We start from the raw sequence: 72,089 nt of genomic DNA on the forward strand, positions 1-72,089 counted from the left end.
GGGCTTCATACATAAGAGCTCTCTTTCTTCATTTGAAGGGACTAAGAACTATCTATCTATTGGATCTAAGAATCTAAGAGCAAGTTTTTGGAGCACAAGGAGCCTTCTATGTAGTGAAAGAGAAGCCTATGTGGAGTCTTCAACAACCTTCAACAACATTTCATCAAGCATTCATCATCAATTAGGAGCCTTGAAGACATTGAAGAGTAATAGGAGATCTAGTGACAATATCTCTCCCTTGGGGATTGGTATGATTATATGTTATTTTCATGTCTTTGTATGAGCTTCTTTACATCAATTTGTATATTTACATTCATGCTTTAGATCATTTAGTATATTTGGTTTGAAGCATTGTCATTTACATTCACATTTACATTTAGGGTTTACTCTCATGTGTAGGGTGGCTCTAGTTTCTTTCATTTTAGGATCTTGCATACACACAAGGTTCTAGCACACACATTTTCAATACATTATCGACTATTTGTGGAGGTGGAAATAACCAACATATGAGTTTGACTGAGGCAAAACCCTATATAGCCACCCAAACCTTCCCTTTTCAGTTGTAGGTGCAGAAACAAGTACCCAGAAGGACTTTCGGCTCAGGAAAAGGCATCTGAACCACCCAGAATCATCAAATCTGCCCTAATCTGCCTGGGGCAGGGGCATGGCGCCCCAGTCCTGCCCAGGACAATGGCGTGGCACCATGGTCCCTCCACTTTGTAGTGAAATTTGACAGGTTGCAGCTTCAGGTCATCAGATTTGGAGTCTTTCAATTGCAGCCTCATGTCTGCAGAAACGGGACAGTGGCATGGCACCCTCGTCCCAGTCAGTTTGGCTCAGTTTGCAGCATCAGGTACACATCCAAAATCCTCCCCCTTTCATGCTTTCAGTATCTCAGTTTCAGATCTGCAAGTTTGTTCAATTTCAAGTTCATTTGTGCTTCATTTTTTATCTCCTAGTCTAGTTGATCATTCAAACCCTAGTTTTTCTCATCATTTGCAACAAGAGAATTAGAAATCCTAAGAGATAATCCTTGGCTCTCTCTCAGACACAAGAAGTAGCCAAAGTGATCTATCTCCCTAGGCTCTTTTGTATTCCCAATGTGTTGGCAAAAGTGGGATTATGTCCTAGTCACCTGATCTTGCTTTTCCCGCCACCACACCTACATGATTTCAACACTTGGTACTTTGCCTTGGTTACAAGGGTTGAATCTTTGAGAAAATTTGCGGCTGAGTGTTCAAAATTTGAAAAGATCATCAAAGATATTCAAGACAAGGTCTTCTTTGTGGCAGCTAAGATATTGCAATGGGATGAGGTGTGAGAGAAGCATCTACGTGCAGATAATTTGAGGGCCAAAGTTCAAGGAAACTTCTTCAAAGTTTCAGGGGCAATTCTCAGGGAGGATCTCTCTAGAGTTTCAATCTTCATACGCATAGATAAAAATTTAGTGACAAAAGCAACTGGATGGGAAGACACTGTCGCCACCTATACTAATGATGTGGATATGGTCGACTTCCAAATTAGCAACTTGTCAAGTGTCACCATAGAGGAGGTGTGACTTCTCGTGTCCAAGTACATCAAATCTACAAAGAAGGAAACTGGACACTCACCTCAGTGAGAATAGCAGTTGTGCCACTTGTTTCCTTATTGTTCATTTTAACTGTTAGAGTTTGAGGAAACCCTAATTAGGGTTTTGAACTTTTAATTTGGGCTCTTGATCATTTTTCAATCTCGATCATTCATAATTTCTTGACTGCTATATAAGGTTGCCTCCTCTCATTTAGAGAGAGTGAGGTTTTTGAAATATTTTTGCATTAAGGTCATTTCCAGATAATATATTACATGTGTGCTTTCTCTTAAGGCTTTGTAATCTGTATTATTTAAGTGATTAAGCAAGGTTTTCAATTTCTTCAACACATTAGTTAGAATTTATTTTGTGTGGTTAGATTGAATGAAAGATCTGATAAGTATTGGTTTATGGTGTATCTCCGCTCATACTTTTGGTGAATGGATGATTTCCATTCACTGTGCAAAGTTAGTCTAAGCTTTCCATTTTGTGCACGCTTAAACTTCCAATCAAAAGCACATCCCTTGAAGATTGCATCCACTTTGTGTAAGTTGTCTTAAGTGAGGCGGAACAAAGTGTGGTTTATTGAGTTCACCGAATCAATACCGTCTCTGGAATTCATAGGATTAGAGTAGGATTCTCAACCCTTATTCCTTTGGTCTTTTTGAAAGTCTTAAACCCCAAAAAATCCCAAAAAAGAGAGAAAGAGAGAGCTTTAATTGATAAATTCACTAAGTCCCAAATTTGTTGACAATGCGTTCAAGCGTAAGTCCCTTTGTGTATTACCAACAAATCACAACGCCCATTGAGCTTATCCACACGTCAAAACCTGACTAAAGAAACCTTGGAATCGCCATATGATCTTCTAGCAATCTTAGCATAAGCGGTGATTTTTCAAGAGGGTAAATTATCTTTGGCAATGTAGGAATGTGAAATAGTTTGGTGTTGTAACTAAGTTCTAGTGTCTAAAGGATTGCCAAAAAAAGTGCTTGCAAAATCAATTTCCTAACAAGCCCAACGAGGAATGGAAGAGAATAGAATGGAGGAGAGTCCTCAACTTTGAATGTGAAACCAACAAAGGGGAAGGTGAACCCTTGCAACGAACCATATGAATAAAAGATGTTGGAGGAAAATCCTTTGAGTCACTATCACCAAAATTTATTGTAGATGAAGATGAATGTGAGAGGATAAGCTAAGAGAGATTTCCTCGAACTACACACTATGCCTAATGAAGAGCTCATGTGTCTTAGGATCCAAAAGTCAATATCCTTTGACACCATATGGGTATCCAACGAACATGTGGGGCCAACAATGAGGATGCAAGTCCCTACATTTCTTTGAAGGAATGTGTGCCCATGCAAGTGAGCCAAAGACTATAAAATACCACACTAAGCTTCAAAGAGAGTGATGCATTTAATGCCTTGGACTTGGCAGTGAAAAGAATATAGGTGCCCATACATTATTGTCATTTCTTGGTTGCCTTAGATGTGGTGTGTGCTAAGTAAGATTGTCATGCTCAAGCACCTGTACAAGAAAGGGTTGTTTCATTGTGATGGTTGGCTCTAAGTGTAGTTATCACTATGCATGTTTAAACTATAAGAATTTGGCCATTCAAGGGTAATTATTCTAAGGTTTGTCACACTGGCAAGGATGTTTGAAAGGAGGCTATCTTGGGTGCTAAGGTAAGTGCTAACAAAGGGTCTTGCAATTCTCGAGCCAAAGACTAAAAAATACCACACTAAGCTTCAGAGAGAGTGATGCATTTAATGCCTTGGACTTGGCAGTGAAAAGGATATAGGTGCCCATACATTATTGTCATTTCTTGGTTGCCTTAGATGTGGTGTGTGCTAAATAAGATTGTCATGCTCAAGCACCTGTACAAGAAAGGGTTGTTTCATTGTGATGGTTGGCTCTAAGTGTATTTTTCACTATGCATGTTTAAACAGTAAGAATTTGGCCATTCAAGGGTAATTATTCTAAGGTTTGTCACACTGGCAAGGATGTTTGAAAGGAGGCTAGCTTGGGTGCTAAGGTAAGTGCTAACAAAGGGGCTTGCAATTCTCATTAAATTTTAAATTGTACAATAACAAGTCAGTTATTTATATAAATTAATCATAATAACAATTAAATGTTACGATAGCTAGGAAACCAGTCTTTTGAAGATTGAATAGATAAAGGATCCAATTAAATCAAACAGTAAGTGCATTCATTTCGTGTCGCAAGCTCTATACAATTGTTTGTTTCAAATGGTCTATCTTCAAATTAGTAAATAATGACGCGTGTCGTCAAATGAGCAATTGTGAAGCCTCTGAATCCCACTGTTTGTGTTTGTGATGAGTTCTTATTTACCAATTTGGTTGTCGTGGTACTATGATTGGTCATTCAAATATTGTCATCCCTATTTTTATCTCAATAGACGCCAAGTTTAGGGTGTTGCTTTCTCTTAGTTTAGTATATGCTTCTTCTTAGAGCAACATTGCTATTACCTATTAATGGTGTTTGACGGTTTTCCCTATACATGTCTTTTAGCTAATGGTCGCTTTGAGTTTCACGTGGATTACAGGACTTAAGCTTGGCTCCATGTGCATTTCTTTATCAAGAAGCAATGTATATGGTCTCCTCTAATATAACAATTGTTCAAGGAATTGCATTGTAATACACTGTATTACCATATACTTGAGCATAGGACTACTACCTTAATTACATACACTTGGTGGCCAAATGATTTCAGCCAAATTAAGATAGGAATGTAACCTGTCTTCTTCTCAAAATGGATTTCTAGAAGGGCTTTGTATTTATGGCCTGCATTAGTTAGGTAAGAATTTTTTTGGAGTATTTGTTAAAAAAATATACATTAGAATGCTGATCATAGTCCAAGTGCTTACGTTGAACTCATTATGCCTTCCACTAGGAAATAAATTCTTGTTGAAGCTCTTTCATATATTTGGATTATTCACCTCTTTAGTTTCTTTTTCTAGGCTATTATTTACATATTGAAAGCAATATAAGCAGTATGAGACTTTTAGCTTCATAAAAATTGTTTTAAAACTAGGTGACAACCACAATTCACTGAAACTACTTAAGTTGCATGTAAGGTAAATTTAATCTTCATTAAAAAAATATACAACAAACCCTCCAATATTATTGTCTAATTCTAGATACATGCTAAACACAAACCCTCCAATATTATTATCTAATTCCGGATACATGCTAAACTTACAATGAGCTTCCTGTAAGAATGAAAAATGTTAAAAGTTACAGTTCTGAATCCGATTCCGCAATGTACTCATTTTTTTCTTTCACATGCAAGAAAACTTAAATAAAATAATTATAATATAATAAATGAACAAGAAATTTGTTTAGTCCTCCTTTTACGGTCCAGAGAAACTCTGAATAACATTAGCTTTTCAAAAAACCAGGATTACAATCTAGATGCGCCAGCCAGCGGAATTTGTGCCTACAAAAAAGTTAAAGGATTCAGTCAAATAATTTATTGTATGCTAAATGAATAAAGGGCAGAGAAAAAGTATGTCTGCAACTTTGTAACTGACATGAATGTTAATAGCTTCCTTACCAACTTAATATTCCGCGTGGAACACATTTGTAATGCATTGGATGGTTTGTAGAAGTTGCCATATATGCTTGCCCATTGCAGCAATTTGGAAAAGACATATTTTGCCCCAATATGATCTGCCCAAAAGACAATGCCCCCTCTGCAAATCACAAGTCAAGGTCGTTTCCTTTTACAGTCATTAATAGCATCGAATCAACAAATTGCTACAGATTTACTAATCATAAATCCTAACTTGATCTCTATTGAATCAAAACAATGTCTACATCAATCTAGCTTCACAGCCAATTGACTGTTAAATCTTGACCAATTTAGACTATAAAAGGGACTGCCAGATTAAGAACAATTTTGGCTTTAACATCTGAGGATGAGAAAGCTGAATAGTTCTCATTGAATTTCACATTGGACATAAAAACAAACAGGACTATGATCGATTTCAGCTTGAATTTATTCAGTGTTTTTAGGAATGAATAGGTTTGGCTCATCTTAATTCTGTTATGACCTATTTCTTTTAGCATTGCAATTATATAATCCATGACGCATATAAATAAGCTAGACATAAGGCTAAGGAAACTAAGAGTATTGTGAATAGAGCAGAGGAGAATAGTCTGTGTAAGACACAAATACAGGTCTCATAAGAAGCGTCTGTTTTATACCAAATTAATTAAAGCTCATTTATTTTTGGGACTTTCTAACACTTGGTTGTTATACCATAAATTCCAATATTTGGCCATCAGACAGCTGGAGAAGGCATTTTGCATTTGTCAGTGAGAGGAACAATTGTATATGAGATTGTCTATCCCAAAATTTCTTTCTTTCAAAAGCCCAGTTGTACAGGCACACCAAAACTTCAATTCTTGAATGTTAAAAGATTAGGGTTAATGAATATGACACAAACTCCTGATAAATCTAAATCTGCATATCTCCTTAATAATAATTCCTGCTACCTGCCATACAAGAATGACAGCAAGATGGAAAGGGGTGGATAAAGAAAGTGGCAAGTTCATCATTTATTGCAATCGTCAGGTAAAAATTGATATGAATGTCCTTTATTGGTAGCATGAGCATCCAAAATTCTGAAGGTGATGTCAGCATCAGAATATCGAGAATCTGATTATGAAGAATAATTGTGAAGCTAACATCAGTAGCTATACTTGCAATCTTGGGAACCAAAGTTAAACTCAACTTTGTCCAAACTGCAATAAGTTGAAGAGGTCTTATCATTTGAATTTTCTTGTTCAAGTAGCTATAACAGACTTACACAGAAAGCTATACAAGAGGATTTTCAATAATGCAAGTACAAGTGCCTATATTATCCTAGGCAAACTGCAGTGCAAGAGGCCTGATAATTAACCATTCCATATTATATCAGTTTGTCACAAACAGTCAACAATATATTAGAAATTTCCTTCCAATTCCTTCCAATTTTCCTTCCTTATTAATTTTCATTTTCTCCTCCTGCGGGGTTCTCATCTTGTTACATACTATTATAGATAGCGTACATATTTTTAATAGCTCTTCAGTAGCTTATTAGTTTAGATTCTTCCGTTAGTTGATTTTCTTTTGGAGTTGCTTTGAGCACTGCCATGTCTCTTTAAGCAACTACACTATTGCCCCCATTAACCATTTTACAGGTTATTGGAGGACATCAATACATATTTTAGTTCATTTTATCACATCATCCAGACTGTAAAAGATTTCACCAATGATAGGAAAGCAACCAAAAACACAGCTAACTCAGATTGCTCATCAATCGATTGCAGAAACACGTAACCATATCTGTTGCCAAAGAAGTTTTGACAAACTTATAGGGCACATATTTCCTTGAATGAACATGGTCCAAAAAGAAAGTTTGCAACTTGACTAGTGCCCCAATCCTCAGGGAACATTTTCATCTTAGGAGATTTATGCTTCACAAATGATGGATTAATAGGGAGAGCACAGCAAAATAAATATACAACCTTATATAATTGACCGGACAATATCAATTTTAAGGGCATTATGTCCTCGAACATTTGATTGATGACAAACCAAACATTAAATAAGGTCAGTATCAATCCATAATAAGTTAATTATTCTTAAAGGAAACATTAAGCAACTGTATCATAAAATCATTGTGTATAAAATACCTGTAGGCTGGAAAGGCCATTCCTAGGACAGAAGCAATGTCAAGATCTGAACTGCTGATTACAACTTTTTCTTCAAGAACACGGCATGCCTCATTAATCACTGGAAAAAATATCATCTCCACAATTTCTTGGTCTGTGATGTTTGTGACCTGCTATGAAAATATAATCAGACTTCAATTTTAAATGAGTAAAAATATAATCTTGGTAAATAGACAAAAAAATTATTATTTCTAAATATCATCTAAAAACAGAGAAAAGGAAACAAGCATACCTTATCAGTGAGTGAAAGCCCAGCAAGTTTGCGGGATTGTTCAAGATACTTATTTAATTCTGGTGCAGGCTTCTCCTTTCTTGTGCCCTGGTAATTATAGTATCCTTTCCCCGCACTTTCTCCTGTAAAGGGATCTCTTATTACATGGCATTTGTAATTTTGTCGTACTTTAGTAAACAGAGACTCAAAGTTAAGTCGAAACCTTAGTTCCAAAGCAGTACCATCAAAAAATTATACTTAAAATAAGGGCTATCTTTGCCTTTGTGCACCTTCACCAAAAGCTTTATTTAATAGCCTAAATCTTCCTTCTCACTTAATAAATCCACACCAAGAAACTAGATATGAGTAAAATATCCTTGTAAACTCTTTAGTCTAGTATTACAAAATGCTTTTATGCAGACTTTGGAATGGAAATATAGACACAAACCTACCATAATCACCATTATTAATTGTACCAAATATATGGTTTCATAATAGGTTCCATGTATTCCCAATATTTGAAATCATAGGCATTGAAAGAATGTGATAGGTATTAAACTTGGCCTGGTATATTAACTACCACATTAACATATTTTATCAAGTCAATTGAATCAGAACTAATAAAGCTCAAATATCCCTGCAAACCCTTTAGTCTGGTAACACATTATGTTTTTATGGGGACTTTGGAATGGGAATATAGACACAAACCTACCATAATCATCATTACCAATTGTACCAAATATATCGTTTCATAATAGGTTCCAAGTATTCTCAATATTTGTAACCATAAGCATTGAAACAATGTGAGGTAATAAACTTGGCCTGGTGTATTAGCTACCAAATTATTATATTTCGTCAAGTCAATTGTATCAGAACTAATTAAGCTCAAATAGTCACTAGCAAGTCTTCATTGTCAAACTATAGCTCTAATAATTGTATTATAAATAGAGCAGAAAAGGACATACCAAGCAATCGTATATAATGAACACTGATTGCTTTATTCTATGTTGTACTTGTACATTGAAATTGTAGATCAGGGAGAATCATATAAAATCAAACTATCTTCCTCAACTAAAACAAGCATATTTAAAGTGCCCAATATTTGCCAAACAGATTACAACCATTAATAACCACTAACAACTAATTCCAAGCAACTACCCACAAGTCAACAAGTGATTAATACATATTCAATCACAAACTTAGTAATGATATATAAAAATTTAATTTATAAAAACTACATCACCCCCCCTCAAAAAAAATGGTCAAGTTCCTATATATGCCATGTCCCGATGAAAAAAATTATCCCCAGAAACTCATCCCCACATCCCAAGAACATTCTACTTCTCCTAAATGTGCTAGGAAAGAATGTTGTTCAGTTTTTATGTTAAAAATTGGAAAGTTAAAAGATAAAATATAGATTTGATGCGTCCAGTCAGTATTCCAAATCAATGCCCTAGTTTGAGCTCATAGGAAAAGCAACGGGCTGCTGGTGAAATCTATAAACACTGTAATAGCTTTTTGCAATTGTAAATGCTTGACCTCTAGCACTAAGCCCATAATAACTTATTCAAGAAAGAGGAAAAGATTTGGCTTTAGTATTGCTGCCCCAATGACTTCTTCTGAAATGAATATTGAATATTCAGCTGACTGACAATGATGGGTAAATGACAATCTTGCTAGATGAAGAAGTTTACATATACTGCCATTCTAATATGTTTTGTTGCTCCTAACCAAGAGAATGGTTGTAACAGCACTGATGCTGACAACAATGGCAAGTTTCCTTCCATTGTTAAATCTGCCTTACTCATCTTTCAAATAGGATGATGCGCAGCCCTTAAAGTTTCCAGCCTTGCTGACATAATGACCAGATTATCACCCTTTAAATCTCTCTTCTCACTGTCTACTCTCTACCATCCATACCCCATGAAACTTGGCCCAAATATTCAGCCAACTAAGCTTCCATCTCCCTCTGAATGTTATCCTACACCCGGAAGTGAAAAAATTATGATCTATCGTACAAGACAGGATATACACCTTAAGAACAAGAATTTAAAATCTGTATAAAATCAAAACGTTCCCAAAAAGAGATTGAGTTGAGGTTATCAAGGGACAGCTCCAACCAACAACATAATAAAACTCAAATTAGAATGCCAAAAGAAAAAATCAAAGTTAATAAATCCTATATCCATTTAGGAATTGTACATTCTAAAAACCCTTAAAGCAAAACCCATTTACCTTGCAAATGAGATCCATTTCATATCTCCTATCCCAGATTTCTGTAATCACATATTTAAGAATTTTTCAAAGTTCCAAATCAACTTTCACTACACTTGATCTATAAAAATTTCAATGTTCTATGCAAGTTTTTAGGTAGTCAATAAGCTTCTCTAAGTTTTTCCATTTCCTTAAAACTTATCCATCTTCTGACCAGAAAATATTGTATGCAAGTTTTTAAGTGATCAGTGAGCTTCTGTAAGTTTTTCAATTTCCTTAAGTTTTACTCATCTTCTAATCTTCTGGCCAAGTTGCCACGATAGGATTTTTTAGTAGACTTAAGATCAAACGCTGTGTTGCTCCTGCCTTATAATTAGCAATCATCTTTTTAAAGTTTCCTAGACCTCAAGCTGCCAATTTAGAGCAATCAACTTGCAATAGGCAGACATCAATTCCAATTCAACACTTACTTTTTTGTAATCAGAAAAACATATTGATTTAAAACACATTCATACTACATTTCAGCACTGAAACATACCTAGACGATTGTCATTATAGAGTAAAGTCATTAGTGGTGGAAAATAGACACGATCAGGGTAAGTTTGTAACCATATTTTGTTAACTAGTGTGCCAGTCTGAAGACCACCAAGATCTGCCATCCTGAAAAAGATCATTGAAAACTGATTAGTTTTTTTAATCTCAATCAGCACATCAATAAAGAGTCCATTTGTTCAGAATGACAGAATGATATTTTTTCAACTTGCCTGAATGGACCCATGGGCATTCCAAAGGATTTAATTACTGAATCAATTCTGTAAGGATCTACACCGAGATCAGCAAGAAAATGTGCACCCATTCCATAGGGAAAAAATACACGGTTCACAGCAAATCCAGGTGAACTTTTCACCACTACTGGTACCTTCTGCAAAGATTTTCCAAGACCAAGCAAGTCTACTATGACTTGCAAAGATGTCTGATTACTGCGAACTATTTCGAGCAGTCGCATGATATGTGCAGGACTGAGCACAGAGGCAAGCATCAATATCAATGTAACATTACATATGCAAGAAAATGCACGAGAGTTCTAATGAAAAGAGTATTTGAAAAAAAAGAAACTACTTCACTGGAAGAATTCAAAAATAATGATACCTTAAAGTTTAATCTTTAAACTATACCAGTCAAGTTAAAGCCTTTGGGATTTGTCTTTGATTGCTAAATTGAACTGCATTTCATGAACCTCTCCTTAAGCTATGGAAGAAAAGAAAGGCATGCATATATGCAATAGAAAATAGTGTGCTGAATGACAAACTAGACCTTGTTGGTCAGATACTGTATTGTTTTGCAAAACTGAGTTTGTTAATAAGGATCATAAGATGTATCAAGAGAAAAAAAACTGTAACTTGTATCTTCACAATTTGTTGTATTGCAAGATAATTTTCAGACTTCTTTTATATCAGAATACAGTATTTTTGGAAAAGGGCGATGCCTGTAGAAATGTAGATGATGTGGAAGTACGGTATGAATAATGAGATTTATATTCAACTATTGGGCATTTCTTTCCTATGTCAATGCAAGCATGTGGAAAGCCATAAAACTTCAATCTGGGAAGATTATTCATTTTTGAAGCAGATTTGGCAGATAATATTGTTTCAAAGATGGAAACATTCATGACAAATAAATGAATATTTTGTATATGACAGCAAAATATGAAATTCTGTCTTTTCCGCCATCTGCTGATCCTGCTTGACCCATATTAAACAGCAGGTACTAGCCTGAAGGATGGCTCACCCGAAGGAACATAAAGGAAAGGGAAGCTATACCCATAGGCTCCGCCGGTTGCCCATTATAGAGTAGGGCCCAGGCAGGTGGTTGGAAAAGCTATATGGTTTCATATCCCCGGGCATAGAAGTTCCCATTTTCTTACATGTGTTACACTCCACGTCTGGATGCTAAATCCACACTGGTTGTGCTCAATCAAGTGCTTTATTCTATATTTTAATGAAAGGTGAATACTTTCAAGCAAAAACAATGTTACTTCTTCAAAAGGTGAAAGACAGATTCATAGTAATTAATGCCAACAGTAACAACAAAAGGAATGGCTTCAAAATCAACCTTCACAAGGGGAGGAAAAGAGATCTCAACAGACTTGTCCAATATCTGTATACAGAGTTACATGAGTTTGGTTGAGAAAATTAGCTAGACAACGTTATATTTGAGGATGCAACTCATTAGTTTAAGCTAAAGGTTTAACTGGCAATTCAACACTAAGGAACTTTAACAAACTCCTTTTATTTCATTGACTTGCACACCAAAGAATTCATTGTAATTTTTTAAATTGTCTTCCAATGGAGAAAAGAAAATGAAAGATTATACAAACTTAAATGGAAAAAATAGTTTGAGTGTTTTATTAGCCAAAGAAGCTAAGATAGAAACTAGCTTAAGGTAGACAAAAAGGAACATCATTGACACTATAATATTATGCATACCTTTTTGGCAATTACCAGTTGAAAGTAGGGAGGTAGGACTTAGGGGAGAAAGATACACTAATAAGATATTTTTCCATAAGAAACTAGTGTAAGTTCAATACAAAATGTACTCGATTGATTACAAACTAAAAAAAGTACAACAAAACCAGACCCCCATTAAAAGTAGTTTATGTGCCCAGATTGTGCCATATACTTCATGTTCGTTCAAGATCTCTAGAGAAATAATGAATAGCATCAAAACAAGAAACTAGAAATAATCTTTGAGGTCATTGATCATGAGGCATCACACTTCTACCATATATCACTGTGAGTTGAGGGTCCATATTCAAGTTTTTGTCACTAGTTTCTTTCCCACCTCCAGCAATATTGTAGATAGTGGAGGGTCATTGGCCTTAATTGTTAAGAGAGCATTAGATAGAGTTCTGAAACAATACTCTTTGTGCCCCCTAAGGTCATCCAAATTGGATCTCTTAGCCCAAGGCTTTCTTGAAGGAACAGCATCAATTCTTGCATTGCCACCTTGATGGTTGTTGACAAGTGAGATTCCTCTTCAATCCAATTTGCCCATTTCAAATTTTTTCTATCCTTAGTTCTATTTGCTTTGGCAATGAGCCTGTTTGCTTGGATATTTGGGCTACTTATAGACCATTTTGGTCATCTTGATAGTTCCATGGGTTCTTTCCTTATTGACAAGACGTGGGTTTCCCCACATTGGGTTGACCCCACTTTTTTGTTTGTCAAAATGTTTTTCAGCGTTTGATTTGCCTTCAATTATATTTTAGTCAATGTTATTGTCATCTCCTGCATTGCCCAAATTCAAGTCCTGTTTTGTACCTGGTCCATAAAGCCAATTCACCAAAGGAATCTACTAGAGCACACACAAAAGATTGCAAGTTTGTCTTGAACAATAACAAACATAAAAAATCCAACAGTACTCAAAGTAAACTAGCTGAGAAAATCACCTTTTCAATATTTTTTTTTTTTTTTAGAATTTGATTTTGACTAGGAAAGGCAAAAACAGGTGCTCAATTCTAAAAGTGACATCTAAACCATTCAAAACACAAAAACAAACTCATTTTACCTCATTGTGAATGCAAACAAAAATAACCATTCACTCTTGTTGTACTTTCATTTTTACCTACAATTGTGCAACAGGAGTTGAAGATTGAACATTGAAGATTCGAAAGCGATTAAATTGTTATTCCTACACATGTGCAAGAGCCCATTCACTTCCAAAGAGATTGTTGACTATTTTGAATAGTTGTATGAGACTCTTTCCACCTCCAACACAATCATCTTGAGACGACTTGTGAAGGTTCAAGACACTTTCTAGCATGGTCATCAGCCAAATGTAGCCCATATGGAAGCAATCCAACATTAATAAGGCAAAAAATATTAAGTGGGAAATCTTAGATGACACTTGTTGGAGTCATGTGGAATATCTTAGTTGCATTGAGCCCATTTTGTGTCCGATTTGTTATAGTGACATGTATAAGCATTGTTTAGGAGAGGCATGTGATGGCATTGACTCAATGATTGAGATGATAAAGACAATCATAATTGGAACTTCAAACAGTGTGCACATTATTATTGTTGAGCAATGGAACAAAAAGACCATCCCACTACACAATGAAAGGCCCTACAAAGACATCAAGACATTCAAGAGGATTGCTCTACAACAACCTTGGATTTTTTTTGCAAATCCAAGATCAAAGGAAAGACAAGTTCAACACATGACAAGGATGAGAAAACCAAAGTCAAGGATAATGAACACAAAGGATTCCAATACATGAAGTGAAGGTCTGCATTCCAAGGCAAAGAAATGTTTCAAGATTCCAAAGTAGAGAATGGAAATGCGAGGAGGGGGACATCAAAAGAAAAAGGATTCCAAAACATAAAAGTGAAATGTGATCAAGGAAAGAAGATAGTTTCAAAAGAGTTAATCAAAGTTAGAAGCTTGATCAAAGATGATGCAATTTGGGAAAATGAACCATCACAATTAGTCAAAAGGTTTGATAATGTTGATTATCAAGAGATATTGATAAGGATGCAATGACTTCTTTGCGATGATCTACAAGGAGTGTATGCTGAGGTGGTGCCTATTCATCATCAGCCAATCCAATGATGCCACATTGACACATCCAAGTTTGTCGAACCTGATTCATCGACAACTATACATGTGGGAGGCACAAAATTCGATGTAACAAATCTTATTTTATAATTGGTCCACATTCAAAAGGGATATGTATCTAAAGTAATGTAATTCTCTCATTGGAGGACATTAAACAAATGTAGGTGGTAGTTGTAACTACCTGTTGTGACGTTTTCACACATCGCCCCATTGCAAATGGGGACCCCTGCTTTTTGCTTTCTAGGGTTTGTTTTTGGGTCTTTTAGGGTTTTGTCTGTTAGCCTTTGCACTTTGAGTGTCACCAAGGAGATCAATAGGATAGCAAGTCCGGCTTGAGTGATGTCCTGATCCTAAAAATTGTCTAAGTCTGAAAGTCCTAATCCTGAAATTTGACTAAGTCTGGAAACTGAAAAACCTCAAAAAACTAGATTTTGCAATATAACTCCTGGAGGTCTGAAACCACTCTCAAACATCCTGAAAGTATATATGGAATATAACTTAAAGTATTTCTTATACTTAAATGTTATATTCCATAAAATTATCCTGTCGGAGAGTTCAAAAAAGTCAAATTTCGCTCCTGACCCTTGCTGAGGATCCAGAGCGAATTTCGCTCCTGACCCTCTCAGGAGGTCCAAGGCGAATCTCACCCCTGACCCTTCCAGAGGGTCCAAGGCGAAAATCAACCTAGGACTCATTCCTGGCCTTATTCTACCAAATTTTGACTTGCAAGGCATCTTTGAGGACAAAGTACATGTTTGGATGAAAAATGAGTAAATGAAGAATTTTGGCCAAGATTAGAAATTTCGCTCCTGACCCTTGCTGAGGGTCCAGAGCGAAATTCATCGTAGACTTCATTTGCCACCTTGTTTGAGCTTGAAATCTTGTTCCTAGCTTTGAAAATGATCTTACCTCGCCCTGTGAAGTGGTTTGAAACTAAAGGATTGAACAATTTAGCCTAGATTGTAAAAATCGCTCCTGACCCTTGCTGAAGGTCCAGGGCGAAAATGTGGTTCAAGTTTATTTCTCGCTAATTTTGGCTAACTTGTTTTGTGTAGGGTTTCCCGGAGAGAAGATTGGACATTACTGGATGCATTTGAAAGTTTGAAAGTTTGAAAATTGTTGAATTTTGGGCAACAAGGATAATTTTGCCCCTGACCCTTACTGAAGGCCAAGGGCGAAATTCTCCATGAAGGTCATTTTTAGCATTGTTGTGGTCAAGATGAGGTATTAAAGGCAAGAAGAGCTGTGGAATGAGCATGATGAAGCCCCAAACCTGTTTGAAGACCAAAGGATGAAGGAGTTTTGCCTAGAGAAGGCAAATTCGCTCCTGACCCTCTCTGAGGGTCCAGGGCGAATTTCTTGTGGACACACTATTTTATCCCTTGTTGGATATAAAAACCTATTCATAGCATGAAACAAGATAACATCTTCCTTAGCCAAGAAATTTCGAGATGAAAAGTGGAACGATTTGATCATGATGGCAAAAGGCGCTCCTGTCCCTCACTGAAGGTCCGGAGCTTGATTTTCAAATTTGCGCTATCCTTGTAGGATCAAAGTGATTTTATGATTGGAAGAGATCAAGGAAAGCATGTTTTATCCGTTGAATATAATTTGAGTGGTCAACAAGGAGGAAATCAACCCAAATGACAAAGGGCGCTCCTGACCCTCATTGAAGGTCCGGAGCTAGATTCTAAAAATGCAATTTTCTGACAAGGACAAAACAAGTTTTGTGATTGAAATGAATGGAAGAAGGTGTGTTTTGCCCATTGAAGATAATTTGGAGGGCTAACGAAAGATGGATAAGCTTGAAATTGCAAAATCGCTCCTGACCCTCTCTGAGGGACCAGGGCGAAAAACCTAATATCCAGCCCTTCTCTCCAAGTTTGGACAAATCTAAGCCAAGGCGCAAGTTTGAAATGATGTTTAAAATGCCTTGAGGTGGAATTGAGATACTAGGATTACGAATTTGGATGACAATTTGCAAATTCGCTCCTGTCCCTCACCAAGGGTCCAGGGCGAAATTTCTAAGTGTGCCCACTTTCCTTGCATTTCAAGATAACTTTTTGTTTCCAACACTCAAAAGGGAGTGGAGAATGATGTTCTACGCCTTGAGGGTAATTTGAAGTTGAGGTAATTAAGAATTTGTGCAAAAAACCAATAGCTTCCCTCCAAGATTATGCTAAGGCAAGGTTGTGCAAAGATGGAAAAGGTCTTCTAAAGCATGGTGAACAAAGATTTGACTTCAAAATTTGATAATCCTAGCCTAAATTGCTAAAGTCGCTCTTGTCCTTCACTAGAGGCCCAAGGCGAAAATCTTTAGAACACCTATTTTGCCTTGCGGAAGCAAGTTGAGCATGTATGGAACAAGTGAAAGAGATCATTACTTACCCCACAACGAGAATTGACAAATAAAAGGTGAAGGATTAAGAGAAAAAGTGAAAAGGCGCTCCTGTCCCTCTCCAAGGGTCCAGGGCGAAAAAGGTCCTAATGCACTTCCCTCCTAGAGATCAAGTGAAATTAAACTCAAGACTCCAATTAAAAAATGCCATTTTAATGCCTAGATGAAGTTTTGGACAAGAAAAATGAGGAATGCAAGGCCTAAATTGAAAGTTCGCTCCTGACCCTTGCCAAGGGTCCAGGGCGAAGTTGGTAGCATTTTTTATTTTCACCATATTTGAGCATTGATATCCTCCAAATTGCATTAGATGCCAAATTGCTAAATTCGAAATATTTGGAAATATTTAATTAAATTGGCATTTAATAAATTAATTTTGAGCCTCAAAAAATCGAATTTTTATTATAAAGGCATTTAAAATTAATTTTTGTGAAATCAAAATTAAAAATGGAGCGCTTGAGGGCTTATTTTTATTTATTTTATCAAGTCAGCCTCTCCTTTTTGCAATTTTATTTATTTTTTAGACCTATTTTGCCAAGTCGGCCTATGGGGAAGCAAAGTGGTGAGCGCCCTATATAATAGGGGTGTTTTGATCAAGTTTAATCAATCATTCACTCATTACTTCAAGTACGAATTTGGAGAGCAAGAAGAAGGTGTGAAATCTGGTCTATTTGGAGCGAATTTATCTCAAGTGTTGGAGGCTAGAAGGAGGTGGAGTTGATTCTTGTGAAGGCTAAAGGAGGCGCATTTTGCTCAAGGGAGAACTTTGATCTCCATTTTGCCTAGCGAATTTACCTATTTTTGCATCATTTCTTACAATTAGTACTCAAGTGGAGGTATGGCGTAATCACCTTAACACCATTGTTGAAGATTTGAATTTTGCGCTTTGTTTTGAAAATTCTAAGTTTGATATAGTTAATTAGGAAATGATAACTCAAGATTTATCATGAAGTTTCCTAATTAATATCTTTTATCTTCCTTGCTACTCTTCAAGATATTTTACTAATTATGAAATGTTTTGTAGGTGTCAAGATGGCGACTCCAAAGGCAGGAGCATCTACTAGTCGTCCAGCTCTCATGAAGGAAGATCAGAGGAATGAAGAATTGGAGACCAGGATCGTGTCCAAGTGGAGCAATATTGGAGATACCAACTTGGGAAACTTCAGTGTGAAGAAGTTTCGAGAGGTCCCTTACATTGGCAAGCCATCACCTGTCGCAAAGAGAATAATTGAAAGTGGCATCGACAAGGATGGCTTTCTTCGATCAAACATCAACAAGGGCGACCTCTTCCAGTCCAGTATTCCAAGGCGAGGTACATCATCATCCTGCAAATCATGGACACAAGAAGTCAGAGCAAAGGGTTCGTTGAAGAAGCAGATAGTTCCAGAAGAGTTAATTAAAGCTAGCTTCCTAGCAACATCAAATTGACATCAACCAAGTGTCAGATGAGTTGGCATCCCAGTCATCACTTCTCCAATTAGATTGGTCCACCTCAGCATGTCCAGATTCAATGTACCTAACTCATGGGAGGTGGCACAAACTTCAATGTACCTACCCCAGCTATCCATTGGTCGAATTTTCCAGAGAAGACATGTGTCCAATTAATACAATTTTATCATTGGTCAAGCATTAAATGTTATGTAATGGTTGTAACAAACCCTAATTAGGGTTTTCATTATTGAATCTTGGCCATTGATCTCAAATTGATCTAAGCCATCGAATTGTATTGAGGGCACTATATAAGCCCTGGCATTTCATTTGTAAAGGCAATAGAATAGAGTTAGTGAATAGAGAGTAGTTAGAAGGTGATTAGCAGTTGATAGAATAGCAATTAGAGTAGAGTAGAGAGAGAAGGCAAAGATTGTTGCCAAGATGTTGTTGTAAGAGACTTGTAAAACTTCATTGAAGAAATGGTGAAATTTATGGGTCAATTCGACAATTTGCATGGTCTCTATACTTCTCATACTTGACTTCATGTTATTAGATGAGTGGAAGAAATGTGCTTGATTGATGGTGAAATTCGCATATCCATACTACTAGCAATTTGTTGATTGCAGACTTGCCTTGTGTAGTCAACTGGAATCATTCAACTTAAGCTTAACTTCAATTGTCGCTTCTTCATTGATATGCATCAGCTTGATAGTGTCTATGCCTGCAGTGATGATTTGAACATCATAAAGCTTTCCTTCGAAGATCGCACTAACCTTGTGGAGATGGTCCTAGGATGTCAAAACAAGACTTAGTTAGAATTTCATCAAAGCTCAATCATTGCTCCTACATTCCTTAGTATTAGGATTAGATTCTTTCCTCACCCTCATCTTTTTTCCTTTTTTTTCAAATCTAAGGCAGTAAAATCCTATGTTCCAGCAATATTCAAAGCAAATCAGAAGTTCAGTCATCAAGTGTAAGTCCCCTTGTGATTCCAGCAAATCACATCATACCACAGAGAGCTTATCCACACATAGAGATCCTACATACAAGAACCTTGGAGTTACTCCGACTGATCCTTTTCGCGAGATCTTCAGTAGTCGGGAACTTTGTTCAAGAGAGGATAAGATACTTAGGTATTTTATTCTGTGTTTGGTTGTGTACAAAAAACACGTCAACACTACCCCAATTAGGGTTTGCCTTGAATTATCTCGGTCGTTGATTTCAAATCAACCCTGGCCCTTCATTTGTAATCACGACCTCTATATAAGGCTTTGCCTTCTCATTTGTAAAGGTTAATAGAAGTTAATAGCTGAATAGTTGATAGACTAGTAGAGTAGAAGTAGTAGTAAGAGGAGATCAAAGATTGTTGCCAAGGCTATGTTGGTTTCATTGAAGATATGGTCAATTTTTGTGTGTTTTTTCCACATGTTGCATGGTTTCTACTTCTCAAGTTTTAGATGTGTTTACATAGAGTTGATTAGTTGAACGAAGATTTATTGTTGATTAATGGTGAAGCCTATATGTTCATACCATTTGGAATTTGTTGATTGCAAATTGCAATGAATGGTTAGTTTGAACTCATATTGAAAGCTTCACTTCAATTGCTCTATGCTCATTGTTCAAGGTGTTGATGTGCATAAGTTATTTGAAAATCATTTGCGTACCCTTAGGAGATTGCACCATCTTTGTGTAGTTGTTTCCTCATGGTGAAGCAAAGCTTGGTTTGGTTTCACTAAGTCAGCAATCATTCCTTGCATTGTTAGGATTTTAGATTAGATTCTCTAAACTCTAGTCCCTTTTGTCTTTTATTTCCCAAGTTCGTTAAGTATTCCAAGTTCCAGCAAAACATAAGTCCCTTTGTGTTACCAGCAATATCACTTCAATACACTGAGTCTATCCATCATAAAAGTCGATTGTTTGCATTGTAAACCTTGGGGTTGCCTTATTTGATCACGAAGTTTAGCATATGAGGTTTCTTTGTTCAAGAGAGGATAGAATACTTAGTATTTTATTCTGTGTTTGAGGTGTCATAAAAAACACATCAATAGGCATCTACTCCAATGAAGGCAGGTCCAAGGTTATCAACCACAAGTGACTCAAACAAGCACAAAAATTCACTTGCCTGGATATTGGGGGCAGCATGGTTTATGTCACAGACACGAGGTGCAATCTCAATTTTGATGAGGTATTTCTAAGTTCATGAGTGAAACAAAGATGGATCCTCAGAAAGCAGAAAAACAAATTTTGAGAAATATACAAGGTACAATAGAGTTATGTATTTGAAATGTTTGAAATAATCATTTACAGCTTGTTGGTTTTACTGATGATGATTAGGCAGATTCAACAGATGATAGGATATCTAGACGAAGATATGTAACATGTTTTTGGCCTAGAAACAGGAGTTGTTTCATGAGCCAGCAGAAAACCACCAGCAGCAACTCCTTCCATTAACAGGCAGGTGATATCTTCATAAAACCACTTGAACCAGAGAGTCAAGTTTAGAGACATGCTTTATGTTGGTCATGCATGACCACTATGGGATTTTTTTAGAAATTAGAATATATATAATGCTCATGGCCATCATGGCCGAAAGTTATGAGAATGTTGGTAGATGTTAGTAAGTTTGGAGTTACAAGTTAGTTGTAGTTGGGACTCCGAAGGTAGATGAAAGTTTCAAAATCAGTTGATGAAGAGCACTTTTAAGTTTAAATGTAAAGTGTACTTGAAAGTTTGTAATGCGTACTTGAAAGTTGAAAAGTAATGGATGAAGCATTGCTCCTCTCTATATTCTTGTATCTTGTATTCTTAATTTTTTGGGCTATCCTTCTGTAAGACATTTTCACCTGAAATATTCCCCTTTTCTGTTGGAATGGTAGTATCTGGACAAAAATGACCACTAGTGTGCCTGCTTGGATCTGTTACCTGGACTATACAAAACATTCAAGTAAACTTGCAATAAATTCTTTGTACAGTAGCATGAATCTCAGGGCCTCTCACAGTATAACTTTTGTGCCATACCACGAGTACATGGGACTGGTAAATGTACGTGAACCCTATTTATTTGTCTTCAAATGAAAATATTTCTCTCGAGTCTTTTGGCATTCTCTTACTCTAAACATGCTGACCTAGCTGATTTCTTCTATTCCTGATGAGATGTTCATTTGTTCTCATTTGTCTTGGAAATAGTCTTCTTTCATTTTATTGCTTCAGGTTTCGGTCCTATCTTCACTGTTTAGACCCTGTGGGCTTGAGAGCTCTCTGGCATGACATTTTCAGAGCAATTTGTAGATTGGTCTAGAGATCTAAACATATAGTCTACACTTTATTTCATTTTATTCTGGGATTGGGTTGCTTTGTAAGTTGTTGCAGGGCTCAAGAGACACCCAAAAAGGGAGAATATTTAAGTTCCGTATATCATTTTAGACCTGAAAACCTTCATTCTATTAGTCTATTGGATTTCTTTCATGTAGCTACTGCTGGAAAAGTAGCTTCAGTGAATTATTCTTAAATTTTTATACTACGAATCCCTCTTGTTGTTCTTGTCCAACTATTTCCTGCTAGCAGCCAGCTCACTCTCAGGAATCAGGTTCTTGATCAAAAAAAATCTTCCACAATGATTCTCTAATGACGTCAGTCATTTGATACACACTCAACCATTGATTCGGGAGCTGTTCTGCAGCCAAATCAGAACCAAATCAAACTGAAGTTGTCATTTTTGCAGAGTTTTAATCTGGAGTTTTGGGCACATTTTCTTGCAATGTATTATTAGTAAGGTTAGATTTAAAGATAAACACACTTTTTGCCCCTCTACCTACCATCATTCTATCAGATTTTCTGTTTCTGGATCGCCTGTTGGAGCTTGGGAATGGAAAAGATGAAGTAGTTTTTCTCTTTTCCCTCTTATATATTATTTGTAAAGAGAAAAATTTACATTTATGTGGGTGCAGTGTTAGCAATAGCATCTATCAAAAATGGCAAAAGGCAATAATGAAACAGGCTGCAGTAGGCTTTTATTTCCGTTTCTTGCATTCCTTAGCATGTACACATGCAGCATAGTTCTGCTGCTACTTCCACAAGGATTCTAATTTTACCCAATGGATACTGAAGGCAATCTGGAACCTTGATAAACGTTTTAAAATGCATAAAACAAAATTGAAATTATTGTAAAACCAGCAAGAAGAAACTCTAAACTCTGTCCCAGACCTTTCAAGTCCCAATTGCTAAAACCTATCTGTTAGGATATTTCCAGTCCATTCCTATCTTTGCCCAGCCATAAAACCTGTCCAATCTAGCCCTTAAGAACTAACACTAGGGCCAACCACCATTAAACTTGATACTTTCCAGGTTGTAATCTCATGGTATATTTGTTGGATCCTTTTAATTATGATCTGGGGTACTTATTCCTCTCTTTCTCTAAAGATAGCATAGGCAAACCATCTTTTTGAATCAAAACTTAATTAGAAACTAGACATTCTACCTCTTCTTCAAATCTAAATTGCAAAATCTTGTTGTCAAAGAATCAAAATGTGACAATTTTCAAACTTTATGTTAATGTAATCAAATGACAGTTGTTCTATTCTAACCCCATAAATTTTACCTGGTTGTAACTTCTGGAAAGTGGAATTGTGATTAACTGATTATACACACATAATCTAAAGTTTTGAAAAAGTACAACTCCATACTTAGGCATGCTCCCTGTAATTTTATTTTGTCTAAAACGGTGTCCATTTCCAGTTGCAACAGAAGACATGATGTTATCAAAGACGAAAAATAAGAATTCAATGAACTTAATTTTTCGTATGGCAATTCAACTTACAACACACTCATTCTTGATGTCTATAATTAAATCACTAATACATTTTCAAATGATAAGATATTTGATCCAGTTGAGATAACCACAACAGTTTTGTTAATTACCTGAAAAAATGAGCACCAATTAAACGATCCTGAGATTTAATTTTTCCACCAACTACCTCCAGGTCAATTGATGATGTATTTGTTGCTAAGATACAATGAGAGGGACATATGTGCTCCAAATCAGAAAATATCTTTTGCTTCAAAGGTATATTTTCAGTCGCAGCCTGGAAATTCATACAAAAACTACTAATTCAAGTTCAACACACAGAATTAACATACAGATCAATTAAAATATGTTTTTAATTTGATTTATATTCTTTCCGCTCTAAAACATGTCATACCTCAATTACAATATCTATATTGTAGAACTCGTTATAGTCTAGAACACCCTTTACAAGTGTCATAGCATGCTTTGCTTTCTCCTCAGTAATTTTACCACTTGAAGCCCGACTCTTCAAGTTTCCTTTCAGTAAACATAATAAATTTTGAGAAAAAAATTAGATAACTTGGGAAGATTCAGTTGTTATTTAAAATAGTCCAACACGTAAAACCACAACCACTAATTAGTAATTAACAACAATCACAGATCATGTAGAGTTGAAAAAAGTTGATATATAAAAAAGCAAAAAGAAAACTTACATTCACTCAAACGTTGAAGACTAAACAATAACTAAGGCAGTCTAGTTTCACTTAAAACGTACAGTAATATCTTAGTTCAAATTGCATTGAGATCTAAAATCAAGAATCTTATATAATCAGCTTCCCTGTTACATTGATTTTCTAAAATATTTATGGTGACAGTCTCTAACGTTTGGATTGTATATGATCATAAACAGGGAAATACATAAGTGTGTGCTGTCTGTCTTCAACTTTATTTTCATCACATGGTTACATATAGAATTTTATCTTTAAGGAAGTAATTACATGTATTTAATCATCTTAAGGGGTGCTAGAAATAATTCAATTTTTTTATTCTATATCGCAAGTTGTGCAAGCTAGTTCTTATTTTGAGAATGTTTAACCTCTCCAATTGATTGTTCAGTCCAGGTGCAATAGCATTAAGCCCATCATTCTTTGTACTAACACAATCTGTGTTTATCAGGGAATGAGTCCAGATACTGTTAAGCTTAAATGTCCTCTTTTTGGTCTGTAATTTTGTGCTAGTCAATTAAGTAGGAAGTCTGAAATCTTCAATTTGGTTAGTAACTTCAGATAAGCTTTTCCCATGTTCTAATCACACATATGATCAAGTATTCTTATGGATATGATTGCTGGTATTTGTTAATTCCCATCACAGATATTGTTATTTTATAGCAAGACAATCTATAAATTGATTTAATTTCTTAACAGTGTTATGTCAAGGCCCATGAGTAGTACAGTATATGGGATTGTACGTCACATCCACTACTATAACATTTTTAAATTTGTTTGTTTCTTAAAATTTTATTTTCATATGTTACTACAATTCACAACTCTGTAGTATAACATACATGAACAATCTCTTGGACATCTCTTTCCTCTTTTCCCATCCTCAAAACTCATGCAGTCTAAGATTTAGTTTACATTCTAACTAAACTTCCCTTCCATTGTTAGTTACATTTTTATTTATTGCAATTCCATCATATACTTGAAATGAATTTTCAGTTCGAAACATTAAAATCTTCCCATGAGCACCAGTCATTTGTCAAACCTTGGTATTTGGCATTTGACTAGATAGTCATAGCATTCATTTGTCTATGATCTCAGATAATCCCAAGTATCAATCACAGTTATTAGAAACCACTGCATTTGTTATTGTATCTTTCATACTATGGACTAGTTGGTTGTTTTGGCAGAGCATATAAGAAGTTGCATGATTGACAAGTTCACCCAAGGTATCCCAATTGATACTCCCACTATGATCAGTGGCATTGTCATTGACTCCTGCTGGTTTAACTTGATCAGATCTTTCGGTATTTTGCAACATATTTGAGCTCTTTCCATTAATGGGTGAGGACCACCCCTCAACTTAAGGATTAAAAAAAAGTTGTATTGCATCATTGTTAGAAGGTCAATATGTATCACACTACGTAAATTTCCACTCAAATATGAAAAAAAACACACTAGAAATATTAATATAATTTTAAAGCTAAAAGTCTGTCAACTGAAAGAAAAAGAAAATATGAGTTTAACAATGGTCATTATTACTAGAAAATAATGTGTAAATTCAGACCAAATCATACTAACCATGTATTCTCTGGATTGCAGCATCTAATTGCTTTGTATCAATCTCCTTGACAAGAACAGTAATATTACTCAAAGCCAAAGCAGTTGCTATTCCTGACCCCATAAGAGCACCTCCAATTACAGCTGCCTTTCGAATAGGGCGGGGGATCAGTCCTTGATCTGTAATTCCTGGGATCTGCTAACAACAATTTCACTTAATGCAAAAAGTATATATATTTTATTTAAAATTGAAGATCAATCAACTCCTGGAAATCGCAACCTACCTTAGAAGAAGAGCGTTGAGCAAAGAAAACATGCATTAGTGCCTTTGCCTCAAAAGTTTTGATCAAATCTTGGCATGCTTTCCCTTCCTGCAAAATAAAAATATTGTTAAAAAATACCCATAAAATTTGGCATTAACAGTAAAGAATTCTCATGGCTATGGAGAAATTTCAAATTTATGAGTTGATATAGTGATTTTCCTATTAACTGTCTCCAGCAAGACCATTCATATATTAAACTAACTTATAATAGTTCAGACTTATTTTCACTGTCACTGTTATAACTGTTGTAATAATCTTGCCTCAGAGCCACTTGGACACCTTCAGTGACCCATATGTGGCCTCAAATTTAACTTTAGTCCGGAATTTATTAATTCACCTGACAGGAGTTTACCCTAACATTGTGGATACATGTCTGTGCCATATCAGAATTTGTATCATCATATATCATGCATTTTTTAGCTTACTGAACAATTCGGTACTTCATACCTGCATTATATCTTGCATCTCTTTTATTCACATAGCTAAGTAAAACTTAATTTGTTGTAATCAAATGCTCCTTAACTCTTGCATCACATACGGCACAAACATGCAATTTCCAAATCACAAATCATGACATACTACAGTTTGACTTTAGAAAGACTAGGTATTATGCTTTTATAGGATTTTCAACCGTGTGTAATGAGTCTTTTCTTCAATGATCAATTTCTCTGACTCTTCCAAGATTGCTAGACTAAATATCTCTACACAATCTATAAAAGAAAAGCTAAACTCTAACTTTATAAGGATGATCTGTTTGAACCTTTTGAACTCCTTGAACAGAACCATTAACTATTCCATCCTCCATCACATCCAACAATGTGAAGGGGTATGCAACATTAGCATACATTTGCTTTGCTTTAGCTCTGGCATTCCTCAAAATATTCAATGCCTCTGGTATTGATCCTAGCCTGTCTTCTCTGTGGAGAGATCGATGCCAAGGACGCCGACCTTCATAAATATCTAATGCCAATTTCCGAGCTGCATCAAGGAGTTCTTCATAAGCCACAATACCATCCACGAGTCCAACTTTATGTGCATCTTCAGAATTCAATGTTTTAGATGCCTGTTCAGTACAAAACAAGTGATGCATTAGTTACCATCAATTAAGCTTTTAATAAGCATGATGAAAATATTTGAAAGAACAGCAAAATTGCACTTACCAGTAGCATGTCAATTGCCTTTTGAAGTCCAACCAAGCGAGGCAATCGCTGTGTACCTGGACTCGTAGAAAATCAAGCACAAGCTACTTTACTAAACAATACAAAATCAATAGTTCTGATAAGCCAGAAATGCTGAAAAATCACAAGTAACTAGATCATGCAATGACACCTTTTAGCAGAAATTATTTTGATCAAACCGCTTTTATGATCATACAAATATGGTGGCACATGCACTGATGCAACTAATGATCAAGTATACTAGATATGGCATATCATAAGCCTGCAGATGCAGTGTTCCACATCATCCACACAGGGGAAAAGACCATATAAAAATAAAGATGATTACAGATTTTCAAAATAGCACATGCACAAAGGCCTTTTTATTGAAATCAAGCATCTCATATTATACCAACAAGAACAAAACAAGTTACAGAAGGGAAATCATATTTGAGAGTCCATCTACCCATAAGGCAGAAAAGCCAATATCTTATTGAAATTAAGCATCTCATATTATACCAACAAGAAAAAAACAAGTTAAATAAGGGAAATCACATTTGAGAGTGCATATACCCATAGAGGCAAGGAAAGCCAATATCTTCACTCGTGAACCACTTGACAATAATAAACTTCAATTGGGGCCAATTAGTAATCAATTAAGTGGAACTGGTGGGGGGGAAGGGGGGGGTGTGGCGGTGAATCAATACCCCTTAAACTTTTTTGCATCAACTTTTAATTCAAGTCCTTAAACAAATTAGCACCAATGAAAGATAAAGCAATCAACACAAGTGCACGAGAGAACACCAGACATTCATGGAAAACCCCACAGGGGAAAAACCATGGTGAGAAGAGTTGCTTGGAGCTATTGTCCAAATCCAACCTCACAAAATAAAACAAGTTTACAACTTTGTTTTAGGCCTACCACCCAAGGAAGCTACAATGCCCCAAATATTACACACAATATAGAAGAATCTACAACCTTAGAAAATAATGAATGATTGATGAGTTTCCACCACAACACTTGTGTACCATTAGCTACCTTTGGCTCACTACCTCTAGCAAACTTTTGGACTTATTCGAATGTAGACCTTCAGCTCACTGCTTCCGGTATGCTTAAGGCATTTCAGCGCACACTTGATAATTGCCACAATCACCACACACTCCACACATTACAACTGATTTGATCTTCCATTTATACCATCCGCAAGCATCAACAATCTTCACCAAGTCGGCCCAAACAATATCAACAGAGAAAGAAGAACAACTGCAGTCCAATCCAAAGATAATCAAGACATAAATCAATCTTAGAACATATCTCCAAGCTTGCAAAAACATCACAGTAGTACCACACATACTCCAAAGTGTCGGTAGGGATGAAATGTGTGGATGCGGTGGAAGAGAAGTAAATGCGGACCAAAGCAAGAGATAGACTGAACAAAAATCATCTTAAAACAACTCTCCATGCTGGCACAAACCATGATTCATCAACGCAAGTGCCCTAGGTCGACCAAACAACCACTTATCTTTCAAACACATCCAATCCAGTCACCAAATAGTTCTGGAACGATCAGGAACACCAATGCAGAGCATAGGAACATAACTTCTGTACCATTCTTTTAGTCTGTCAAATTCAATTGAGCTAGCACAAGCAAGCAGATACAATACACTTCATTCCCCATAAGCCAGAAAGCACAATCTTGAGATAGAACATTGATAATCATACTTGCAATACACTTCAACACTTGAAAATTGAACTAAGACATTGTAAAGACAACATAAGCACGTCCACCCAACTTTAGAAGCAATCATATAAGAGCCAAAAAAATGTTAACCATTTCCCAAACTGGTCTAACCTTCAACCAAACTGTCTACATATAGCAATTACCAGGACCGTCTATGGTAACTGTGTCGTGAAAAGAGAAAGATACATCATTCCTAGCACATACAAGCTAATTACCAAACCGCAAGTCCATATCTTCAACTAAAGAGCGATGCAAAGCATTCTCCTAGACAGTGGGTAGTGTAACATCCTACATTCTTAATCTTTCAACAATATGCAAAGACCCAAACATCTTTGTAACAACAATTCTTTACTCAGGAACAAACAAGAGAGATAAAATAACAGTTTACAAGATACTCATAACAATCACCATCATCATCATACTTCTAATCCTCATTTTAATACTTCTAATACTCACTCTAATCCTCATCTTAATATGTCATCATGATTCCCACTCTTTGCTAACAACAAATATAAACAATACCTCCTTAGTTGGCAAGGCATGACATCCAACCATGAACTTCAATGTCATCACTATACATCATCAACATACAAGTGCAAGCAACAAAGACATCACACCACACTAACGGTTGACATCAATGACAACATAGTATGTTGACACCATATCTACAACAAACTTCAATTGGGACCAATTAGTAATCAATTAAGTGGAACTTAGTTAAATATAAATTAGACAATGGATTACCTACTTTGCAGCCTTTTTGGTAGAAGGACCTAAATGTGGCATAGAAACGTTGTTTCTGATTCAGCCCCTATGTCTGTCACTACATGTAATGTCCCCTACTAGGAGGCTGCCTGTATAACATAGAAGTGCAAGCAACAAAGATATCACACCGCACTAAGGGTTGACATCAATGACAACATAGTATGTTGGCACCATATCTACAACAAACTTCAATTGGGACCAATTAGTAATCAATTAAGTGGAACTTAGTTAAATTTAAATTAGACAATGGATTACCTACTTTGCAGCCTTTTTGGTACAAGGACCTAAATGTGGCATAGAAACGTTGTTTCTGATTCAGCCCCTATGTCTGTCGCTAGATGTAATGTCCCCTACTAGGAGGCTGCATGTATAATTAGCATACATCATTATGCCTTAAATCATAACACTAAACTAGAGAACAATTAGCATTCATAATACAATTGATAGTTACTATGCTGAAGCCCCAATCCTTACTTCTTTCCTAATCATCAACCCTAATAAAGGATGGGGAATTACTTGTTAGGGCACTAGGAAAACCATTCTCCCCAAATAGGCCCAAGGGTTTCAGGAACACCCGTCCATACCACCTCTTGGGACTAACCTATTTTGGGAGGTATTTCAACAGTATTTCCCTAACAATACCAACCTATCCTCATGAGGGGCAATAGAGAATGATTAAGGATTAAGCTACGAGTATACTATTCTCTCATGTATTATGAATATATATGTAAACAAATGAAATTAAGCATAATTTTTATATAAATCTGATTAAAAGATATAAATCTTATTAAATCTATTATATGTGTATATAAGAATAAATGTAACAGTTTACTATAGACCATATATATGTCCTTTATTCCTAATAGAATTCAGATGTAATATTACTGTAAATAAACATTCAGTTTATGAGTGAGAGACAGCGAACCAATCTGCTGTTAATGATTGCCAATATAATACGATCTGCCAATAAATTAATATATATCTCCTTCGATGATTTGTATAGCCTTTGAAATTGGGTATCTCTTTCCAAATAGGACATGTCTTTTCAGTCTCTAATCACTGCTTAAACAATAATTGTTCTGTTTATTATTAACAATACTCAATATGACCCATTGTCCAACAGCATCGTGGCCTTTAATGATTACATTAATCATTATCAAATCAACTTTATGGGACTCCTAATCGCATCACTTCATTGATGTGAAGCACTTCTTTAATTCAATCTTCCTTTTATTACCATATTTATTAATTTTATGCCCTGATGTAATTCACGCTAGCCTCTAATGTAATGAGGTGTTATCTTTCTATCACCATTTACGTAGAAGAATCAATGGTCACTGTCTTAGCCATTTGTAATCACAGCCTCTCCTCTCTACATTATATTCTCCTCAATATCTGCAATTACTATATTTTATGTCTCTGTTTTGGAGTTGATAGTGGGTTCAGCTATCATAGAATTTATATTTTATTTTATCGTTCATTTCATAAGGGAGTCGACCAATAACTAGTGATTTAGTTTAATGGTTTGTTAAGTTTACAAGTCTGTCGACTAAAAGGAAGAATCCCATTAAGTGGGAGTCAATTTGGTAGATAATGGCGAAATCTTATAAATAAGACCATTTTCTGCTTAACTAAACTTTATCATTTTATCTTTTCAAGATGTGATAGATGTATCATCGCGGGGACATGACACTAGAACATTAACAAGCAAGAATGGTGTGATCCTTCTAAATGGAACCCACAGTTAACTAATTTTAGATAACTATTATTATTGTCATTGGACAATGTGAAGGAATAGCGAATCCATATAAGAGCCTCACATAAAGTAAAAATAGTGACTTACAGCCAATGCGAATGGCAATATGGCATATAAAAATTCATGACAAATTTCAAGGAAAAGATCTATTTTCTCCTTATTGTCTAGTACAAAGATTCAAAACCCTTGAATTACTTGTGACTCTGTGAGCTGGACAGAGCTAGCAAGTTACTCACCAATGAGTTTTGAGTGGGAATTTGAATTACTTGCAACTCCCATAAGCAAACTTGCCTTGCAGAACAAAAAAACAGACTACAGCCTGAAAAACAGCCAAAACACTGTATTTCCACATATGTGATTTATGCTATGGTGCCCTTGACTCTTTGATTTCTAAGTTGTACGATGATTTTAACTTGTTTTAAGTAATCTTCAACTGATTCAGCAGATTTAAATGACTGGATTTAATTTGAAAGGCAGATGACTATTTTTTTGTTTTTATATTTTGGTTTTTGCTATTTTTCTTTAATTTTTGTTGTGTTCTAACACTTCTACAATTTCAATATTTCATGTTTTGTTTCTTTTTTGTTTTCTAACTTCTTTTAGATCTAGGGTTTCCAACTTTGCAAATAGAGATGGCACTCACAACTAACCATGGTAGTGACAAGCCCAAGCAGACTACTTGGAGGCCTGGCAGATTGGGTATAAAGGCAAGAATAGCGGTGTATACTTATTGTGGCTTAGGTGAGAGGAGGCATCGATTGTCTCAAATATTGCCTTGCACAAATGTGTGGATGAAATATGCTATTGCATAATTCATCGGAACCAAAGATTACACAAGAACCAAAGGTTATTCTTGATTTGTATCAGGAGACAAAATTAGAAAGAAAGAAAACAACTAAAGCAATTGTAGCTACAATAAATTCCTTCTTGATCAAAAACTGATATGGTGGACTCTTGTCTTGGCACACAAATACAAGGCTCACATCCACTAAAGATAATTCTTATAACACTCCTAGTGCAAAACCTTCACTCAAAGGTATTGCATGGAATCAAGAGAAGGATCATGAATAGTGTTATGAGACTCACTCAAAGTTGCCCAAACTTGGTGAGCCCCAAGGTGAACAAATCAAAATGTGTAATGTCCCCTTTTGGGAGATAACAATTGTAACTTAAAGGGAGTTATAATATACTAATAAATATAATTTTATCAAAACTGAATACTACTCATTATAATATTTAACTTAAGATTCTAAGACTAGTTTGGAAGATAGAGCTTATCTTGATAGCTTCCTCTGATGTGTATACTTGACATATATGCCTCAATGTTATAAATTGTTGCTACATATGATTTTCTTATAGATTAATCTTCAGTCTGGTGTATAGATTTTATATATATTATCTGATTTATTTCACTGTCTTCATATAATTCTCTTCTTATATCATATTCAATTCTGCATATATTAAAAACACCATCCCCTCTTCCAAAAGTGGAAATGAATGCTTTCATATATCTTTCAATCGAATTGATAAGTTATGTTGTAAAGGACATGACTCATGTCTGTTCATAATCGCTTTCTTTCCTTATACTAATCGCACCATTCCATACGTGATTAGTTATCTCATAACCACCGATTAGTCTTCTTACTAATTGATGTCCTCATGACCATTGATCGCTGTCATTAACAGAAGAACCGCTGTCTTAAAATTGTGCTTCTTCAGATATCGATTGGTTGTTTGATAAGTCCTTCCCTTAATTGATGTTGATAGTCAATACTCTTTATTAACAGGATTTGCATATTGATCTAACTATCGTCGATATTATTCAGTGTTTATATTAGTCACTATCATCCATTAATATGTAATCCATATATGCCTTAGCCGATATGCTTATGAGCATATGTTGATCTCCATGATATATTTGGCATCTAATATTATTCGCTGTCAATACTGATCATTCTTATTTTAATAACTTTGATCGCTCATCTTCTTGGACATTACTTAATCTTACGCTCAACGTCCCCATCGATGCTTGATGATTAATATGTATCATCGATATCTGCCACTTAATGAACATTATTGGGCTTCATACTTATTAAACACATCCCCATGCATACCACCAAGAACAAGGATGTTACTGCCTGTAACTTAATAACAGTTCTGATCTGATCTGATCCATGGTGATGTCCCTGGATGCTTTTGATTCCTTTCCTTTACATCTCTCAATGTGAGGGAGAGGTCACACCTCTTCATCATGTATGCCCTTTGGCAAGAGACACGACCTTTCACCATTAGCACCCTTTGAAAGAGTGCAACTTTTCATTATTTCTGCCATTCGAAAGGGACACAACCTTTCATAATCAGATCGGCACTTCTTATTTAAATCAGATCTGCACTTCATTTTTTTCCCAAATTCTCCCCTCCTCTTCTCTTCTCCCTTTTATATCTCACGTTTGAGGGAGTCACAACTTATCATTTCATGCCTTTTGACCGTTCATTAACTTTAATCAAATTTTAATTATATTCTTTTATATTTTTATTCTTTTGTATTTTAATTTTATTATTATCATTTATTAATATTTCAAAGTGGGGACATTACAAAATGAGATTGAAAAAATCAAGAACTGAGTATGTGGTGAGTTTGATTAGACTCCCTAAGTTTCCCAGACTCGTCAAGTCCCATTGCTTAGATTTAGTTATGTCAACAAAAAACGAAAAAACAAAACAAAAAAATGAAACTTATCCAATAAAATGCTGAACTGGATCTATCTTTCATGGACTTAAGTATAACTTTTGCAAAAAATAGCAAAAGGCCAGGTCTTTAAATGAGATGTATGATGTATGCACGATGAGTTTGTAAAAATGAAACAGCACAAAGAACATGTAAGTGAGTATACTTAGCTTGGTTGCTATGTCAAAAGTGGTTGTGCAGAAGAAATCTATAGCAAAGGCAAAGAAGGATGATGAGGAGTTGAGCAACAAGCAAAGAATATACCCAATGTTCAATGTTGCTTCCTCTATGAACTTTGATATGTGAGCTTCGATATTCATATTCTTCCTGTTCTTTCACAAGCCTATTTAAAACAGATTCATTTTATCGCAACACACAACATTTCATTTTCCCTGCATTACTGTCTAGTTGATGGCCATAATAGTGGAATTACTTTCAACTAACAATTCTTAGGATATGACTTACTATTTCTTTTCTTTCCCACATCCAACATTTCATCTCTCACAGCTCATAGCCCACACATTTTCATGTTCACTTCTCCAACTTTGTTCTACTTAGAGGATGTGGTAATAAAACAGACCTTGTTATGTACCTAAAACAATAAACAATGTTAATATATTTAAAAATGTTGTTTCTTTCAGTTCAAATACAGTTTTGTACTCATATGATTTGATCAATGTATGCTCATGTAGCTTTTATTTGATTATTTTATTGTCTTTAAAGTTAATTTATTAAGGGTGCATAATGGAAGCTTTAAATCCTTACAAATCTTTATATTTCACGGTTGTTTTCAATATGTCAAGTCTGAGTGCTAAGATCACATCTAAGTCGAAAATCAAACCTACCAAGTCTAAGTCTTGTAACTATTATCACAAGGCGAGAATGGCATGCATTAATTTTTGGTATTATAACAACACCATTCCATGTTGTGAGGAGCCGATATTGGGAATCATTGATCAATGCATGGACTATAGCTGAAATAGGGTTTAAGGCAACTAGTGAATATGATTTGGGTGGGATCTTACTAGATGAAGCTATGAAAAAATTGAGGTCATAGTAGAAGATCCAAAGAGAATTTAGCGCAAAAATGGCTGCCCTATTTTGTTTAATGGGTGGATTGATGGCAGGAACCACGTGTTGATCATCTTTGGCTTCAAGGTGTTAGCGTTCTTAAAGTTGATTGACCTACAACAAAGTGAAAATGGTATCTTTGTTGAATACGTTGGACAAGGTAACCATGGAAATGAATGTGAAAAATGTCATTCACGTTGTGGCCAAAAATGTGATTCTTGGAGCCCTTGTGCCACCCATTGCATTGATCTTCTACTTGGGGATATAGGCAAATTTGGATGGGTGAAAACAGTAACTGAAGAGGCAAGAAACATAACTGAATTCATCTATAACCGCCCTTGAGTTCTTAACCTAATGCGAGAGCACGCTAAGGGAAAGAAGCTTATGCAATCAAGAGCCACATGACTTGTCACCAACTTCATCACATTGCAGAGCATTCCGACCTCACTAACATTCTTATTAGATGTTTATAAACATTAGGTGCATGGAGTCCCAGTACTCAAGCGGGGAACAGGTTGTGAAGATTGTTTATGATGATATGTTTGTCCAAAGCACAAACAAGATCATCAAGGTAACTATAGATTTAATGTTTAATAACTTACAAAGTAATCAACTCTATTATGTGTTTTCAATTACTATTATTTGTTGTTGTCATTTAGGTTTTTATTGATTAAGAAAAATCATTTTCTCTCGAGTGATGAAACCTTTGCTCAATGTTGTATGCTCGGAGAATGAGGAAAAAATACAATAGCTTATTTGTATGTATAGAGACCTACATTTTGCCACCCTGATTCTGCCACCTTCTATCAGTAATCCTACACTTAATTCATCCTTACTCATTCACTCTAACATCACCATGTTGATTAACTAATTAATTGCACCATCTATCCCATCACATTCCATTAGCTAATTAATTACTATTAATTAGTTACCTGATTCTTAATTAGGGACACATTTGTACTGTGTTCCCTGTCCCAATAGGCAGGCCAGCTTCAGTAAGATCAGACAGTACTCTGTGTCTCAATGGAAGACAGTTGACAGTTCTAGTATATTCCTCGTCCCAACAGAGGCAAGCTTCAGTAATATAGAATCTTTTTGAAAGGGAGCCAAGGACTGGTTATGCTTCCTTGTTTGAGATAAACCTACCAATCCTGAAATGAAGTTTATGAATTTTATGATTGGTTATGTTTTCCTTGTTCAAGATAAACACAGCTCTCGTATTGAAATTCTTGTCAGATATGAATGCTACCAATTTGTCAGCATTTCAATTGTCATATTTCAATTTGGAGTTAGATTGTTTAGCTAGAGTAATCCCAGATTACTGAATCCTTACAACAATTAACACTCCCAGAGATGCATGTCCTCGTTATATTTTCATGGTATTCTTTTTCCACCCAAATACCTATTGAGTTTCATTACTAACTTAAGTGGCATGTGAAGGTACTGCGACAGTCATAGAAAAGTTACCTATTGACAATCCATAACACTGATGATAGACAGATGGTGTCAATTACAATGATCACACTAACAAAGTCATTTTGAGCTTTTGAAATGACAGTGATAGTGAAGATAGAAGGCATGAGATTTTAAAAAACAAATTATTAGTGTTGCTCCAACAAAGACAAATCAAAGGACAATACAAATATATCCATAGAGAAAAGAAAAATTAACAACTAAAAATAAAGTTGGAAATGGGAAAGTTGCTATAATGTGGGAAATACAAGCATCTAATGACCAATTGGTAACACAGAGAAAAGCAGGATTTATTGGGTCATAAAAGTAACAAAAAAATTGTTCGACCTCAACTACGTCACCTCATTTTAACTAATAGTAGAATGTGGCTGAATATAGACCATAATCTAGGCACAGACCATCTTACAATTTTTAGGGATCTTTCAGTGCCAGGGGAAGATATCAGTTGTGATCACTGATGCTATTGCAACTTGAATAGTTTTAGGTAACTATAAAGCAAGAACTGGCACTTCTACAAGGTGATTAGATGTTGGTATCCGTATGATTATTAGTTCATATAGATAATTGCTTTGTGTTTTAGTGAGTTATTCTAACTAATCTAGGAGTAAGGAATATGATGAATCGAGAGTTACCTAGGTGAAAGATACATAAAACAAGGAATTTCGAAGATCAGAAGACATTTATGCATTTTATTTATTCTTGATTTCACATGATATAAGCTCATTAGCACTGACAAATAACTCTCTTTAGTAGTCTTCCCTTGTTATTCATATGTCTCTAATGCTTCTGCACATGTTCTAGTTTCAAAAAACTAGTAGGGGATATACTTACATATATTGATGAACATAAGATTTTCCAATGAAAGAAGCAATTTGATTGTGACATACATTTTCTAATTTACCACATTTCAGTTCACTAAAATAGATTGACTGAAACCTTTGCGGTCATTACGTATAAACCAATTGTAACATCTAAAAAAAAAGTTTCAGGCAAAACAGGACAGTTCATTTAATTATTGTGTTTATAAATTCCAACTCATTAACTGAAAATAACATATGTATCATTGCACTCAAAGTAAAGATTGCCGTGCAGCAGAAATTTATCACATCCTTAAATAATAAATATGAAAGTTCAAAATTTACAGAGAGAAAAGAGTAATAGGCTTACCCCCAAGCCCAGGGATGATACCAAGTTGAAGTTCGACAAGGCCAAGTTGAACTTTAGGCACAGTGATGCGTGCATTACAAGCCTGTAAGTTAAATTCTATCAGAAAAGCTTTCTGAAAACTGATACCTTAGAAATTCCCACTCACAAACAAATACTATAAAAACGAAAATTACAGATGGATACAGAGGCTAAAATTATAGGAGCAGGACAGAAGCCTTCTTCTTTAGTGTTTCACTTACAAATTGACAGCAAGAGCATTTGAAAGCTGCAGATTATCCAATGCAATGATGAACAATAATGTGTCTAAATGTAGCATTTGTTCCCCGACTGGTTAACTCAATATAGAGTTACTTTACTAAGCTAATACTACAGCACAGACCCTCAAAAAAGCACTAACAAACTACATCAATTGAAGATTATGTGATATATCAAAGAATTAAATACTTACTTACATCTGGCCAGTTAAAAAATTAAAGCGGTATTGAACTAAAGTACTAAAGAACTACCATTGCTACTGAATTCACAGATATAAAGAATTCAGGTATCCCTCACAGCACAGCAACTTATGGCACAATGGGACTACCCAGACCTGAACCAGCAGTGAGGAGAGGGCATCTGTGCCCCTCCTCCTCAAGTTGATTGAGCCCTTAGTTGGGAGAGGGGAAACCTCAGTCAATGGGGAGAGGACTCAACCAACAAGAGGGGACTCAATCAAAGGAAGAACACTTCATAGATTGACCAAAGGTCCAAACTCCAAAGTGTACTCAACCTTTAGGTTTCTACGGTATTAATATGGGGTGCCATGCCATTTGAACATGTTTGGAAGCCAAATTTGCTCTAAAAATCATGTCCCACTGGTATAAAGATCTTAGCTTAAGAATCTAGATTCCTTCCAAAGAACTCCCCAAAGTGTCTGTAAGGCTTTTTACAATTGTCACCAACATTACTTACTCAAAACAGAAATATTATATTATCTGAAAACCTTTCAAGCAACCATTTTATTCATTTGTAGCTTTGTCTTGATTGTCACGTGGAAGTTACAATGTTGTAAGCACAGTAGAATTGTTCTAATATTCTTTTTATTTTATTTTGAATAGTCAAACATTGATTGGTTTTCAGTCCATAAAAATGTTTCCAAAGGATTGCGAGTACTTGAAAGAAAAAATCTAAACTCGCAATAGATTAATCAGAAAATTTAAAAGTGCTTTTACAATCATCATAGACCATCTCAATAGGAGCAAGGCTTCTTACATTTGTAATTTCTTTATGTAGGATACTTTGTAAGATAACACTTGAACTCCTGCTAGTATTGTGATAAGTGCCAGTTGTGTTTCTAAATTTTTATATCACCCTTTCTTCTACTCGTGCAATGGATTTGTTTAAAAAGAGCCTTTCAAGGGGCTAGAACCAATCTCCCTAATATTTAGTTTGACATCATTCCTTTTTCTAACATAAAAATTTCCAAGCATGAGAAATAGAATAGCAACATATCATGATGTATCCCAACAATAAGGATAATATTATGAAAATGCTATACTATGGTATACCATTGCCAACTCCAAGCCACCACCAAGCGCAAAACCTTCAATTGCAGCAACTACAGGCTTTGGTCCTCCTGTTAAGAGAATTGAACATTGGTTAAGAAAAATGAGAACAAATGAATTTTATTTTTAAAGGACTAAATCTTTAAGCACAGTGGCGAAATTTCAGCATACCTTCAATGATATCATTGACAAGAGTAAATCCAGGTACAAGTAATGTTTCACCAGTAGATCCTATTAGCAAATAAACAAAAATTGCATTAAGAAAGCATTTTCAAAGAACAAAATTTTCTTGTCAGCTGTGCAAATTTTTTAAATTTCATTTCAAAAATATGAAAACCATAAATTCTGCTCTGCAGATTCAACCTATTATATTTTTAACATTCGAGTCTCTAACACAACAAACATCTAAATTATCAATATATAGTTTAGAATTCTCTAAAGGCTCTAGTGCAGAACACAACACATAAATTAAGCAATTCATGAATGAACATGCCCATCAATCTAGTCTATAATGTGTATTTTAACAAGAAACTTGATATCTACAAAAATAATCTTAGATTTCCTCCCAGGACCAGCTAAAAAATTTCAAACCTATCTACAGAGGTCAGAGTTCGTTTCTCTGTGATCATAGTACAAACCCCAAGAGCTCAATAGCAAAGGAAATATAATATGTAATTAATATGTTTTTGACTTCATGTCCAATATTATCAGTCTTTTGGTATTGTTAAGTAGCGCATATTTACAACCCAATTTTAAGTTTTTGTTGATAAATTATTAATCAAATGTGAATCCAAACCATTTAAGTTCTCAACATATTGTATACTGCTACAAAAAAGCTGCATTCCAAAAATAAGATGATCAAAAGAGCTCTAAAGCGTTACTATTACTATTACTATTATATATCCACTGTGCTACTGAGGAACAAAGGCAGTTAAACCTTGAAGAAAAAGGCTCTTATCAGATAGGATTTGGACCTACAATGAATTGGTTAACAGCTGACCACTCTACCACTGAGCTACTGAGGAACAACAGTATTTAAACCTTGAAGAAAAAGGCTCTTCTCAAATAGGAATTGAACCTACAACCAATTGGTTAACAGCTGACCGCTCTTTGACTGAGCTAGTGAGGAATAACATAAGCAAGGAGATTAAAAAAAGAGTTAAAAAAAATGCTGCCTTAGCCAACACATTTTCTTATACTCTGACTGAAGATTAAAGGCCACTAACCGGTTTATAAGGATAGATAAAACAGATTCTTCCTAAAAGCTATAAAACATTTGGCTAAAATTCTGTCTGAATCAAAAAATTTGTAACACAATGGGCCCTTGATCTACTAGTGAAGTCGAATGGTTTTGAACTAAGTAGTCAGTTCTGGTTCAGTATGGGTACAAGGCTCTAATATTCTGATAGAGTGGAATTTTTTTCCTTGGGTATGGCATATATATATATATATATATATATATATATATATATGCCATTTGATCTTTGATAGTATGATACTTTTGGTGGTCAAAGATAATTGTCTATGTTGTCAGTCTTGGTCTTCACACCCAGACTTGGTCTTCACTCCCAAACCCCTTCATTGTAATCAAGTCTCTCATGTGACAAGAGATGCCAACAACTAGTAGAGGCTAGAAGTGGAGGACCTTAATGGGGGTTGAGGAGCAACACCCCTCATGGCGATTTGGGGGCAATTGTAATGTCCCCACTTTGAAATTGAATTTAATAATAAATAATAAAAAATTAAATTAAATATTAAAGATTAAATTAAAATATAATTAAACATAATTAAATTTTAATTAAGTTAATGAATGGTCAAAAGACCTGAAATGAAGAGTTGACTCCCTCAAACATGAGATATAAAAGGGAGAAGAGAACCTCATCTGAGAGAGGATAATTTGGGGAATCAGAAGTACAGATCTGATTGTGAAAGGTTGTGTCCCTTTCAAAGGGCAGAAATAATGAAAAGTTGCACTCTTTCAAAGGGTGCTAATGGTGAAAGGGTGTGTCTCTTGCAAAAGGGCATTCATGATGAAGAGGTGTGACCCCTCCCTCACATTGAGAGGTATAAAGGAAAGGAATCAAAAGCATCCAGTAACATCACCATCAATCAGATCAGATCAGAACTGTTATTAAGTTACAGGCCGTAACATCTTTGTTCTTGGTGGTATGCATGGGGATGTGCTTGATATGTATGCTTAATATATGAAGCCTGATAATGTTTTTATGGAGAATTTAATAGTAATATTAATATAGACTACAATATGTATCACAATCATACTTAATTTCATATACAGTGGTAGACCAGATCTGACACACGTCAGATCTGTCTGCCTTTACAGCCACTAAATAGACTAATATATAATGTTTTTAGGCAGCAGTAGTATTAATAACTTATATAATAGGTAATTAGTAAATACATAAATAATCAGTAATATAATTTAATTCAATTATTTATTTATGTATCTATTGTAGTGTCCTAAAATTACACCCTTTACAATTTTGACCGCATTTGGGGCCCTCACCTTAGTGTTCTCATCTTCATGCTTGATCAGGACCTATTTATGCCTCCCCCATGCAATAAAAATCATATTTTCATACTTTACCTTGCTGGGACCCCTTGTCCTTGCCCTAAATTGGGGTAGGACCAAGGCGTGGCGCCCTGGTCTTCACCAGGACCATAGTGCCACGCCATGGTCCTCCTCAATTGGGCCCTAATTTAAACCCTTGGCCCTATCTCAAATTTGAGCGGGAAACTTTTCCCCATGTCGGCCTATGTCGGAAAATTGATATTATTGACGACAGGCAAGTATATAAGGAGGTCTTCCCCTCCCATTTGATCATAAGGGCAATAAGGTGGAGATGATCATAAGGCAAGGAGACTACATTCAAGCATTCAAGCATTCTTCAAGGCTGCATATTCTTCATCTATCCATTGGAGCAACATTACATCATTCATTTGCAAGCATGTGTGTGTGATTAGGGTTATGTCATGTTCATGCCATTTCAGACAACATATGTGATTACATTCAAGAAGCAAAGCATCATTATCAATCATTGCAGATCTAAGGTATACCTTTCCATTATTTACTTCAGTATTTGCAATATTTCGTTCAAGGTTGATTCCAAACCGGGGTTTGACCAAAGGCAAACCCCTATTCCCAACACATTTCCCTTTCCTTCTATGTGCAGTGTGCAGGTGCGCAGCTGTACTTTTGGAATTAAGTTTTATTTGCAAAGACAGAAAAACCCTTTTCGATGCGCGGAAAGTTTGGAGGACCGATAGGAGGGCGACCAAGTTTGGACACACGATCCCTGCAACTTTTGGCAGATTTCGCAGAGCAACTCCAAATAATCTCAAACTTCTCAGATCTAGGTGCACGACGAAATCCTGAACTTAAAGCTCATTGTTTCTGCATATTTTGTCTCCAATTCCAGCATTCTACTTATTTTAACAATTCAACTTACAAAGGAGGAGAATCAAATCAATTCAATCCATTTAGTATTTAGTCCTTATTTAAATTGTGACTGGATCTAGTGGATTCATCTCCTCTTTTGAATGTAAAGTCCTCCAAGTGAAAATTGCCTTAGTAATTTCTCCCTTCCATGTGGTAAATTTGCTAAGCCTCCAATTTTCCACTTTACATATATATTCAAATCAGAATAAGGATAATAGATTTATATGATAATGACGTTAGCAAGATTTATATTTGCTTGATATACATATATATACATATATACTTGAAATAAAATCAATAAGATTATATATTTGTAAAAAAAAAACGAATTATAAATATATATATATATATATATATATTATCATGGATATAATGAATAAATTACTTTGATTATATTTTCTTAGATTATTTATATATGTGTGTCTTATCTTATAATCAATCAAAGAATGAATGGAGGAAGTAAGTTAGGGAATGGCAGTTTACCGGATCTCCCAAGCTAAGTAGGCCACCCCAAGGGATGCAATTGTCATAATGGGACGTTCCTGCCTCTTGTGGGCGAAGAGGTGAGTTTTCATAGTGGGACGTTGCGCACTCTTGGGCTTAGTTGGGTTGAGCAGTTTACAGTCACCATCGCAAGGCTTTCCTACCAAACTAAACTATGATTGGTTATGGGGAGAAAGACATGTTTATCAATCTATGTAATATATTTGCTATTAATCCATGTATTTATTTGTCTATTCCTAAGTTTATTGAATAACTAGATGAAGTTACTCTTATATATTGAAAAAATGACAAACTATATTGTGGAATTACTAATTTAGGACAAAATTTAGGTAATCACTAGTTGGGGACATTACAACAATGCCCCCAATGAAATCAAGGGGCAATGCCCCTTGTGGGGTTTGGGGGCAACACCCCCAATGGAGAAGAGGGCACCCCTTGTCGAGGTCTAAGGACAGCACCCCAACAAGTAGAGTCAAGGGGTAGCACCCCTTGTGGAGGTTTGGGGGCAACACCCCCAGCAAGGTCAAGGGGTAATGGTCGTCATGGGGTCTAAGGGCAATGCCCCAGGCGACCAAGCCCAAATTAAGGCCTTTGAAACCATACAAACCTTCATGGTGCACACCATTTTCACAAAATTATCACTTCATGACAAAATTAGGTATTTGGCACATTTTTACTTATAATAATGTTTTAAAAAATTGATTTTTTTTTTATTTTGTGTTTGGATGGCCCTTGGGTTCACCTAGGAGCAGCTTAGTTATGCACAGGGTCCTGCACAAGCACCCATACCGGACCCAAGGTGCCTACACGAGAGCCTAAACATACCCAGGCCACTCCCATCGCAAGACCCCTACCGGCACCCATTCTGTACAAGCTTAGGACCCCCAAGGGGCGACCCGGTAATATAGGCTTTGAATGAGCCACTAGGGATCAAATCTTGTTGAGTGCAAGGCCTTTACATCATAAGAGATGAGGTCGAGATCATTTCCCGAGCAAATTTGGCAAAATAAATACACCTCAATCCTTGGCCCTTAGCTAAAGAGGTTTCAGCCTAAAGGCTCATACCCCTCTATCAGTTAGCTAAAAATTCTTTATGGATGATATAAAATCTTCTATAAAAAAAAATTGTAACATTTAGTAGTATTCTTATATCAAGTAATATGGATTCGTCATCATGCACTTTACAGCTATTATTTTGCAGGAGAAGTTTTAAACGAACAACTTCTTAAAAGTGACCAAGCTTTTGTTTGAGCTGATATTTCTATCAAGGCATAAAATTTGGAAGAATGAGATGATGGTTGAAAAAAGTATTATAAAATTGTGTTATAGGTTATCAAGCTGCATTGTTGCTATGCAATTTCAAATTTGTTAAGACATGATTCAGCACTTATTGTTTCCATTTTTATTGATTATTATATATCGTTGATGTTAAGCTGAGATTTTTGTACATGTTATAGTATTAATATATTAGGACAGTATCTACTGCAACCACGTATTAGAAAGTAAGGTAAAGTTAAAACGTACTTATTTGCCACTTCGTATTCCTTTACTATTATTTACTGATTCATTTTGTAAATAAACATAGTAATAAATCATAAAATGTTTACTAGAGAATAGAAACATCTGGCACATGTACCATGGTTCATTTGCATGCAATTATTTAGGTTTCTCATCTGAAGACTTTGGTCCTAAGTTTTGCACTTTCAAATATTTTCGAATCTGAGTCATTTTTTAATTCTTTGGAAGGTTTATAACATCTAAAAGATGATACCTTTCTACTAGATACATGTCTAGATGTAGTCTTCTGCCTCAAACACCAAGTATAAGATACACTACGAATTTTCGGAAGAATTGTGGCTTTCTACTTCACGTCTTGCAATTTAAAACATATCATCCACCATTAGCAATGTTAGGTCTCCTATTACCATTTCAAAGAAAGTGTAATGTCCCCTTTTCCGCTCTAGTTTGTTTTGGGGACCGTTAGCCTATTCCGAAGACCTGTAGGCTAGTCGGAAGCAGAAATTAGGGTTTCCTACCTCTGGGAGGATGTTTCTGCAATTTCGAAGGCTTGCATGTTGGAATTTGTCAGTTTGGATTCTGGATTCCTTCTAAGTTTTCAGAAAGCTTCGCGGTGAGGGTACATGCATACCAAGTTATGGAGTTTGACCAACTTACTATTTTTAGTAAGTGGAGGCAGAAGCAGTTGAGTTCTCTGGGTTTTTCTGGGTTTTTTGAGATCTCTGCAATGGTATAACATGCAAACCAATCTAAGAACCTTTTTCGGGACTTACTATTTTTAGTAAGTTTGGCAGCTACTCAAAATGTGGTAAAAATCACTTTGGAAACACTTACTATTTTTAGCATTATGCTATTTATAGTAAGTACTATTTTTGGCAGTGCTATTTTTGGTAGGGATTCTGCAACTCAGCTCAGTGGCTATTTCTGGCAGTATTATTTTGGCAAGATCTTGTATTCACTCGGATGACTATTTTTAGCAGTTCAGTTTAGAGCTCCAACTCAGTTCAGTTTTGGTGATTTCCAGCACTTCAGTCTCTAGCTCAATTTGGCAATAATCAGTATTTGAAGAGAAGGTATTTTTAATATATTAATACCTTAGGCATGAGGTATTAATATTTGATTATTTTATGGATGGATGACTTAGGAGGGGAGAAAATATTAATTTTATCCTTAAGTCTATTTGGGCGAAATTTGCATATGACTTCAAGGGGGTCATCATGGTGTTAATAATTCAATTATAACTCAAGGCAAATGGGGCGATTTTCTAAGTATATTGCCTTGGTAATATTTTTTATTTGGAAGTCATAGTTGGGCGCCCACTTTACACTTTATTTTATGACACTTATTTTTATTAAAAAGGGTGATTTTGGGTGAATGTGAGTTGGGCGAACTTGTGCGAGGAAATGAAATGAAATGCAACGCCAAATGTGGATGAAATGGAATGGCATTTGGTTTGGGCGCATTTGGAGAGCATCTGAATTTGAATTTGGCTGGCAAAAAGTTATAAATACAGGCCTTGGGCTCTCATTTGGCATCCATGAAAATTTGTATAATGAAGTGTTGACGGAATGGTGCTAGATTCGTGCTTCGAAGTTGCGAGCTTCCTAGCCTATGTCAGTTTCGTGCTTGAGAGATAGCACCTAGCTGCGGAGAGACTATTTCTCACTTAGAGGACTAGATAGAGCGTATTGGGAATGGTTGCTTCAGTTGGTTTTCTGTTTTTGGTGTGAGTTTGTGTGTTTCCGGGTTGCTGGTTGGTGTCATGGCTGAAGCGTATTTTCACTCCTAGTTTCTTGTGCGGGCTCCTATTGATTTTGGGTATTGGCTCTAAAGATTTCTATGCTCCCAGTGATGAGATTTGTAGGTTTATAGCTCCTAGTATTGAGTTTCCAAATTTTAATTGCAAATCGAACTTTTCAGCTTAGACGTTATAGTTAGGGAGTGCATTGGGTTGTGTGTCGAGTGTTTGGGGTTATATTGTTATTGTTTTCCTGTTGTTTCTTAGTCGCTATATGCTTATTATCAATTTGGGTGTGTGTTGTGACCATTTCACACATCGCCCCATTGCAAATGGGGACCCTTGCTTTTTGCTTTTTTAGGGTTTGTTTTTTTTGGTCTTTTAGGGTTTTTGTTAGTTAGCCTTTGCATTTTGAGTGTCGCCCAGGGGATCACATGGATAAGCAAGTCCGGCTTGAGTGAGGTCCTGATCCTGAAATTTGGCTAAGTCTGGAATGTCCTGATCCTGAAATTTGACTAAGTCTGGAAACTGAAAAACCTCAAAAAAACTAGATTTTGCAATATAACTCCTGGAGGTCTGAAACCACTCTCAAACATCCTGAAAGTATATATGGAATATAACTTATCTTATACTTAAATGTTATATTCCATAAAAGTTATCCTGATAGAGAGTTCAAAAAGTCAAATTTCGCTCCTGTCCTTCATTGTGGATCCAGAGCGAATTTCGCTCCTGTCCCTCTCAGGAGGACCAAGGCGAAGCGCTCCTGTCCCTCACCAAGGGACCAGGGCGATAATACTTATTTGAGCCATTCCTGACCGTGTTTGGACGAATTGAGACATCAAAGGCATGGTGAAGGACGAAATGAGCATGATAGAGCATCCAGACTTGATCAAAAACAATGAAATGATGAAGTTTTTGCCTAGAAGGTCAAATTCGCTCCTGTCCCTCACTGAAGGACCAGAGCGATTTTCTTTATATGCACAATTTTAGACCTTTTTTTTGGACATTAACTTTTATTCATAGCATGAGGCAGGATGATATCTTCCCTAGCAAAGACATTTCATGGTGAAAAGTGAAGCATTTGGGCCTGGAGGGCAAAAATCGCTCCTGTCCCTCACTGAAGGACCGGAGCTTGAAATCCAAAATTTCCTTGTCCTTGAAAGATTTGAACGATTTGACGACTTGAGGAGAACCAAGGAAGTGCTCTTTACCAGTTGAATATAATTTGAAGGCACAAACATGAGGAAAAATAGACCAAAATGCAAAATCGCTCCTGTCCCTTAGTCAGGGACCAGGGCGAAATCCATTGTAGCTCCCGTCCCTCTCCCAGGGACCAGAGCGAAATTCTTCATAAGGTAAAATTCAGGCAAAAGCAAGCAAGTTTTAAGTTTGAAGGCAAGAAAGGAGGGTGAAACTAGACCGTTGAAGATATATTTGGAAGTTGGCAAAGTGTAGTTGAGCTTGAAAGTACAAATTCGCTCCTGTCCCTCAGGCAGGGACCAGAGCGAAATCTTCATGAAAGCTTAGATTTTGAATGTTGATCGCGTTTCAAGTGTCCAAAGGGGACCAAGGGACTTCATTTTACACGATGAAAGCAATGGCAAGTTGATGAAAGCAAGCATGAGCCCAGGACATTGAAGTTCGCTCCTGTCCCTCAGTCAGGGACCAGGGCGATATCCACCATATTTGCCAATTCATTCAAAATTCATGCCAAGTCAAGATTGTACATGGTTGCACAGGGTCTAAGGCGTCTTAAGATGATGATATGCAAAGGTTTCAAACGTCAAAAGACTATCAATTTGAACAAGGAAGCTATATCGCTCCTGTCCCTCATCAAGGGACCAGGGCGATTTTCATTAAATCATTCGTTTTCCTTCAAGATCACGTCAAAGTCAAGGTTCGCAAGATCAAGGATATCATTTGCAGGGTGATGAACAAGGAGTAAAGCTTGAGAGATAGCAAATGTTGGCCAGAGCATGAAGTTCGCTCCTGTCCCTCACCAAGGGACCAGGGCGATATCCACCTTAGAAGGCATTCATCCACCAAATCAAGACGATCAAGCTCGAGTTTTTTGGCAAACATGCCAGTCTCAACGTGAGGATGGAGGTTTTGAACATAAAAGGCAAGAGAATCAAGACTAAACATCAAATTCGCTCCTGTCCCTTAGTCAGGGACCAGAGCGATAGGTTTGTGTCCTTACCTCTTCCAAATTTGGCGCTAAAACATTCTTTAGATTTTATTAAATGCTAGGAAAAAATCGATAAATTTGAAATCCAATTAAAGTTAGCATTTAACATTAGCGCATGGGTCTTTATTAATTAATTTTTGCCTTTTAAAAATCGAGTTTACTTAAAATTATAGGCATTAAATTAATTAATTATAAATAAAATGGGGCGCTTGATTTAAAATTTGTTTCATTTTACAAAGGTCGGCCTTTAAGTTTATTTTAAATTTGCCTTATTCACCAAAGTCGGCCTAGGGTCAATGTGAAGGTGAGCGCCTATAAAGGGAGGTGTTTATTTCATTTTCAAATCATCATTTTATCCTCTTTCATATGCGATTTTGGAGAAGACAAGGTGCGAAATTATCATCAAAGAGGAGTGCGTGTTTGTTTCAAGTAAGGCGAATTTGTTATCTTCAAGACATTGAAGACTCCTCCCCCAAGGTGGCGAATTGCTAAAGTGGACGTTCATTTGGAGAGAGATCACGTTGAAGCCATCAAATTTTGATTTGTGCCTAGGCGAATTCCTTTGTTTTGCATTTTAGAGTTAAACTCTCAAGTAAGGTATGACAAGATCCCTTGTTTTAATTTCGAATTTTGATCGTCATAGCCGTAAATTTTGAAATTTTGAATTCTAATAGCTCAATCGTCGTTTAGGAAATGATAACTCAAGGACTTATTATGAAGTTTCCTAAATTTAATCTCTAATCTAGTTATTCATTGCAAAATCATGTTGCTAATTTTGAAATGTTGTGTAGGCATCAAATGGAGATCTCATCAAGGAAAATCAAGCCGGATCAAGGACGGTCTTCGCCGGGACGATCAAGCCAGGACAGGGGCGACCTCTTTCAATCCAGCATTCCAAGGCGAGGTACATCATCATCCTACACATCAAGGACACATGGAGTTAGGGCAAGGGCTCGTTGAAGAAGCAAATAATTTTAGAAGAGTTAATCAAAGATAACTTCTCAACGCTACCAAATTGAGTATCAACCAAGTGTCAGACGAGGTGGCATCCTAGTCATCACGTCTCCAATCAGTGAGGTCCACCTCAGCATGTCCAGATTCAATGTACTTAACTCATGGAAGGTGGCACAAACTCCGATGTACCTACCCCGGCTATCCATTGGTCGATTTTTCTAGAGGGGACATGTGTCCAAGCAATACAATTTTATCATTGGTCAAGCATTAAATGTTATGTAATGGTTGTAACAAACCCTAATTAGGGTTTTCATTGTTGAATCTTGGCCATTGATCTTGAATTGATCTAAGCCATCGAATTGAATTGTGGGCACTATATAGGCCCTGACATTTCATTTTGTAAGGTTAATTAGAGAGAGTTGTAAATAATAGAAAGCAGTTAGTAGATAGAGAGTAGTTAGAAATTGATAGAATAGTAATTAGAGTAGAATAGGAGGACAAGGCAAGAAATTGTTGCCATTGATTGTAAACAAACTCCATTTTCATTGAAGTAATGGTGAAGTGTGTCGTTTCTTGCAATTTGCATGGTTTCTTGTTGAGTCTTCAATCCTAGATGGTAGATGATTAGATGAATGGAGGAAATGCGATTGATTAATGGTGGAATTCGTATATCCATACTACTAGCAGTTTGTTGATTGCAGACTTGCCTTGTGTAGTCAACTGGAATCATTCAGCTTAAGCTCAATTTCAATTTGTCGCTTCTTCATTGATATGCATCAACTTGATGGTGTCTATGCCTGCGGTGATGATTTGAACATCATAAAGCTTCCCTTAGAAGATCGCACTAGCCTTGTGGAGATGGTCCATTGATGTCAAAACAAGACCTAGTTAGAGTTTCATCAAAAATCAAATCATTGCTCCTACATTCTTAGTATTAGGATTAGATCTTCTCTTCGCCCTCATCCTTTTTCCATTTTTTCAAATCTAAGCCAGTAAGAGCCTGTGTTCCAGCAAAGCAGATCGGAAGTTCAATCATCAGATGTAAGTCCCCTTGTGATTCCAGCAAATCACATCATACCACTGGAGTTTATCCACACGTAGAGACCCTACTAACCAGAACATTGGAGTCATCCTAACTGATCCTTCATGCGAATATTCAGCAATTAGAGACTTTATTCAAGAGAGGATAAGATGCCTTTAGGTATTTTATTCTGTGTATGATGGTGTACAAAATACACGTCAACAGTGTGTTGTTGGGTGACTTGAGTGGGTTTTGAAAGAGTTAGGAGCATTTTGGTGTGTTTTGGTGTTGCTGGTTATGCATTTCCAACTTCTTGTCATAAATATCAGATTTTCGAAAGTTGGTCACTAGGTGTGCTTTTGAGAGTGTGAGTAGATTGGGTGGTTAGATGATGATTGGAGGTGTTGTTGCAGTTGTCAACTCATAATCAGCACTTGGCTATCAAATTTCATATTTATTGTAATGCTGGTTAGTAGTACTAACAGCAACATTTTGGCTTTTTGTTGTCCCACTGCATAAGTGGAAGAGGCTGGCTCAACCGCCTATCTTAGATTAGTAATATTTCTTATATTCAGAAATCTTGTAATGAATTTGTAAAGCTGGTTAGTAGTACTAATAGCTATTTTTCAGATTTCTTAGTTGGCTCCCACTGCATAAGTGGAAGAGGCTGGCTTGGCCGCTTATCTTGAGTTTGTAATTCTGTCCTCCCGCTGAATAAGCGGTGGAGTTGAAATTAATTTTTATATCTAGTCCTCCCGCTAGACAAGCGGTTGAGTGATTGCATTCTTCAATTCTTTGGCTTGTCCTTGGCTGGTTTACCGTCAGGTGATTGCATAGTTTTCAATATCCCGTTGTATAAGCGAAAGGGGTTGGCTTGCCGCCCGAAAATTGTAATCATTTTCAGTTATTGGCATCTATCGATCCCCTCGACACTGTATGCTCTCACCTTCCCAAATTGGGCTCTCGGTGAACAAAAAGTGGAGGGTTACTTTCAGCAGCATTTGGTTTTCATTTCCTAACCATAACAAGTGTTGTGTTGAATGTAATTGTGGAAAAAATTGGGAAAAAATTAAGGGGGATACTATAGAAAGAAGACAAAGGCAAAACATTTAAAATATTTTCATTTTCCCAGGACTGGTTTCTCAACCACGTGAACAACTTTAAGCCTTATATAACCTTAACATGACAATTCCAATATCCTTGACCATTTGATCTGTCTATGAACATAGATACCTAAAAGAACAGAAATTGACAACTTAAAAACAGTGTTGTAATGACAACTGACTTAGATTCAAAATGTGAAACATACAGAACCTCCAAAATATAATGTAATCTTACTAACATGAAAGCATTCTCATAGTTGCCAAAGTAAGATTCCAAACTGCAGTTCCTTTCTTACCTGTATCTTGTAGCTTTTGAAATCCCCGAATATCTCCTCCGCCACAAAACTTTCCATTTGCTCCTAAAACAGAATAACACAAATAACCAACCAAATTAGTAGAAAAATCAACAGATGCAACTTCAAACTTCTTTTTCTATTTCCCCTGCATAATTACAATGCCGAGAGATCCAAAGCACTGAGAGTTGTCCCCATGTTATAACAAGCATAACAGTGTACAACAGGCAGCATATTGATCATTGATTGTTTCTCTAAGAAAATATAATGGTAAGGATGCATATTGATATCCACAGATGCACAAAAGGCATTTCAGCTTAAGTGTTATAGTTGAATATAACTTATCAATCACCTTAATTACATTTATCAGGCATCTCTGATATAAACCAAAATTACAAAGGATAAATACTATAGATATGAAAGTAATTGCTTTAGGATTGAAGATGTCAATGAGAGAATCACTGTCAATCTTCATCTCCCCGATCTACCTTTATGAATAAAAAATTTCTATTCTGCTAAAAACTACTTATGCTTGTTGTATTAGTAAAAAATTAAAGCTACACTATTATCAAGCCCATTTCCATGATAGATAGGAAAAAGAGGACGACAAGAGAACAAGCTCAGGTTGACTAAAATAGTCGTAACACAAAAATCTCATTCTTTATACAAAGTTTGAATTCCTTCGCAGGAAATTTCAAAATCTCCTTAGGAAATCTCCTCAAATCGATTGAACCAGATTCAATTGAAATATGTGCTGGATAACATAACACTGAATATATACTCCAGAGGCTAACTCCCCTACAATTGCTGGATGGGTGTGACTTATTGCTATGCCTGCAATCTCTCGTGTTAGCAACAAATAAAACTTGTGCATACCGATTAAGGAAATAACAAACCATAATGCGGACAAAATCAAATATCTTCGCTTGCAAAATTGGAACAACTCCAAGGTAATCACACACTACCCCCCAATCAAAGCCAATGATTGTGGCAAATCAGTGCATTTATAGGATGGAATAACAGATTAGACTCTTGTATATTTAAATCTATATCAAACTTCATGTAAATTATCAAAACTCAATGGTCCAAAAAAAGGCGACCAAAGATAGTTGTATTGTCTATATTTGAGAGCAAAGACCAACAACGGAAATCTACATTTCAACCTTTCACTGATAAGCAATATGAATGAATAGGTCATAAAATAATCACAATAAATGCACATATAAAAATAAATTTTCTCACTTTCTGATACTCCTGGTGTAAATGAATTGACAAGGTCCCGTTCCTTCCCAAACTTGGTTGTGAGGTTGAAAGTTTAAAACCAAAGAGGTACAAACAACAAACAATATGAATGAGGAAAAGTGATATGTTAGTATATTAATCAACGAGTGTAGGCAGAATTCCTCACTTCTGACACAGTTTGTGGAAATTTAATTTAATTCAACATTAAAAAATCCTCAACAAATTTCACCAAGGAGATCTGAAATCCTCATAAATTTTGTTCTTAATTTTAATATTTCAAGCCTTCCACATTAAAATTCTCATTAATCCTGTACAGTGTCCATGGCTGAAGAGAGACTATGAAGTACCCATACTTTAATTTAAAAATTAAATAATTTATTATTGGCAGCTTCCACTGCTTCTGTCAAACGATGTCATTAAAACTAGACTCTTAACAAATATAGGCTAACGTCTATGCATTGTCATCTTTTCCTAGAATTCCTGGTGACATGCTTATAAAAATGGCCAGAAATCCTGGTCGTGGATCTCGTTATGAATTATTTCAGATATTGAAAAGCAGAATATAACAAAATGCAAAATGGTAATCCACGTGCATGTTAATTGGGAAGGTTTAGTTTACTCCCGAGCTTGGCCATGAGGTTAAAACCTAGGAGTCTAGATCTTGAACAATATATAAGGTAAATGAAAATAACTTGAATTTTTGGAAAGTCACAAGCACTGACCAGTCCCTTGTCAGATATTAAAGCTACAAAAAGGATGGCACAAAGAGTAAAGTCAAATTGCGGTGCTTATCTAAATCCAATCTATTAGCACCTGCTAGGTAATTAATACTTTTTAATCACGCTGCCAGGCATACCTCTGAGCACAATAGCTTTAACTTCTCGATCCGTATGAAGCTTAGTGAAAGTCCTGTACAAGCCATTCTGAACTGCAAAATTTGAAAAGAAAAAACTGTAAATTTGACCAACTGTGATTTCCAGGTTAAAAATTCACGAATATATACGTATACAACTGTGTTGAGCTTTATCCTCAAAAATCACGCTCCAAATCCCTCTTCAGGGAAATTTTGGGATCAAACGACTTTAGGCGGAAAAAGCTCAAAGCCGTTGTATCCAGGTATATTCTTGGAACAATAAATTTATAAAACAAAAATAAATCAGTCTCCCAAACATTAATTAAAAAAGATAGAATCGTCTATCAAATGATATGTACTGCATGTTTAACCATTAATGTGCTTGAACTTAAACAAGCGTTGAATTTTAAAGCAGACCTCGCAAGCCTTAAAATTCTGAGCTAAGATATTTGTATCAGGTAAATCGACTGCAATTATCATGAAATAGATTAAAGAGCAAAAAATGGGGAGATTTAGCGTTAATTACCTTCATTGCCTATAGCATTAACTGGAGGATAATCGACTGTGACAACTGCAACACCATCTGCACCTTTATCAACTATCACTTTTGCAATAGCCATTTATGAGGAGGTGTAGGAATCGAACCCTGGATCCAAGCCTAACGAGTCTGGTTCACAAACCAGGAAAAGAAATGATATTTGAGAGTGATCTGAGCAGGGAACAGACTAATAAGTTGGCACCCGACAGTATTTATAGCCGTCGATGTCTCGATTTCAGTTACACAGTTAAGCCCTGGTCAAGTCAGAGCTGAGCTGACCAAAGGCATTCAAACACTCGTTCCACAATAGGTCAATTTGTCATCTGACTAGCGACAATTATAATATAGGCAGTAGTTGAACTTGTTAATGGCTGAAATGTAAACCTGGCTATAATATATCCAGATGTACATGGAGTGTGAAAAAAACGTGTTTAAACATAAATGTTTCAGCAGGACGCCTTTATAGTGAAAGATCCAGGAAGACAACTATAAAATCCGGATTGGATTATTACGCAGCCGAAATTCTAGGAATTGTGCGTTTTTTGAATTGATAAATCTTTATATCCTATAAAATTAAGGAGCCTAATCATTATTAGATGGAAATCATAAAGTCGATTCCTAATATTTTAGAAAGTTTTTGAGAAGTTGCAATTTTATGATTTTTTATTTCATTTATTTTCATATTAATTATATGTAATATGTTTTTAGGTTGAGAATGATTTTGTTTTTTTTTAAGAATAACTTATATAGCTTATATTATTGCATTAAGTGAAGCTCAATTAATCAATTGTTTTTCACCAATCAAAAGTTATTATTACTTTTGTTTTCAAAACAAATTCGATTTTTATAAAGTTAGCATTTATATTTTTAAACTTAATTTATTGTAGAAATTATTTATCTACACTATGATTGGTTTATAAAATTTGGTATTATAATAGGAACAAATTTTAGAAAGTCAATTCTTAATATTTTAGAAAGTTTTTGAGGAGTTGCGATTTCATGATTTTTTATTTCATTTATTTTCATATTAATTATATGTAATATGTTTTTAGGTTGAAAATGATTTTGTTTTTTTTAGAATAGCATCGAGAAATGATAAGCTATGGAATCATTGACCATTTTCTAAATTTTCCTTTAACTGGTATTAGAGGTATGGAATCATTGACCATTTTCTAAATTGTATTTGAGTGATATTAGTAATGTATTTATTTGCATTTGTCTTATTTTTTGGTTATGTTTCTAAAATGAATTTTCTTGTAGTCATATTTAAGTTCTTGGATCCCTAAATGTGCTCCACAAAATCCTATTTTGTAGAAAGACTTCTTGCTATTAAGACATGAAATGACTCTAGTTTGATTGTTTTTAAGATAACAACATTTGATTGTTGGTTTCAAATTGAATGGAATTTGAAACATAATTTAATGATTATTAATGTGCATACATCAATACTATATTTATTATTATGAGTGGTATCAATTTATTTGTTTTGGATTTACTATAGATGCAAAAGAGAAGATGATACCTGCATTGGCACATTGCCAAAGTCCCAATTTTCACCCATACTTTCCTACAAGGTTGAGCACTACATCATTTCTAAAAGAAATGCTCAATAGTGGATTTTCTATTATTAGCTTTACATGGATGACATCCCCTTACGTCATTGAGCTTGAAGCCATAGTCTATGATTGGCTTGCAAAAATTCTCAACCTCCCTCACTCTTTTCTATCATGTTCTTGTATACGTATTATATGACTATAGTTTGCTTCTATTAGTATCTTCATAACTTTAAATTAATTTGTCTAATATATTTTAGAGACTAATAGCATATATATTATAATTTATAAATAATGTTACATATATTAAAAAAAGGTGGGTGGAAGGTCACACCCTTAAAATAACAGTGCTCAAATCAAAGGGCATGATGGAGTATATTGGGAAGCATGCAAGATCTACAATAGATTGATTGGTCACCTCGAAATAACAGAAATATCAAAAAAGTAACAAAATTCCAAATGTTGTTACTAGAGGATAAAGCTATGAAATCCCATTTTGTTTCATTGTATCTCGATAAGTCTTCAATCTCAAGCAACTTAGATGTCAAATGGCTTCTCAACATAGAGTGTTCTCGGGCTATAAAGAAAATAAATACATTGAATGGGACAATTTAATGTTATATATACAACAATAACAATATACATTGCAGTCACCAACAATATGGCATGACCTACAAAGAGTTTTGGATCAAACAAAAAAAATCCTACAAATTGATCATAACAACTCCAAAAGTAATGATCAAATCCCTTAGCATGGCCCCCATAATCTAAATGTAAGATGAAGACACAAAGAGGTCTCGCAATATGATTTGGATTAATTGTTGTTATAGATCGAACTAGTTGTGATGTGTTATGAATCAACACAAGATGCAACAAAGCATTCAAGAAGCAAAATACACTATTTGGAAAATTCCACAACAAAATTCCCCTTAAGATTATACACAATGACAATCTCCAAAAATAGGCTAGAAAAGTCCTTCCAAATCCATGCGATGGGAAAATAATTTATCATAAAATATTAAAACCTAACAATAGAAGCCTTACAAACAAATTTTAATAGATCCCACCAAATAGGTCAAATAGGCAAAAAAAATCTAGTTTTTGATCAAATTAGGCAAATGGGTAGAGGAGAAGACGACAAGATTGATCCTTTTTCATTAAACAAAAATTACTATTTTTGTACCATCATATAATGATAAAAAAAAATGTAGAAATTGAAAAATTATCAAAATTAACAAAAAGAAGGTATTTTTCATTTCTTGGCATACTTGACGTAACGATAGTGTTTGTTTGTCTCCATAATGCTTCAATGATAAGTCTATATATAGGAGTCACCTTGATGTAGGAACATGTGTTATGTTAGTGTTTTCCAACCAATTATTTGATTGCCTCTATAGGTAAGATACTTCTAATACTTAAGACTCTTAATTCAACGGCCAACTTAATAGAGAATCTACTCTAAATTATCTCTCCACTTTAGGTTGTGCAAAACCAAGGTGGGTATCCCTTCACTAGACACCATTTCAAGTTTCTTCAAAATACAAATGATGCAACAAAAGATAACAAATTCATTTAAGAAGGTAAATATTGATAAATTTCAACTTAATTTCTTTAAAAGCCTCTTGGATCTTTTTAATTTCAATGTGAAATGCAAAAGAACTAAACCACTAATAGTAAATAAACTTTTGTTTTCAATTTTGGTTGATTCCTTTTGAGCTTGGACAAAAAAACCAACTAGATCAATGCCTTGTCCATTACAAATTCCTAAATTGTGCAACCTCTCTTGATAATAACCTAAATAGTAACTCATTGGTTTTTTAAACATCATTGTGCATTATAATAATGAAACCTACTACCAGCTAATAGTGTTATTCTTCTTACAAATCCTTAACATAACCTAATATTCTCAGCATATAACTGAAAAGCAATATTATTCTATTCCTTGAATAGAAGTTATCAGTTAAAGTTTCATTACAACAAATATGGAATAAAGACCTTGAAAATTCTTAATACATTGATCATAAATCATTGTATTGCATTCAAAGGAGGCAACAACACCATGACATGTTATTCATATATGCCACGATTGAACTATATGATAGTGTCACAAAAAAAATTACAACATAATTTTCCCCCTAAGAGTTTGAGAGTTTGTTCTCTCAATTAATAGCCCATTTTAGAATTGAAGGCATAATAATAAAGTGCAAGGCACATGGATTCATTAGGTTTAAGATGTTAGGGTACCTTTCTCACTATGAGGGTGAACTTGTTATTGAATTTAGTCATTGTCTCTGGTGGCAATTGACACTCATTCGGTGGCTTCTGATGGTTGATTATTGGTTTATGGTTGTCATTGATGGCAACTCTTCATGGAGATTTGATCTGGTCACCTTAATTATTCTTAACCAGAAGCGGATGTCAACCGATAGCCAGTTAACCGATGTTTCAGGATGAACAGAGCAGTTTTGGGTCCGAAAGATTTTCGTTGATTGCGGTGCATTGTATTTTGTTTGGGTTGTTTGGGCCAACATTGAAATATCATTTTATTATTGTTTTGGTGATCCGTATTTATCTTTTATGATCTGATCAAGCCGACATGTGACTACACATTATACTAGTAGGCCGACATGGTAAAAAACCTATTTTGTGATTGTCAGTGTACAAGTTTGGTTTAGATGATCTTTTTGGTGAAGTGTATGATTGTATGCAAGCAAGTGGTGATCAAGAATTAGTTTTGGCACAGTTTCACGTGCGCATTCTTGATGGAAGGTAGCTGACTGAGATAGTGAACAAGGCAGAGTAGAGTAGAATAGCAGAAGTGACCCAGTCAATTTATTTGGCACTCAACTAGAACTCATCCAAGCATTGTAGATGCTACTTTAGAGTTCATTTTGTTGTAATTCATCATTGTAATTAATCAATAAGGCAGTGAGCCTTCCAGGGTTGAAGCCCTTATTGTATTTGAGCAATGAGCTCTAAGCAGTGTGCCTGAATGCTTGTACATTCCCCATATTGTAATATTAGTTTGCTACTGGTCATAGTGGAATAATATTGTGGGTTCAAATCCCACAGTGGTTTTTCCCATTTGGGTTTCCACATAAAAATCTGGTGTTATGCTTTTGTGGTTGTTTGAAAATTTGATAAATGGTAGATCACTGATTCACCCCCCCCCTCTCAATGATCCCTGATTCCAATAATTGGTATGGAGAAAAAGAATTATAAATGACCCTTTGTATAAAGATGCACTCAAGTCCTCTTAGCCGAAAGAAAAGCAAGGTGTTTTCGGGTGTCAGAAGGATGAAACTCAGACTAAGGGACATCTGAAATATCAAGGTAACACAACACTTGACGCTGAGACTGGTGATAGCCCTCCAGTGACAGACAGCTCAGCAGCCCCTGAGATCCAAAAGGATGATACTGCACCAAGTGGCAACACCGATGCAAAAGATAAAGGGGATGAGACAGAGAAAAGGGATGTTGGAAGTGCAGATGCAAAGGTCATTAAAGTAGACAAGGACAAAGAAGTAGTTGATCCGGCAATTGTCACTCATCCAGTTACTACAATCCCACCTCAGATCCCTATCAATCTTGATGGTCCTGTCAACCTTGGACAAATGTCTCTTGTAGAGAAGCTCATGCTCGCAGTTGTTGTTCAAGCTCAGGCAAGCTAGGATCTGGTGAAGTCTAAATCTGAAGATAAAAAGCTCATTTTGATGTCGGTAGATGTTTTGTAGAAGGTGGCTCCTAATGCACAGTTAAATTCCAATGCCAGTCCCTCTGGTAAATTGTTGCAATTGGTTAATAGTGTAAATACTAGTTTTGATTCTTTAGAGAAGTTTGCTACTAAGAGAGTTTTGGATAGATTTAAGGATGTTAGGGTGCAGACATTCCGGAAGATGATTGAGGATGATAGGGTGAGATTAAATAAGGGTCTGCAAGTTATTTCAGACACTCTGACAGAAGGTAGAAAATTGTACAAGTCTTGTCTAATTTTGCCTAAATTCACTGTAGATATAGAAAAACAAATAAGTGTTTGCCAGGGAAAGCTTGCTATTATTTCTCAATCCTTTGATCCCAATGTCTCTCCAACCAATAGTGTGGAAGGACAAATTTTGGTTCTAAATGAGTAGATCTCAAGGCTCAATGTGGAGAAGGACATAATTTTGAGCAGAGTAGGTGAACTCTGGAACTTAATTGCCCTGCGGTTGGACACCATGCTAAGCAATAAGGTAGACTGCATGAAGGTTATGGCATAACCTGTTTCATCCGATCTGAAGGAAATAAAAACTCATGCCACCATATTTAGTGCATTTATTATTATTTTGGATAACTTGAAGAGAAGGTGGGATACTCGCCTAGGATCTTTGAAGACCATTTATGTTGACATCTTCATTTTTTTGTAAAATATTCGACAAATATCTTTGTATACAAGTTTTGGGCAGGACCCCATCTTTGGCATTGTTGTCAAAGGGGGAGAGAAACGGTGAAAAATGTACAGTATAGAAAAGTCGAATTCTTTGTCTAAGGGGGAGCCTTAGAAATTATTTTGATCCGGTGTATAGTGCCCAACACTTAGCCATTTTTTCATGAGTGTTGCCATCAATGCCAAAGAGAGAGATTGTTGGCAATTGACACTCATCTGGTGGCTTCTAATGGTTGATTATTGGTTTAGGGTTGTCATTGATGGAAACTCTTCATGGAGATTCAATTCAGTAGCATTAATTCTTCTTAACCGGAAGCAGGTGTCAACCGGTAGCTAGTTAACTGGTGTTTTAGGATGAACAAAGCAGTTTTGTGTCTGGAAGATTTCCAGTGATTGCGGTGTCTTGTATTGTGTATGGGTTGTTTGGGCCAACATTGAAACATTATTTTATTATTGTTTTGGTGATCCACATTTATCTTTTGTGATCTGGTCAAGCCGACATGTGACTACATGTTACACTAGCAGGTCGACATGGTAAAAGACCTATTTTGTGATTGTCGGTATATAAGTTTGGTGTAGATGATCTTTTTGGTGAAGGGTATGATTGTATGCGAGCAAGTGGTGATCAAGAATCAGTTTTTCCGTAGTTTCACGTGCGCATTCTTGATCTGGTAGCTAACTGAGATAGTGAACAAGGCATAACAGAGCGAAAGTGACCCAATCAATTTATTTGGCACTCAAATGAAACTCATCCAAGCATTGTAGATGCTACTTCAGAGTATTTTTTTGTAATTCATCATTGCAATCAATCAGTAAGGCAATGAGCCTTCTAGGGTTGTAGCCCTTATTGTATTTGAGCAGTGTGCCTGAATGCCTGTGCATTCCCAATATTGTAATATTGTTTTGCTATTGGCCATAGTGGAATAATATTGTGGGTTCAAATCCCACCATGGTTTTTACCATTTGGGTTTCCACGTAAAAATCTAGTTTTATGCTTTTGTGGTTGTTTGTTCTATGTTTCTACATTTCAGTTTCATATGTATGCTTCTGGTGGTTTAAAGTTAAGTTTAAAAATCTGCTAACTGGTAGATCACTATTCACCCCCCACCCCCCTCTCGATGATCCTTGATTCCAACAGTCTCATTGATATTTATCTTGATGGTAATGAGCTAATGGGTGAAAAAATTAGAATCAATTTGTCTCCATCTTGCATTCTGAAAATTGTAATGAACTTTTCCTAAGAAGAGATATTGTTATTAAAAAAATTCACAAAATAATTCTTGGCACTGTCCTCTAGGGACTAAATAGAAAACTTCATTATCATGTCCTCATCTTCAATCTTATACTCATAAGTGATGTTGATGGAGTCTCTCAAGTGCTCTTTACCTATCACAATATTATTCCCTTGCAATTTTGGTACCTTACCTCTGATGTCACTAGGAATTGGATTGGGATAGCTTGCAATTTTGAAGAAGTTTGATTTCCTATACCTTTTAGTCCAAAAAATTTGTCAAACTAATGAAATTCTTTGAGCCTACCTATACCAATTACCTCTACATTTTGCTAAGGTATTTTTTTTATTTTGTTGGTTATGAATTTTCTAGTTATGCGTAGGTTGTGCAATTTGTCCATTACCTACTTGCTAATTGTGTTGTTTTTGTGTAACACGAGCACAATCTTGAATGAGTTGGTCAATTTCATATTGGAAATCTTGCCTTATTCTCTTGGATATATCAATCAATTCAGTTCTTTATCAAGAATCGCTCTTTCTCATTCAATATCTTCACTTGGTATCTATTAGTTTTCATCACGGAAGGTTTGATTTAAATAGGACTTTGGGGAACCAAAAGGGGAAGGTTTCTTGTTAGCTATATGACCCACCTCTACCTACTATGCCCACTATATTAGCATTCCTCCTTTTATCAAATTCATCAACATTAATATTCCTTCTTTTGAGAATTTGATCTATTGGGTTATTGGTATTAGTCCCTCAAATCACTAGATGATTCACATCTACTTGAGGTGCCAACATTTTTACATAATTTTACTAAGATGGGTTGCTTTCATCATTTGCTTTCCACTTACCACATTGTTTTCTTGCATTACCTGTGTTATTCATTTGTGTAGGGTATTCATCTCTCTATTTTCTTCTATTCATGATAACAAACTTTCAATTAGACCAGGTTCTTTTAATAGAGTTGCAACTCCCTATAGGAGATAAAATTTCTTGAAATTATACATCGATGTAAACCAAAATAATAGTTACAAAAAAATCTTTAGATTTTGAATTTTGCAAATTATGCTAAGTAATTTTGTCACAACCCTATTTCATGAATCACAAAATAACTTATACTTATTTATTAAATGATTTTTGTTTTTATTTTAAAGAACAATAAAATAAAAAAATTATATATATATATATATATATATATATATATATATATATATATATATATATATATATATAAAACTTCTAAAATTTTGAAAAAAAAAAAATTTAATTATATATATTATATTTTTTACTTTTGAAAAAGTTTATTTAAGAAATTATATTTACAAACTTGAAAATTCTATATAAAATTTCATTTAATATGAAATTATTTAGAATCCTGAAAACTAGGGATTTATTTAAAAAGAAACTTAGAAAAATAAATAAAAAGTTCCTATTAAAATATTAGAAATAACATAAAAATCATCCTTTTACAAAGAGAACTTAGAGTAATGGAAAAGCTCTGCATATTAATAAGGAGACCTAAAACTTAATAAAGAAAAAGAAAACCTAAGTATTAAAACTCCCACGTAAGAAAAGTTACTAAAAAATAATAATGTAATCGTCAAGATGGAGGAGGAATAATTTCCAGGGTTACATGCATTGAGGGCACAAAAATTATACATTAAAGAAGGGAGAACAGTAATAGAGGCAAAGAAAAGTGAGCAATGACATAGAGGTATAGAAATAAATCTTATCTTCGGCCTTCTCTGTCTTTGGAAGGTCAAGAGTCGCAACTTAGAATTTCATTTCAGATGTCTCTATTGAAAATTGAACTTAGGTCTCCACGCTGAATACTCAATGTTTTAACCGCTCAACCCTTGAACAATCGTATCCTTATTTTATTGCAGATTTGATATATTGAATTGACAGTAACCCATACATAATTAATTGCAGATTTATTTTGTTTACAAAATACATACGTAACCAATGCCTAATACACCTTACCTTATCTTGTCATTAATATGTTGCAGTAGCAGTTGAATTTGAATTTTGTTGGACAATCTGAGGGGGTATCAATACTCTTATTTTTTGTGAAATCTGCAGAGTCTTGTGAAAGTTATTGACATAGGTATGTTTCAATTTCTGTGTGATGTCTGAGGACTTTTGGTTCATCTCTCTTATGACCATTGGAATAAGTCTTTATTTGATTAACTTTCTATAATATATCCCTTTACTTTTCATTGGGGTTGTATTTAATTTCATCTGTATCTGACCTCAGCTCTACATATTCTGTTTGCAAGAATTTTCCAATGCACAAGGTGTTCATGCCTGTTGGGGGTGATTTCTTACTCATGCACAGGAATTTACATACTGAAAACTGCAAACATTTAGTTTTAGTTAATCATGAGTGAGCTGGTGTTTTCCTCTGTACCATCCTTCTACCAACATATGCCTCTTTCGTGGAATAACGGTTCCTCATGAAATCCTCATTAATAGACCAATTTGTGCATGTACTACAGTCATGGTATTATCTGAGTTTGTGTCTTTGCTTCCTCCATTTTTGCATGCACTTCCCCCTTAGCATTCATATGTTAGAATGTCTTTATCGCCAAATACCTTCTGTGCTATTTGCAGTCACCATTCCCTGTTTAGTCTTGCTGTAAAAGAAAAACAAAGTCAATGCTTGGCGAATTACTATAATGAGTTGTTGTGGTGCACCCGTTTATTGTGTTTCCTTCTCATCTTCTCTCATTAGCTGCAACCTAGCATTCTATGTAGCTATGCACCATATTATAATCTCTCTATTTTAGATGGAGTGGGTCTAAAGTCCGAACTGCTTAAATCACACACACTAAGCTTACATTTCTAGGTTTAAAAGTGTTAAACACTCACTGACATTTTTTAGGCTTAATATGTTGCTTAATGTGTGTGGTCACACTAAGAATGCACTTTTAGGCTTAAAAGTATTAAACACTCAGAACTAACAAACATTCTCTAGGCTTAATATGTTGCTAAGTGTGTGTGGTTTAAAGCTGGCCTCTAAGGTCTCCCCAATCGAGTGATGATAGAGCTAAGTTTTATTTTGTTTCCATTCTCAAAATCTTTCCTCTACATAGATCTTCGTGAATCATTTTATTGCATGCTTACCATCCATCATGGCAAATTTATATCTGGCCTACATGTATTAATAGTAATCCGAAAGCATTCTTTTAGTCAAAACATTTGCATTGTCTTTGCTTCCACTATCATTGTTTTAGTAGTTTCTCCCTTTTTTATATACACTTTATGGTAGTCTATTGACACCTTTCTATTTATTAATTCAAGTAATTGACAACAAGTATATATATACATAATATAATAGAATTATAAATTGGGATTATTTGTTATAAGTATATAATTACTCGACCTTATCTCAGAAAGGGTATACTTGATCTAAATATATAAACATGTATTTATTGAACTGATTTCATGTTTGTATGTTTAATGTTTATAATTTCCTTGGGGCCTAATGTGACCATCTAATTTGAATGGTTGATGCCAATACCTTAGATCTTGGACTATAATTCTCCTAAGGATTTACTTTCTTACATTTGTGAACTTTGTTTGGTCTTTATAGTTAGGGTTCAAGGCCTTATGATCATCACAAATTACAACATAAATAAAATTCCAAGATCCTTGATTCAAATTATAGGGAAAGGAAGTTGTATCTAAAAGTAACAATGAAGCTAAGAAAATGATAATTATTTTCCTAACATCAATTATCGGCAAGTTATATGCTTGAATACAATAAATTAGTCTCCATGAATAATGTCATCTCAATGGAAATGGATTAGGAAATTAAAGATATTTTGGTCAAGGTATGTGAAAACTTGTAATAGTTCTTGTTTATAACATAAGAGATGTTATTCCTCCTGTCAGGTAAGAATAGTTAGCTAGTGGAGCAGTTCGACTATTTTAGTAATCAATGGTCTAGAGGCACCCAACTGTTAAGTGTGAGATATAGATATTTTTTTATCCAAATTGAGAGGGCTAGTTATTGTAAGATTGCATATACAATTGCATTTTAAGAATATTCTCTAGGTTATAACATCATTGCCTAGAATCTTCAAGAGTAATTAATGATATTGTTAGGGTCTAATGTTTGAAGGCATCTTCACTTATCAATCTATAGCCTACTAAAGATAAAAGGTAGGCATATCAATGCATCATCCAATGACTCCTTAGATTGTGGAAAAGTAACTCTCGATAGAAGACCTGGATGAATTTGGAGTTAAGTCTTGCAAGTTATCATGTAAATCAGTTACAATGATATTTATGTATGTTTTTGTATAGCTTCTTATGCTCCCCTATGCTTGTTGGACAATAGTGTGATTTGTTTCACGTATCATAATGTGGTTGAAATTGTATTCATGCATGGACATTTAACGAATGATAATGCATAGGTAGATGTGATCATAAGCCTTTGAAAACTTTCGTAGAATTGTAGATATGCTTAGACTGTTGCACATGCATGCACTTATGTGCTCTTGTATTCCTTTGTATGTTGGTGATTATTTTTGCGAGATTTATATGCATTGTTTTATTTTAAAAGTGAATTAATCGTATGTTGGATGGGTGTAGAATATGGATAAAAGAGCAAGGTGAGTTTCCAGAGAATGCTTGATCTCTTCTTAAACTTATCTGTCGGTAGTCGTCTCAAAAAGAACTTTTGGCCAAAGTTTACTTTTGATCCCTTAAGTATATGCTTACTATTGGGATCATTCTATTTTTCACTCTCTTCCATATCTTAGTATTGATACAGTAGCATCTTAGATTGTAGATACACTAAGTTGCACCAGATTCCATCCCCTACCGGTTTTGAGTTGCTAGGCGTCCTCATGCAGGGTCGGTGGTTCTTCATGTCATGAAGAACTCCGAGGAAGCATTATTGCTTCGCGGTTGGGTGGTAAAGCGCTCTAGCAATGTTCTCACCCATGGTGTGTTCATGGGAGAAAGATGTTGAGAGCTCCTATCAAGATGATTATTAGCTATGTTTTATATATATTCATTGTAATCAACTTTATGGTATGTTGTAACTAAAATAATTTCCTTGTTTTGTCAATTTCTTGGCTCATGTATTTAAACATTTTATCAAATTATAACTTTTAGTATCTTTTTAGTCTATTTTGAGCAAGTCATATTAATTAAAGATTAATTATGTGTAATTTATGCATTTTATCATTTAAATAATATGGAGGTCCTTACAAATTTTAACAACGGATATTTTTTTGGCAATGACACCAATCTATTAGGTTTGAGTTAACAAGCTATCAAACTCACCCAAATAAAATATACATCTACAAACTTCTATTACCAAGGTGTTTAAAATGTTTCTAATTTTCAAACACCCAAAAAATAAAATATTTATTCCCAACAATAGTGTCATTCTGTTAGGTATCAAAATAATTACTCCAATTCCTAGAATTTGATTTTAATTCACAAAGCTAGGGTCTCAATGAATGAATGAAATTAGTTCATCAACAAAACCATGGAGGGTTATAAGCTAACTCAACAAATCTGGATTTTATCTTCTACAAGTTTTGAGCTCAACTTGAAATCAAGAGGGTATTCCCATGGGTATATCAAAAGAGGTATTAAAATCTCATGTAATAAGAAATGACAAACTGAATGATAGCTAAACCCAACTTGCCTATTTAACCCCTAAGATTGTCAAGCCGAAATGAGTAAAGAAAGCTATCTATAATCCCTATATAGATGATATAACACCTTGGAAATGTGCAAGGTGGGGTGAATTCCATGATTCATAAGGTGGGGTGAATTCCATGATTCATAGGAAATGTTTCTCTTTATTCCCTAAAACTAATGATATTATAAACACATGATGTAGAATTTTTAAAAATATGATTTTGTTTAAGTGTAGATGACTAGAACACATACAAGAGACAATGTCTATCTTAGGGGAAAAAATTCATAATTGACAAGGAGAAAATGGAAAAAAAAATGTCAAATTGGAAGTGATGTTTTGGACTCAAAGCATCAACAAATACCATTTATACCTTTATCTACTTAGTAATCCATTCATGAATTACTTCATTTGCAAACACATAGAAGAGCTTCTACAAAAAAATTATAATAGATTTCAGATTTGCCAAATCTCTCTAATTGTGATTATATTGACAACAAAATATGTGCTAAAGAAAACATTTTAAAATGATGTATTTTCTAAGTCTACACACTTATAAATGCAGAGCTAAAATAGATAGTTATTATCATAATATATTTTACAACTTGAAAATATTCTCTGCCCTTTTACAAGTTCCTATGCGAGTGATTATCTACCAACTAATCCATTCTAAGTATTTGGTGCAGGGGCGCCTAATTTGCCCTCAAGCCTCTATAAGGCTAAGTATGAAATTTGTGTGTTTTGAAGTGTCAAAGATGTAAATAAGGTCTTTTGGGACCATTTATGATGTAATAAGGTCATTATGACCATTAGATGTTAGATCAAGTCATTATTGGGTCAAATTGTCAAAATTGTAAAAGTTGTCATTATATGGACAATGTGTCTCAATGAGTCAAAATTGATATTTAATGTAATAAAAGGGTATTTCATACCTATTTGGACCTATTTTAATGATTTTTGGATCATAAGAGAGTCTAGGATCAAAAGTTGTCAATGTTGCAAAATATTGTCATTAAAGTTGTCAAGTTGTCATTACACAAAAGTTGCATTATTATACCTAACGTACATATGGTTTGAAATGTGGTTGGAGAAGTTGTAAACACCACGTGGATGCATAAATAGACCATGGGAAGGTCGAATCAAGGTTGTTTTTTAATGTATTGGGGAGAAATTAATAAGAATCTTGAAGTTTTCTGCACTTTCCTACGTTTTTCCATGTGACAGTCTGCTCCAAGGAGTTGTTCAATGCCAAATCCTATTAATTTTCTTTGAAAAATTATTTTTTATGATTCTTGAATGAGTCTTCTTCCATTTCCAAGTGGTTTCATTTGATTTGGTGTACTATAGAAGAAGATATTTTGTTTTTTCTAAAATCTGTCAAAACCCCAAACTAGGGTAATCTGAGACAAAAGAAAATGTAAAACTCTTTATATTCATGTTGAAACACCATCCAATGGATGGAAAATCTTGTAAACATGTATCTCTTTGTTTTTCAATGATTGCAGGGTTTCATGATGGGGTTTGGACGTGCTAAAGAAGAGTACAAGGACTGAAATCCCTGTCTCAGTCTGAGAAAACAAAACTTTGGTGGTCTTTGCAAGGGTATGCTCACAAAGTAAGAGTGTTGGAAGCGTAGTGAAGGATTAATAGGTTGAGAGGGAGACTGCTACACATTTTCCAAGTCATGGTGTGTCCATACATCCATTAAACAATCAAAAGATTTGACTGTCCTAAAACCTCATGTATGATTGTCTTCATAAGACAGTGGACTGCATTTGTGCATTTGCAAACCAAGGAATATATGAGTTGGTAAGATTGTGGAGTGGAGAACCTTTGGAATGGTGTGTGGGGATGTTCTAAGTGTGTGCCTAGGGTTGGATTCCTCACAAACAAGACAAGTGACAAGTACTTGTTGACTGTCCTCAAACTTGTGTGTGATTGTCACCATAGAACAGCAGACTGAATCCTTTTCATTTTGCAAGATCAAACTGATTGTCGGGGTTAGTGTTGAAGTTGAATGTTAGGGGAATGTATTGGTAGTTCTCCATCTTCACCATTTACATTTGGAGGGTTAGAAACAACGAATGGATCAATGAAATATGATTGTCCCATTGGTGTTGTTTTGATTTTGTGAACAGTGTTAGGACAACAGGGTATCAAGATGCTTTCTAGGGTGGTTGGGGGGGTTGAGACTTGTGTTCTGGTTATGGGAGAGAGATTCACTTATGTGTCCTTGAGTAACTTTGGGTTGGTGTGTGCTTAATTGGTGTTGGAAGCTGAGTCCTCAAGCATACTTGACTGTCATAGAATGACAGTGTTGCAGCAGTAGCATATCTTGTGACCTTATGGGTGGTAGGGAGGGTAAAGGTTCATGGTTTTTCTTGTTGGAAGGCCCATGTAAGGGTGTCAAAGGGCTCATTTGTTTTAGAGTATCTAATTCATGGTGTGAGTTGAGTATTAGTGAGGTTAGTAACCTTGTGAGGACTCTTGTCACTTTATGAAGAGCAATCACCTTTTTGATTAGGTGAGTTGGGAGAAAGAAATCTCCCTAGTTGGTTTGGTTAAGTTTGTTGGATGCTCTGCATCAATATTCTCCTACTATCCTCCACTTTTAATACTATCCAATAATTAAAATCGAGAGCCTCTTGCCTAGAAAAGTGACAATAGGAGCAAAACTCTAGGTCAAAACATTGTAACTATTTGAAATCAAGGGCAAAAAATGAAACCCACCAAAATGGATTCCTAAAATTGATTGAAAACACCTACAATTACTATTGGTAGATATAATATGTGGCACCATAAATTATGGTAATTGGAAGAAACACATTGCAACAAAAAACATGTTTTTGGACATGAAAAACACATCTTGGGTGTTATTGAAAATTCATCAGGGCTAGAGATACACACCTACTAATATAAATAGCACCAAACTTATAATACAAGTGAGAATAATAATATGAAATGTTGGTCCACAAATCATTCAAGTCTATATACCCTTTCATATACTTTTTTTATAATGTCATGTATATTTGAACGAGGCATTCAAATTATGCCAAATCTCATTCACAAATCTAATAAGAACCTTCTTTCCTAACCAAATATCAAAATAAAATATAGGTTGTCTAACAAAGATTAGGAGAATTTTTAAGTTGTTATTGATGTTATTCATCCCTAGATGATTCATAAAATTAGAGACAAATTGTTCTAGCCTTGGTGAAAGGATTGGAAACTATATTTAGATACACCATTTTGAAATTTTAAGTGTTGTAAAGGATATTTGTGGCTTTCTACTCATATTTCTATGGTTTCTTAGTTGAACCATTGCTAGCAACTTCGATCATCTTGTTGGTGTTTCGAAATGACTTCTTAAGTTTCTCTAAGAATTAGCCTTCTTCCCTTAACAAGAACTTAAGAGCATTGGCCAATTAACAAGGATATAATGACAAAATGGATAAATCCTTCTACACTTCGAGCTCTGCAAAACCCAGGCGGGTTAACCTACAACAATACTCTCAATACTACAATATACTAGACTGGTACTACTTTTAAAACATATGATTCTCAATGATACTAAATTAACATAAGTAAGCATTCAGAATTGGCTTTATTTCGCTTATTTCACAGGATATTATCACTTGAGAATCATAATCGTTATTACAAAAAAAATTAAAATGAAGAACGATCACTTGAAAGTGTAGACACCTAAAACTTGTGCAACTAATTAAATGAATTTTATTCATTTAATCATCAATCATTCACCAATTAATTAGACTAAGGTTTAATTAATATCCCTATTCCTCCAATCAACCTATTAATCAAATTAAAGATTTGATTAAAATCATTTTCTTCTAGCCTAACCTATTAATTAACTAAGGTTTGATTAAGTACCCTTTAGCCATTTAATTGAATAAATCTTATTTATTTAATTAAAACCCCCTTTTTTCCCTTTTAATTGAATTTACATTTGATTAAATCCCTTTGCATTTAAATAAATCATTATTTATTTGTGAATAGTCCCCCCACTTGCAAAATCTTACAAATGCAAGTTGCGCCCCTTTTGGCTAAAATAAATCTTTATTTTATCTAAAAATGCCTATTTCCCCCCACTTGCATTCTCCTACATTTTCTATTAGCATGTTAATATTCTTCTAGAACCCCTCATTATCCTAATTAATCCAAAGCCTAACCAATGTTAGTATTTATTCAAATTAAAAATACTACACATCTACCCAAACCCACATGTGACTCACAAGTCACTTCACATGTCCACATCACCTTTGACCAAGGGATTCTCACACATGTGTGAGAATGCTCTTCCCCATAGAGCCACCCTACTCTTTCCCTTTTTGGCCTATGTGTCATAAACTCTCTTCCACTAGCCCTTACACCTTTCCATAAGTGTTTCCATTTGTCACCTCTTGGACTTCCCAAGATTTGCTCACACATGTGTGAGCACACTTACCCTTGCACCCACTTCTCCTTATGACACTTGTCACAAGGCTAAACCTTCAAACCTGGGACCACATTCGCTTTCAATCTTAGCCCTTGATCAATCTTCAATCTTGACCATCGGTTTTCAAGCCTCCAACTCTATAAATTGAGCCTGTATCCATCAATCAGAGAGAGACTTTTTATCATAGCCTCATAATGCCTTTTTTTAATTCTAGATCAGTCATCTTATGCATCAAACTTATAGTCATTTTGCAGGTTATCAAGGAGATCAATTTGTCATCTTCAAGCACTTAGATCATCTTAGTTGCATGCTAGTTTAGCTTTCATCATGTTGATAGTATCATGTTAATCCCATTTTCATGCTAGCTTAATTCATAGCCATTGTATATCAATT

The 72,089-nt window shown here is 35.2% G+C and overlaps 1 protein-coding gene across 1 annotated transcript; it reads right to left on the reverse strand.

Annotated features, from left to right (window-relative positions):
• Positions 1-4,733: 4,733 nt before the first annotated feature.
• Positions 4,734-54,903, reverse strand: LOC131028197 (peroxisomal fatty acid beta-oxidation multifunctional protein AIM1). Its single transcript, XM_057958440.2, has 18 exons — positions 54,360-54,903; positions 53,837-53,908; positions 51,742-51,804; positions 39,134-39,193; positions 38,966-39,033; positions 37,419-37,500; positions 26,720-26,775; positions 26,320-26,622; positions 25,521-25,607; positions 25,258-25,432; positions 23,373-23,494; positions 23,092-23,255; positions 10,496-10,750; positions 10,270-10,391; positions 7,539-7,660; positions 7,268-7,416; positions 5,142-5,280; positions 4,734-5,024 (listed from the first exon to the last, which is right to left on the reverse strand). The coding sequence occupies exons 1-18, from the start codon at positions 54,451-54,453 to the stop codon at positions 4,989-4,991; spliced, it is 2,169 nt and encodes a 722-aa protein (XP_057814423.2). The 5' UTR covers positions 54,454-54,903; the 3' UTR covers positions 4,734-4,988.
• Positions 54,904-72,089: the final 17,186 nt, after the last annotated feature.

This window comes from Cryptomeria japonica, chromosome 1 (genome assembly GCF_030272615.1).
Source record: "Cryptomeria japonica chromosome 1, Sugi_1.0, whole genome shotgun sequence".
Lineage (NCBI taxonomy): Eukaryota > Viridiplantae > Streptophyta > Pinopsida > Cupressales > Cupressaceae > Cryptomeria > Cryptomeria japonica.

Coding starts and splice junctions, on each gene's coding strand:
- LOC131028197 (XM_057958440.2), bottom strand. CDS start 54,453: ATGGCTATTGCAAAAGTGATAGTTGATAAAGGTGCAGATGGTGTTGCA. Junction 10,392..10,495: donor ATGCCCATGGGTCCATTCAG/GCAAGTTGAAAA, acceptor GATCTTTTTCAG/GATGGCAGATCTTGGTGGTC. Junction 7,417..7,538: donor GGCTTTCACTCACTGATAAG/GTATGCTTGTTT, acceptor TTTTCATAGCAG/GTCACAAACATCACAGACCA.